Source organism: Triticum urartu, chromosome 7A (assembly GCF_056163025.1).
Source record: "Triticum urartu cultivar PI428250 chromosome 7A, HENAU_Tu73, whole genome shotgun sequence".
Taxonomy (NCBI): domain Eukaryota; kingdom Viridiplantae; phylum Streptophyta; class Magnoliopsida; order Poales; family Poaceae; genus Triticum; species Triticum urartu.
The window spans coordinates 616,118,064-616,190,152 of NC_141879.1; the positions used below are offsets into that span (position 1 = coordinate 616,118,064).

A 72,089-nucleotide genomic window follows, 5' to 3' on the forward strand; every position below is an offset into this window, starting at 1 on the left:
TACAATGTTCATGCTCAAAGCTGGCACTAAATAACAATTATTGAGGTTTAAAACTAATCCCGTAGGTAAATGTAGAGGCAGCGTGCCGACGGCGATCACATCGACCTTGGAACCATTCCCGACGCGCATCGTCACCTCGTCCTTCGCCAGTCTCCGTTTATTCCGCAGCTCCTGCTGTGAGTTACAAATATGAGCAACGGCACCGGTATCAAATACCCAGGAGTCACTACGAGTACTGGTTAGGTACACATCAATTACATGTATATCACATATACCTTTTGTTTTGCCGGCCTTCTTGTCCGCTAAGTATTTAGGGCAGTTCCGCTTCCAGTGACCGCTTCCCTTGCAATAAAAGCACTCAGTCTCGGGCTTGGGTCCATTCTTTGGCTTCTTCCTGGCAGCTTGCTTGCCGGACGCGGCAACCTCCTTGCCGTCCTTCTTGAAGTTCTTTTTACCCTTGCCTTTCTTGAACTTAGTGGTTTTATTGACCATCAACACTTGATGTTCCTTCTTGACTTCTACTTCCGCTGATTTCAGCATTGAGAACAACTCAGGAATGGTCTTTTGCATTCCCTGCATGTTGAAGTTCATCACAAAGCTCTTGTAGCTTGGTGGAAGCGACTGGAGGATTCTGTCAATGACCGCATCATCCGGGAGATTAACTCCCAGCTGAGACAAGCGGTTATGTAACCCAGACATAGTGAGTATGTGCTCACTGACAGAACTATTTTCCTCCATCTTACAGCTGAAGAACTTATCGGAGACTTCATATCTCTCGATCCGGGCATGAGCTTGAAAAACCATTTTCAGCTCTTCGAACATCTCGTATGCTCCATGTCTCTCAAAACGTTTTTGGAGCCCCGGCTCTAAGCTGTAAAGCATGCCGCACTGAACGAGGGAGTAGTCATCAGCACGTGTCTGCCAAGCGTTCATAACGTCTTGGTTCTGTGGGACGGGAGCTTCACCTAGCGGTGCTTGTAGGACATAATCTTTCTTGGCAGCTATGAGGATGATCCTCAGGTTCCGGACCCAGTCCGTATAGTTACTGCCATCGTCTTTCAGCTTGGTTTTCTCTAGGAACGCGTTGAAGTTGAGGACTACGTTGGCCATTTGATCTACAAGACATATTGCAAAGATTTTAGACTAAGTTCATGATAATTAAGTTCATCTAATCAAATTATTAATGAACTCCCACTTAGATTAGAAATCCCTCTAGTCATCTAAGTATTACATGATCCGAGTCAACTAGGCCGTGTCCGATCATCACGTGAGACGGACTAGCAAACGTCGGTGAACATCTTCATGTTGATTGTATCTTCTATACGACTCATGCTCGACCTTTCGGTCTTCTGTGTTCCGAGGCCATGTCTGTACATGCTAGGCTCGTCAAGTTAACCCTAAGTGTTTTGCATGTGTTCCGAGGCCATGTCTGTACATGCTAGGCTCGTCAACACCCGTTGTATGTGAACGTAAGGATCCATCACACCCGATCATCACGGCGTGCTTAGAAACGACGAACTGTAGCAACGGTGCACAGTTAGGGAAGAACACTTCTTGAAATTGTATGAGGGATCATCTTATTTACTACCGTCGTTCTAAGTAAACAAGATGCAAAACATGATAAACATCACATGCAATCAAATAATAAACGTGACATGATATGGCCAATATCACATAGCTCCTTTGATCTCCATCTTGGGGCTCCATGATCATCTTGTCACCGGCTTGACACCATGATCTCCATCATCATGATCTCCATCATCGTGTCTCCATGAAGTTGCTCGCCAACTATTACTTCTACTACTATGGCTAACGCGTTTAGCAATAAAGTAAAGTAATTTACATGGCGTTTCTCGATGACACGCAGGTCATATAAAAGAATAAAGACAACTCCTATGGCTCCTGCCGGTTGTCATACTCATCGACATGCAAGTCGTGATTCCTATTACAATAGCATGAACATCTCATACATCACATATAGATTATTCATCATTCATCACAACTTTGGCCATATCATATCACAAACCACTTGCTGCAAAAACAAGTTAGACGTCCTCTAATTGTTGTTGCAAGTTTTACGTGGCTGATTTAGGGTTCTAGCAAGAACGTCTTCTTACCTACGTTAAAGCCACAACGTGATTTGTCAACTTCTATTTACCCTTCATAAGGACCCTGTTCATCGAATCCGCTCCAACAAAAGTGGGAGAGACAGACACCCGCCAGCCACCTTATGCAACTAGTGCATGTTAGTCGGTGGAACCGGTCTCACGTAAGCGTACGTGTAAGGTTGGTCCGGGCCGCTTCATCCCACAATACCGCTGAAGCAAGAAAAGACTAGTAACGGCAAGAAAGTTGACAAATCTACGCCCACAACAAATTGTGTTCTACTCGCGCAAGAAGAACTACGCATAGACCTAGCTCATGATGCCACTGTTGGGGAACGTTGCAGAAAACAAAAATTTTCCTACTCGTTTCACCAAGATCATCTAGGAGTTCATCTAGCAACGAGTCATTGGATGCATCTACATACCTTTGTAGATCGCGCACGGAAGCGTTCAAAAGAACGGTGATGATGTAGTCGAACACGACGTGATCCAAATCACTGATGACCAAGCGCCGAACGGACGGCACCTCCGCGTTCAACACACGTACGGGACGGGAGACGTCTCCTCCTTCTTGATCCAGCAAGGGGGAAGGAGAGGTTGACGAAGATCCAGCAGCACGACGGCGTGGTGGTGGATGCAGGGCGTCACAGTAGCAGGGCTTCGCCTATACTACGAGGAAGAGAGACGTAACGGGGGGAGAGGGAGGCGCCAGGGGCTGGGGTGTGAAGTCCCTCCTCTCCCCCACTATATATAGGGGTGCCATGGGGGGGCGCCGGCCCTAGTATATGAGATCTACTAGGGGGGGCGGCGGCCTAGGGTGGGGGGCTTGCCCCCCAAGCAAGGGGGCGCCCCCCTCTAGGGTTTCCCCCAACCCTAGCCGCATGGGCCCTTGGGGGGTTGGCGCCCCAGCCCACTATGGGCTGGGTTACCTCCCACTTCAGCCCATGGGGCCCCCCGGGATAGGTGGCCCCACCCGGTGGACCCCCGGGACCCTTCCGGTGGTCCCGGTACAATACCGGTGACCCCGAAACTTGTCCCGATGGCCGAAACAGCACTTCCTATATATAATTCTTTACCTCCGGACCATTCCGGAACTCCTCGTGACGTCCGGGATCTCATCCAGGACCCCGAACAATATTCGGGTTACTGCATATACATATCTTCACAACCCTAGCGTCACTGAACCTTAAGTGTGTAGACCCTACGGGTTCGGGAGACAAGCAAACATGACCGAGACGACTCTCCGGTCAATAACCAACAGCGGGATCTGGATACCCATGATGGCTCCCACATGCTCCACGATGATCTCATCGGATGAACCACGATGTCGAGGATTCAATCAACCCCGTATGCAATTCCCTTTGTCAATCGATATGTTACTTGCCCGAGATTCGATCGTCGGTATCCCAATACCTCGTTCAATCTCGTTACCGGCAAGTCACTTTACTCGTACCGTAATGCATGATCCCGTGACCAGACACTTGGTCACTTTGAGCTCATTATGATGATGCATTACCGAGTGGGCCCAGTGATACCTCTCCGTCATACGGAGTGACAAATCCCAGTCTTGATCCATGTCACCCAACAGACACTTTCGGAGATACCCGTAGTCTACCTTTATAGTCACCCAGTTACGTTGTGACGTTTGGCATACCTAAAGCACTCCTACGGTATCCGGGAGTTACACGATCTCATGGTCTAAGGAAAAGATACTTGACATTGGAAAACTCTAGCAAACGAACTATACGATCTTGTGCTATGTTTAGGATTGGGCCTTGTCCATCACATCATTCTCCTAATGATGTGATCTCGTTATCAATGACATCCAATGTCCATAGTCAGGAAACCATGACTATCTGTTGATCAACGAGCTAGTCAACTAGAGGCTCACTAGGGACATGTTGGTGTCTGTTATTCACACATGTATTACGATTTCCGGATAACACAATTATAGCATGAATAAAGACAATTATCATGAACAAGGAAATATAATAATAATTCTTTTATTATTGCCTCTAGGGCATATTTCCAACAGAACATGATATACGCAACCCACATTCCCAAGCGGGAGCGGAAGCGTGCGCTACGGGACGTATACGCGATGGAGCTAGTCGCCCCAAAGTTCAACCCATGGTCCTCGTGCCCGATCACTTTTGATCGAAGGGACCATCCCACTAGCATCCGTCATGGCGGCTTCGCCGCATTGGTTCTCGACCCAATCATCGACAGATTTCATCTCACAAGAGTCCTCATGGACGGCGGCAGTAGCCTGAACCTGCTTTATCAGGATACAGTGTGGAAAATTGGCATAGATCCCTCAAGGATTAAGCCCACAAGAACGACCTTTAAATGCGTTATACCAGGTGTAGAAGCCAACTGTACAGGCTCAGTAACACTTGACATGGTCTTCGGATCTCCGGACAATTTCCGAAGAGAAGAATTAATCTTCGATATAGTCCCGTTTTGCAGCGGCTATCACGCCCTGCTCGGACGAACCGCATTCGCAAAGTTCAATGCGGTGCCGCACTACGCACATCTCAAGCTCAAGATGCCAGGCCCTCGAGGAGTAATCACAGCCAACGGAAACACCGAACGCTCCCTCCGTATGGAGGAGTACACGGCGGCTCTCGCTGCGGAGGTACAAAGTAGCCTTCTCAGGCAATTCCCAGTCCGGCCATCAAAAAGCCAGACACTGCCAAGCGCGCCCGGAGTAACCCACAACAGGACCGCCTGGCACACTCTGAGCAAGCGTAGCAATGCGGCCCCAACCCCAGCTCTCGCGACATAACGAAACCAGTACCTCGCGTATATAACTATGCCATTGAAATACCATGGGCACAGGGGAAGGGGCACAATAACGGCATGCCCAAAATACGGCTTAAAACGTACTAGGGGCTGCCGGATTCTTTTTTTTTAATTTTTTCTTACTTTCAGGACTCCATACTTCGGACGACCTGTTCGGCAATTCGACTGCCGCACAAACGATGCAAGCTCCAGGGAGGCAGACAAGCCATGCCGCATTATGGAACTCCCAGGTGGTCTCTGTTACGAGCGGTATACCTGTTTTAAATACAATTCCGCGGCCTGCCCCCGGTCAGGACATACTAAATAGTCCAATATCTTTTGCTTACCGCACTATTTGTATCGTTCGGCTTTGATAAATAGCCTCTCTATAAACAATGCTTAGCTTCTTGTCTATTTTTTCCATTATCTTCTTTTCACATTTATGTTTATTAAATGACATGATCGCACACGTACACCATGGTACGGCAAACACGCCAGGGGCTTCAGTACCCCTCATAATGGTGTGAGAAGTCCGTACACTTTCACAAGTGCGGCACCCCGAACTTATAGCACTATATGCATCGGCTCCGAATCATGATTTGGGTCAATAGTTGGGTTTGCCCGGCTCCTATGTTTTGGTACCTTACGTTCCGCTCTATCGGCTAAGGTAGCACTAGGAGAACCACTGCGATTGTGCCCCGGTTTAGCTGGGTTAAGCACCTCAGTGGAGAAAGCTAAAACTGACTGTTATGATGTCGCGAGAGACCGGTCGCTGTTCGAGAGGTTTTTCGAGTCCCTAAAGGCTTATGCCGCTTCGAGCGAGGAGCTGGCTTTGTCCGACCAAGGCGTGGATAGCGCCCCGAACTCGGTCTTCCGAACTAGGGGCTTCGCCGAAATTTAAAATTATAGAGTTCTATGGCTAAGTGAGAGTGTTCAAGCATTATAGTCCGATTGCCTGGTTCGTTGTGCTGAGCGCCTCCCACGAAGGACCCAACTATGGGAAAAAGAGCGCTCAGGTTTATCCCGAACACCCCAGCACTAGTGGCATGGGGGCAGAAGTCGACGACTAGCCATCTCTCAATTTTTGATAAACGGTCGTACAGAAAGTAATATTTTAAATTCAATAAGCATTGCTTAGCGTATATGAACAAGTTTTCAGCGCACAGGATAAACACGAGCGAGTTCATTCAAAAATCACATCCTTGGTACATTCATCCGCCACAAGGCGGGCACCCGCAAGAACATCCTGGTAGTAGTTCTCGGGCTTGCGATGCTCCTTCCCCGGCGGCGGCCCGTCCTTCACAAGCTTCTCACCGTCCAGCTTACCCCAGTGCACCTTTGCACGGGCAAGGGCCCGACGGGCACCTTTGATGCAGACGGAGCGCTTAATGACCTCGAGCCTCGGACAGGCCTCCACCAGCCGCCGCACCAGCCCAAAATAGCTCCCAGGTAGGGCCTCTCCGGGCCACAGCCGAACTATGAAGCCCTTCATGGCCTGCTCGGCCGCCTTGTGGAGCTCGACCAGCTGTTTCAGCTGGTCGCTCAAGGCCACAGGGTGTCCGGCCTCAGAATACTGAGACCAGAACACCTTCTCCGTCAAGCTACCCTCTTCAGCTCGGTAGAATGCGGCGGCGTCGGATACGCTGCGGGGAAGATCTGCGAATGCCCCTGGAGAGCTCCAGATTCTGGTAAGTAACAGGTAGTTCACTTTTATATTTCTGCTTTGCATAAAGAATGCCTTACCCGCTGCTATCTTCCTCATCTCCTCCAACTCTTGGAGGGCCTTTTGGGCTTTGGCCTTGGCAGACTTGGCAGCCTCTAGGGCCGTTGCAAGCTCGGATGCTTGCGCCTTCGACTCCAGCTCCAAACTCTCATGTTTTTTCATGAGAGCCTGAAGCTCTTGCTGCACCTCGCCGACCTGAGCCCCAAGTCTGTCTCGCTCGGTGCGCTCCGCGACCGTTTTCTTTTCGGCCTCAGACAACGCCTGCTTAAGGGTCGCCACCTCAGTCGTGGCCCCTACAATAAGCAGTACAATCATGTTACTCTTTTTGCAATCAAACCTTTTTATAGGCACTTTTTCTGTAAGGTACTTCTTACCTTCTTCCTCCTCGAGCCGCCGCTTGGCAAGGCCGAGCTCTTGCTCGGTCCGCTTGAGGTCCTGCTTTAGGACACCCACCTTCGCAGTCAGTGCAGCGGTGGATAGCAGCGAAGCCTGCATACGCATATTGACTCTTTTTTTTTAGACTCCTGCGAAATTTAATAGATCCTCTATTCGGCTTTTCTTTCCGAACGCCAAGCAGAGCATCAGGGGCTACTATCTATGCGGTAATATTTTTACATATTTTTACTTACCTCGAAGCCTGTTAGAAGGCTAGCGCAAGCTTCAGTCAGTCCGCTCTTGGCAGACTGAACCTTCTGGATCACCGTACTCATAATAGCACGGTGCCCCTCGTTGATGGAGGCATCGTCAAGCACCTCCAGCAGATTGTCCGGCACCTCCGGTTGGACGGAGGCCACCGGCTCAGAAGGCTTGCTCCTCTTGGAAGGAGTTCGCCTACCGCGGTCCGGAACTGTGGAAGATTCCGGCGCGGTGTCCGGCACAAAGCCGGACTGAGAGCCCTGGGGAGCCTTATCCCCTTCACTCCTGGAGTCCGGGAGGTTGCCTTGCGGCTCCTCCGGGACCACCTCCTCCTGCCCCGGAGCTTGTCGCGACGCCACTTCAGCGTCGTCTGCGGTGCGGGGGGAGACAGCGGGCGGAACTGAGTTCACGTCCGATGAGTCCAGGGAGCCGCCCGACGATTCGCCGAATTCGGCCCGGGGTGGACTGCATAATTACATTCGACATTAGGGAAAGCTGTGCAACAAAGGAACATCATGAGTTACTCTGATATCCGAACTTACGATTTCGCCGGACGCTTGGCCCTGTTTGGCCACTCCTCTTTGCCCTCTTCGGCGTTGGGGGCGTAGTCCGATGGAGGGGTCTTCCTTTTCCTAGACCCCTCGGCCTCCCCCGTTGGGGCGGCCTTCCTCTTCTCTCCTCCCCCCGCTGGGGGGGGGGGAGTTTTCTTCTTCCTCCTCCTCGTTTTCGCGGGAGGAGGGCGTCTCAGACTCGTCAGATGATGAGTCCGACACCACCACGTTGCGGGCACTCTTTCGAGTCCCCGTGGTCTTCTTCTTCTTGGCCTTCTTCTCCGGCACCACATAAGGCGCCGGAACCAGCAGCTTCACTAGTAGAGCTGGGGCTGGGTCTTCGGGCAGCGGAGCCGGATAGTTAATCGGTCCGGATATCGCCCGCCAAGCCTGTCAAAGGTAAGGGAGTTTAGATCCCGCATAGAGTCAAACTATGAAAAAAGCTTAACATCATGTAAAAGGTGTAGATGGCTTACCTCGCTAGCGTGACGCTGCGAGCTGTATCCGCGGTCCTCGGAGGCGGATGCGGGAGCCTCGGTGCCCTTGAATAGCATCTTCCAAGCGTCTTCGTACGTCGTGTCAAAGAGCCTGCTGAGGGTTTGATGCTGCGCCGGGTCGAACTCCCACAGATTAAAATCCCGTTGTTGGCACGGGAGGATCCGACGGACGAGCATAACCTGGATTACATTAACAAGCCGGACTGGCTTGTTCACCAGGAACTGGATGCATGTTTGCAATCCGGTCACCTCTTTTTCGTCACCCCACGACATGCCCGTCTCTTTCCAGGACATAAGCCGCGTGGGGGGTCCGGATTGGAACTCGGGGGCTGCGGTCCATTTCGGATCGCGCGGCTCGGTGATATAAAACCACCCGGATTGCCATCCCTTTAGGGTCTCCACAAAAGAGCCCTCGAACCATAGGACGTTGGCCATCTTGCCCGCCATGGCGCCTCCGCACTCCGCCTGGCTGCCGCGCACCACCTTGGGCTTAACGTTGAAGGTCTTGAGCCAGAGGCCGAAATGAGGGCGGACGCGGAGAAAAGCCTCGCACACGACGATAAACGCCGAGATGTCGAGGATGAAGTTCGGGGCCAGATCGTGGAAATCCAGGCCGTAGTAGAACATGAGCCCCCGGACAAATGGGTGGAATGGAAAACCCAATCCGCGGAGGAAGTGGGGGAGAAATACTACCCTCTCATGGGGTCTTGGGTGGGGAGAAGCTGCCCCTTTTCGGGAAGCCGGTGCGCGATGTCCTTGGACAGGTACCCGGCCTTCCTTAGCTTCTTGACTTGGCCCTCCGTGGCGGAGGAGACCATCCACTTGCCTCCCGCTCCGGACATTGCTGGAGAAGGTTGAGGTGGGAAGTGCAGGCTTGGGCGCTGAAGCTCGGGTGCGCAGGAGATGGATAGGCAAAGGAAGAAGAAGGCGTAGGTAAAAAGGTGGATCCTTGTCCCCTTATATGGGCGGATGCGGTTGTGCGTCCCCACCTGCCTAGTAAAACTCGCTTGCCTCCCAAGCGCCGGGATAAGTGGCGCGGTTGGGTTACCCACGTCCGTATTGATGAGAATCCCATAAAAGGGGGGTACACGATCTCTGCTTTGACAAGACGTGCCAAGGAAACCGCCTCGCAAAACACGCTGAGGTGGAAAGGTGAAAACGATTCGAGTAAAGGACTTGGCTGTAGTGTGATGACGCACTGCGGAATACGTCAGCAGATTTGATTTGTGTTAATATTATTCTCTCTATGGCAATATGTGGAAGCTTATTTTGCAGAGCCGGACACTACTCTTGGTGTTTACAATCTTCTATGAAGGACTTGGAGGAGGAACCCGCCTTGCAATGCCGAAGACAATTTGCGCGCCGGACTCGTCGTCATTGAAGCCTGGTTCAGGGGCTACTGAGGGAGTCTTGGATTAGGGGGTGTTCGGGTAGCTGGACTATACCTTCAGCCGGACTCCTGGACTATGAAGATACAAGATTGAAGACTTCGTCCCATGCCCAGGTGGGATTTTCCTTGGCGTGGAAGGCAAGCTTGGCGATGCGGATATTCAAGATCTCCTACCATTGTAACCGACTCTATGTAACCCTAACCCTATCCGGTGTCTATATAAACCGGAGGGTTGTAGTCCGTAGGACATCAACTCCATATACAACAATGATACCGTAGGCTAGCTTCTAGGGTTTAGCCTCCTTGATCTCGTGGTAGATCTACTCTTGTACTACCCATATCATCAATATTAATCAAGCAGGAGTAGGGTTTTACCTCCATCAAGAGGGCCCGAACCTGGGTAAAACATCGTGTTCCCTGCCTCCTGTTACCATCCGGCCTAGACGCACAGTTCGGGACCCCTACCCGAGATCCGCCGGTTTTGACACCGACACATGCCATGTCATATCTGTCGTGCAGGCCCAAATTATTAATTTAGCTATCAAAGTGAAGATGTGTCCTGTCCCTAGAGTTGTCTTCTCAAAAACTAAATGATAGCCTGCATTGGTGCAGGAATGGTGCAATATAATTCAGTAAGATTTAGTTGAATCATGAATATTTGAATTAATAATCTGTGAGCTAAATTGAAAAAATGTGTATATGATTATTGTATAGTGAATGGGGCCGGCTACATGTAAGTCATCTGAAAAATTATTTCGGGTAGGTCGATTTTTTGAGCCATTAGAATAAGTTTTAATGGCCATCCCTTTTTCTTCTTCCTCTAGCTTTCTTCCTCCTCTAACACGTTACTCCTCTCACATGACATATGTGGTAAGGGAGGATGTGTGCATGCTGAGATAAACATAAGTGTTGGGGATCAACAAATAATGAAAAGGCTTTTCTCATACATGCTAAACGTGAGCCTTTGATAAGGTGACATGTGTACTGTTAAAGATAGAAACAGTGCAGATGAAATACTTGGTATATACAGTTTGATCAATGTGGTGCCTATGTTGTAGGTCCACCTGGGAGGTGGTGGTTTTATGTAATTTACTTTCTCGAATGTAAAATCTTTCATAGAGCAAATCATCAGTGCATGTGCCAGAAGGTTTTTTTTTCCTTACATTAACTCGAGAATTTCTCGTGAATATATGCAATACATCTCACAAAAAAAAGCGATTGAAAAAACTTCAACTATGTTACAAAGAAGATAAAATCATTGGATTATATCTAATTACCATCCTCGAAAAAGGGCATCCCGGTGCACATATCACCCGCTTGGGCAGGGTCTGAAGAAGGGTCCGACCACTTTGGATTATATCTAATTACCCTACTTGATACCATAAAATAAAAATAAAAGTATAGTTTACCTCAGCAGATGCCGTCTCTCACTGAACGCACATTGTTGAAAAGCCTAAAATAAACCGAGAAAAATACCAGCACCCGTGCCAAATTTAAGACTTGCATTCTAGTGGGTTGATTTTACCATAAGAAACTTGACCATGTAAGCTAGGATCAGTTGGCATAGAAAGTTGTATATACAAGACACTTCACATGCACTCTGCCAGACGTGCAAGAGCAAGCGATTTCAGGTTTAAAATCTTGATTAGCATTACAACAACATAAAACAATAGTTTGATAATTAGCAAAAACATTCATATTTTAATATATATATAGGAAGGTAATATTTCTTTGTTGACGGTATATTCAACACCGAAATCAAGCTAGACCGGTCACCGGGTACATGAAACAAAGAAGGAGCACGCCTACAAGTACTGTAAGTCTGTTACTGTTAGTGGTGTGAACATATAAAGATTCAGAAGGACTCAACAAGTAAAGTTACACACATATACACCAACTTTCTGACATCCATTGGCGGGGCATCTACGCGCCGTCCAAAGTCCAAAGCCCAAGCACACAGCTCGGCTTTCAGACAAATCATGCAAAGCACCTTTCGGCCGACTTCTTTTCTTTTGCAGACCTTTCTCATGCAAGTTCGTCGACGTTAAGGGTTTTACATATTTTCTGCAAAGCTATAACTTTAGTGTGAGAAAGAGACCACGTGCATTTTAAATTTCCTTGTTTGCATTTTCGAGCTGGCCGATGTGATGAATGACACTTGATTGTCAGAAAACATAATGAAGTGTTCTAAGGAAGAATTAACAGACAAGAGAATAGGCCTGCCGGCATGCATTCATAGGTAGAGAGAGGTAGAGCCCGGTCCAACACGCTGCCGCATGCGGATTTCGACAAACATTAGCTGAGGTGAGAATTTACTACACACGTAAATTAAATGCTGCTATATAATCATCGTAGGATGAAAAGGAAGGTCCAGGGCGGAGGTGACTAAAAAGTTCAGAAAGTTGGCGTCACTCTTGTCTTGGATCGATCCCACCATTAAAAGTACATTTGCACGAAAATAGGGCAACCCCAACAAATAGATTGAAAGCTAAACTAAAAAAATTAAAGTAAAGAATGACCAAGACTTGGCAAATGTGTGATCACTTTTGGCAATCCCCTTGCTTATATTCTTAGGCAGTTTTAATCAAGGATAGCGACAGCAGTAGCTAGGAAAATGTTACATGCACCCATGTCTGCCGCAAGGGCAGGAACCCAACTGGAATTAGATCCATGTGCAATGTGTCGCCAACCGGAATAATATATATGTCGTCTCAAAAGATAGAGGTTTATTGGTCGCTGATGCGATATAGTACGTACCGTGTCTAGCTGGTGCACACGATCGATGCATGTTGTCTAATCTTATTTCATTTCTACGCGGCAAACGTACGTGGCAGTTTGTATTGCTTGCTTCCTCAGCATCCACTGCACTGCTGGATGCATTCCTGCTGTTATAGAGTGAAAGTAAAAGAGACACATGAAGAGTCTAAATGATCCACTAGTTCCATTGTAATGTGGGAGACCCACTTATATACATGGTGAAGGGGTGTGTTGGGGTGACACCTCTTCCCCAACAGACACCTCCTGGGAGGCATCCCTCCTATACAATTGATCACATGTTTTTATTTCTCAACACTCCCCCTTGATCAATTCGTCATATGTATATTGCAAACTGAAAACTCCTCCAAAAACCATGTGGGAAAAATTAAGGAGAAACCTTATAATAATATGCCATTGAAAACTCCTTTAAAACCCGATGGGAAAAAAATAAGGAGAAACCAATATGGCATATATCCGCACTTGTATTTATATTGTCTCATTAAAAACCTTATATGAGAAATCGTCATGAAAAACTCATAAAGGGAAAAAGAGTACAATATGAGTGATTTGAGGATCACCAACGGGTTATAACTTTGGATTTTACTCCCCATGAACTTTGCAAACCTCAAGAATACCTCATACCAATTCCACGAACCTAGTTCTGGAATGTAAACATTGATAGAGATATTGTGAATATCACAATAATCTGTTTGCATATTATCCTTACATTTCTGTAATTCACAAGGATAAATATAACCCATAAGCAATACAAGTGACATTATCTTGGTACATAATGATAATCTCCACATGATTTCACATGTGGCCAATCATTCTATGAAGTCATCCACATTTTCCGATGCTTCAAATGAAATAGAATGTTCACTAGAAGGACTCGTTTAGAGTCTATTCTGAATACTTCCTTCAAAGTACTCTTCCAGCAAACCCAGTCTTTGATATGTCATTGTGGGATCAGATAATTAGCCACTATCAATATATCAAACCATGGTCCCATCTTGATTTTTTGAATGAAATTGATCAAGACCCTTCGTGCCCTGGATATATCCCAGGATATTCCTTACACAAACCTTATACCTTTTAGGGAATTGCACTCTCAATAAATTGCCAAAAACTATAGTGTCAGGCCTGACATATTTTGCAAGATATATGAGTGCTTTGATGGTATTTAGATATGGCAATTCATGCTCCTCTATCACTTCACCATCTCCCCTATGTATCAAGGATCTATATCCCATATTAGGTATAACATGACCATATGTGTCTTTGATATAATATATCCATATTGAACTTCTCCAATACTTTCGGATATATGAAGACTGATATCTTAGGGGATGTGCTCAAGTCATAAGCTTAGCATAATTTGGTTTAACCCAAATATCCGTCTTAACATGATTGTATGTATTTCATGTCTTATATAGACTTTGATGATAAGATTATCGACACCACAAATTAAGGTGATGTAAAATCCAACCCAGGATTTCTTCATGAATACACGTCAACAATCATTAGTATGAGAGTAATCCTTGTCAAGGAATAACTCACTTAGTCGGTTGCACCACACAAATCTCCGACTACTTCAAGTCATAGAATGACTTCAGAAGTTCCACACATGCATGTTGCGATTTACCTTTGGATTCAGACTATCAAGTCATTCAATGACTTCAATATATACATCCAAACTAATTGACCCATGGAGTATGTTGACATTACATACATCAACCGTATGGATCTGTACTGCCATTAACATTCAGTATCGAAACATAATTCCACTTATACCAAAAAGGTATGCTACATCGTAACTGATGTCGGATCTCTGCGGAAAACCCTTGTGCTACAAGCCTCGCTTTCTCACCACCTCATTTATTTTCGTTTCCAAACGAAAATTCACTTCTCTTCCCTCTGGAAGATACATATGAGGAGCAGGTTTTACAATGGTAAATACAGCTCTTTTGATGAGCGAGTGCCACTCTTCCTTAATTGCTTCCTTTCATTTGAACCAATATAAGTGCAGACAACACTTTCCATGGATTTTGGTTCAGGGCCCAAAAGGATTCTAGCAATTCTCAAGAAGAATTTTATGTCGACATATGTAGACTTTCTCATATACGATTCTCATGAATCAATATCATTGTGGAATTCTTACTACGCCTCTTAAATCCTTGTGATTTCCCACAACGACGGAGTCAAGGTGTTTCGATTTCCCAACACCTAAAAATGTGTGCACATATGTGTTGGACTTTGGATGCCGTGCATCCCTCAGGTGTCATTCAACCCGATGTTGAATCATATTTACCGGTCGAGGAGTCAATCTCACATGTTTCCGCTGAAACATATGAGAACTTAATCTCATGCGACCAGAATTCTCCCCCTCTTGCTCTCATCTAGGGAGATGAGTGGTTTATTAGGTACCTCCACTCATTCTGGTACTTGACCATATTGACACCTTTGTCATCAGTAAATATACTTGACAGATTATTTGCAGTATGCTGCAAATTTCTCATAACCTGAACATGCAGTTCAAATTCTTAAGTACGTGGACAAAATGTCTATGACATTTCTTATCCATTTCCTGACATTCTTTGTGGTACACATCTCCCCTAATGCCAGAAAATGTTCTTAATGCAAAAGCAATCAGCGTATGGGCTGCAAATAACTCCCTTGCTAGGATTAAGGTATTCGGCGGATTAACGAACATACCACAGTTATTCCTCACATAGATCCCAACCATATGTGAAGGCCCATGATGTATGCTGGGGTGGTGATATCGGTATACAACCGAATTACCGCAGATGGGAAATACTTCACTTATTTCCATGTACAAACTGCAAGGGGGTGCAGTATCATTTGATCTCATTTAGACCAAATATGCGGAGTGTGAGACCGCATGTTACCATCAACAAAATGTCGGTAAATCACAATTCTGCAACATTGGCTATGCAATATTGAATCTCTTTCATAAGATATCCAGCCAAACCATTCTGGTTATGTACCATATACTGAATATAACCATTGAATGTCCGTGAATCAACTTCAACGACATTTCCATTCCAATGGAATTATCCCACGTTAGGATAATTTTCTCTAAATTCGTCAATTTGAGCACTTAATTCAATAAATGCATGGTTATGTGTGGATATACACACCTAAGACCATCTTCTAGATGCGTCTATGAACACCATGAAGTACCAAGATAACCCAGATAATGGTTGAATAATCCAAACATATTCTTGCATTCAATCAAGAATATTGGCTGCTCATTTCAAATTTTAAGGTGAGAGTGCCTTAAAATTAATTCCCCAATGTCACATGTAGTGCATAAAACAATCTGATGATTGTTGGGAATATTGCAACTTGTCAAGTTGTGGCCAACAGAATTGTCAATAATTTCTCTAATCGTCCAATACCATGATGATAAAGGAGGGAAAATTATTATGTATGCAACAAGATTGAGTATGAACTGACTCATACACTCAATTATCTCAACTATCATGTCCGAGGGACAAGATGTTGCAATTTATACTACATGTAGTAGTACAATTATAGGCTAATGATATTTAGGGATAACTAGGAGACTACATGAGATCTCCAAAATATCTTTGGAATATCATTCCACAAGCATATCATCAATATAGAGGAGTCCATTCTCCTTCCACCATGCCAGAATATTTTCTGGTTGTTTCCTTTTGAAGTAGAACTTCGAACTTATCCCATTAAAATCATTTGCCTCCAGTGAGTCGGTGGTATGATTCAACCCAATACTTGACCAATTGGTAATCATTGGTATAACATTTCGTACAACCACCACTTTGACAAACTTGAAAGTTGTCATTATGATCATTTAGATTAAATGACACATTCCCTTTTGAGATATAGACTCCATTTCTGCTTGTCATTTTTCCTTCACCTTACATTCAACTCCCGTGGTTCTCTAACCACTATTGCTTAGTACTAAGAGCACTAGCATGAATTTCAGGCATTGCAAACCTGAAACAAAGATGATATTTCTGTTTATCATCCTAGGAGAACGTAAAGTGCAATAAGGACTTATATTCAGATATGCATCTGGAGCCGCCTTATCACATAATCTCAACATAGTGTTGATTTATTGACAATAGAACTATAAGGCTCAACGGACTCGAAGTCCTGACAATGAATGAGTAATCATTCATGTGATGCTTATAACAATATATCTCGCCTCAATGAAGGCTCAAAGGGAAAAATGGATGTTCATTGTCCATTACATACTCAGTTGAGAACCGAGCCATTGCGATGGTACATAAATGCAAATATGCATATTCTTAGCTATTTATAAATAGCCATGACATTTTCTGCAGGTGGAATTTCCGTGGCAATAAGGCCCCGGGTCGAAAAAAATCTTTATGTCCATGACCCATGTTAAATACTTACTCCCACCAAATGTCATCTCATCGCATTTTCTTTTAAAAAGGTCAGCCATATGGTGCATGAAATACTCATGCATTAATTAACCTTTAGTAAATTATGTAGGATGAAAATGCTATGGCTAAGCATAATCATGGTCATGGTGATTGTTATTGACCCAAAGTGCAAGCCTTCCAGAAGAACACCACAGTGTGGTGTAGATCTTCAAATTAAAGGTAGTCGCCTCGAAAGGGACAAGCCTTTAATTAATTTCCTTAAAACACATAGAGGTAGCCGACCACCTAGTGGTGCCTCACTCTTATGGACAGTTCCCATTGATCATAGCCTCCACAACCTTATGTTATTTATAACACATGAAGGTAATCACCATAAAATAGCATGAACCTCTCAGCTGTGCATGAAACTTAATTCATAGCTATGATGACGTCCCATAAGTTGTGTATGCATGGAAGGTAATCACCAAAATATGCAAGTGTTTTGCATAATTCTCTTCATAGCATAATATATGCAGCATAGTCACCATTGCCTTGGATTCATCTCCTGATGGAGTATTTGACACTATAGTCACAACCAATGACAAATGCTATGAAATTGACAAGTATTTGGAAAAACATCATGAAGGTAGGCATCAACAGTGTAGGCCTCATAATGGCTATGTCATAAGTTTTGTGCCATCACTTTTGCTTCGAACACATGGGGATAATCACTAAGTAGTGTAGATCTCACTCTTATGGAGCTTCTCACAACCTTGTGTTAATTAAAAAAACACATTGAAGGTAATCACCACATGGTAGTGTAGACCTCACAGTTGTGAACGAAAATGATTCGTTGCCATCATGCAATCCATAAGTTGTGTGCAAAATTGAAGGTAGTCATTATGTCAGACTGACATAATATAGACCTCACAATAACATTGGATAATATGCAATTAAGCAGTAGATGCCATTTGTTGATTCCTTGTGACAAATGTAAATTTGACATAGTCAGGCAATTTCATACACTTATCTACCTTATGTTTCCCAAATTTGCAAGCAAGTTCCATATTGTTGCTAATAATGGAATCAATATATTGCTTTGCAACAGTATTACTCATGTAATACGAATAAATGCAGAAGTATAAACATACTTGTGCAACATATATGAGGACTTGGGGGCCTCAAACGGTCATTTTACATGATGTAAAATGATGCATAATTAATTATTATGCAGTTCAGCAAGACCCTGTGGTCTATCATGTATATTTGCTCTGAAGCCTGGGGCATAAAACGCAAATATCAATAACCATGTGGTTAGAGTGCTGAAAATAGTAAAGCCTCGGGGTAAATTTCAATAAGCCTGAGAGCTTAGTAGCAAGTTGGATAATCCTAACGAAAGTGTCAGGATTTATCCGTGATTTCCATACAATCAAAAAGGCTGATTTGCAAAATCACCGAAGAGAGGATATCTCTTCTCTTCTTTTGCTGTGCGATTGCCAATTCCCTGAGAGGAATAGCCACCGTTGCCTTTCAGAAATTTTCAGCCGCGCCGGATCGCTTTACCATACGGCGAACCAAGCGCCACGCGGTCGAGGCCACGCCGGAGGGAGCCTCGTCGGCCAAAGCCGAGGGCTTCGTGCGCACTTGGCACTGCCTCAGCCGCCATCACGCCCTGAGGCCATGGAAGCTCCCGCACTTGGACAGATTCATGGTCGCCGACCGTGAGGCATTTTGCTGATGATGCCTCCCGCCGCCGTAATTCATACCGTCGCGCGGGCCCGACAACGCTCCATGTCGCGCTGCTTGTTCTGCACGCGTAGCCACCTTCGTCGATTCCTTGTGGCCGTCAGGCGCGTCACCGCCATGACTCTTTTCTCGTTCTTCCTGGAATCGATGGATTCCAATGTCTGAGATTCTTCTTCTTGTTTTCTCCTTCTGTACGTGCTCAGATGGAAGTAAATCTCGTGAGTGCGTAGATGTACAGGGGAAAAATAATTAAAAGATGATTGATTAAGCAATCAATTGACTAATCCCAATCTGTGCGTGGAACCAGGCAGTTCCGCGTTGAATGGATCCGCATCAGAGGCCTTCGCTTGCCGGATGCGAATGCAACAGGACGACTCCGCCGGCTGCCGCGAGCGTACGTAACTGCTGCTTAGATGGAGTTTTCCTCTCAGTGAAGAGCCAAGCAATCCTCGCAGGAAAACAAATGGATCAGATTCTTGTATCCCTTAATCATAAGAAGACAAAGAAATTAACATTCTCATGATTAATCTCTTGTACGGATGCATGCATGCTCCATGGTGTTGCCGCTGCATGTCCTTGCGCAATCAACCCTGCCATCGCATGCTGTTGCCGCCGCTTGTAGTTCCGCGATCGACGCCTTCACGTACTGGTGTCGTGCTTCCGCCTCGGAGGAGCGCTGCCACGGCCGAGCGCCTCCGTGCATACTGGCCGATGTTTAGAAGGACGGCCACTCGACAGTTTCTTTTCGTGTCGCCAATTGCTCTTGATAGAGTCTAAGTGCTGATAACGTGTTATAGAGTGAAAGTAAAAGAGACACATGAAGTGTCCAAATGATCCACTAGTTCCATTGCAATGTGGAAGACCCACTTATATACATGGTGAAGGGGTGTGTTGGGGAGACACCTCTTCCCCAACAGACACCTCCTGAGAAGCATCTCTCCTATACAATTGATCACATGTTTTTATTTCTCAACACCTGCTTCAGTTTCAACCCACAAACAGATCGATGGAGGAGATCTACAAAAAACAAAATGAAAAGGAAAAACTATGGGGGAGAGCCGCTGTTGACTGTTGAGTGCTGCACAAACATTAACTGTCAAAAGCGGACATTTTGGATTTTGGAAACCTGTCGGTGTGTATTTTCTTGTCTTCGAAGGTCGTCCACTCTAAGAAAGTAAGAATCCATAGAATATTTAAAAGTTGAAGGTTGTTTACCATGCATGATACAACCTGCACACTTGGAAAAAATATGGGCAGGGGCGTTCTGCACACACACACACACACACACACACACACACACACACACACACACACACACACACACACACACACACAAGCTAGTCTGACATTTAGAGTTAGCACAAATTGTTTCGGTCACGGATTTACGAGCAAATAGATTATTATGGCCTAATTGATATCCTTAAAAATAATTCAAGCATGCTCAAGTTTTTGTATAGAAGATTATAAAATCACAAAAAGAATCATAGGTGTTAGCGACTTTTCATGGTGAACAAACGAAGTTATAGCTAAAAGGACCTCAACGCCTTTCTCGAAGAGCAAAGGCACCTAGTTATATTGCAATAACGTAGGTCTGATTTTTTTTGTGAAAATGACTCATTTTTATTATAAAAGTTCATAAAAAATACAAAGCCTAAACATAATAAAAATTGCATTGAGGTCAATGGGACACTAAACGGCCACTGTTGTTGCAAGAACTAGCCGTACAAGCATCGTTGTCGCCGCTCCCATGCTGGAGCCAGACCGATCTCATCAATTACAACAAGGAAGTCTTCGTGCATGTGCCCTAAGAACAAGCACCCGAAGGGTCAATCATCGCCTTAACCTCCCTCCCCCCCCCCCCCCCCCCACCCTCCCCCCGGGACTAGCGGGAGTCTACGCCGGAGCTGCATCTAATACGTCCCGACAAACAAACTTGAGGAGGATCGAAGCCCGGAAGACTTGCTCGAAGAAGAAACGTGTAGTGATCGAACAATCGTATGAATATTTCAATTGGCGAACTAACATTATATTTGTCACAAAGATTCAGATAAGGGTAGTTATCGATGTTTACAGATGATTTAACCTAACACAAATGGTATAGATGATTGAACCTAATACAAATGGTAGTACTTTCTTTCAGACTTATTGAGTATCCTCATGTATTTGGGCAAAAATTGACCATCAATTCAATTAATAAAATATAAATATGTGGCACAGAAATTGTACTGTTATAAACCTCTTTCGAATGCAAATCCAATAGTATATTTTCTGTAACGTTTACCTCATATTTTATTAATCATTTGAATTATAAAAAATTAATCCAAAATACGAAAGAGCCCAATGAACTCGGACCAAGGGAGCACTACAATATTATTATTGTTTTCTGTGTCGCACTCCACTATTTTTCAGTGTGCAGCACAAGCGCGTGCGCGCGGTCACTGGGCTACACACAAGGAGATGCACCTGCAGGGAAAAGCTACGACCTTGACGGCAGCCCACGCCGCTGATGATACGTCGACGCCGACGTGAGTTAGTGCTGGAACTTTTGATTAATTAAACTTTTTAATCACAGGGGCGAAGTGCCATTCGCTGGCGGTACGGCATACGTGTCGTGAACTCGTGATCACCGGAGGCGACGCGCTGCATGCCTGGGCCGGCGTCGATTGTGTTCATAAGTTACAGAAGAGAAATTCAGCGAAAAATAACAGCAGCAGAGGCGACGACGCGCTGCCCGTGCTTTTGTCTTCAGCGGATACGGTTGGTCGATGTGGATCGCGCAAAGCTAGCTTCCACTTTTCTTATTTTGATTTTGACATTCAACACGTAAGTAAATCAGCCAATGTATCGGCCCATCTTTGTGCTCAGCATGCATGATTGCTCGTTCATGGTCACCGAGAGTCAGACTGATTCTAGACCTTCTTCATGTGCTCACCAGCTTAACAGGCTGAATGAAGCTATCAAGTTTGATCGGAAAAAGGAAAGTTTGTGGATGTACGTTCAACAAACGATGTTGCCCCGCAGGTGAGCGTGCACGCACAAAATGAACGTGTCATTCAGCACCGTCCACGACGGCACGCTACATTCCTCTTTTACGCTACCTTCTTAATTAGTTGCCTGCATCTGTCTGAACTCTCAAAGCTCCATTTTTTTCTTAGGGTTAGATTAATTAGCATGTCAACAAGAAATCACACTGTATGGGTGGTGAGCATCAGGTTAAGCTAGCTGTACGTGCGTAGCTGTAGGTAGTATTAGCAGGCGCTCATTGACCACATCCACGTGCATGTATGTGTCCGCTATGATTTGACCAGACATGAATATGTCGCTTCTGCACCCTTTGTCCCTTGGAAATCAAAAAAATACAACCATACACCCCAAAAAACGGACACATACACAATCTAATCATTCCAAATTAATTGAAGAGCCTGCTAATACTGCCCAATAGCCGCCTCCTCTGTTTAACGTATACTCACTTGGTCTAATCTTTCCAAATTAATTGAAGAGCCTGCTAATACTGCCCAATAGCCGCCTCCTCTGTTTAACGTATACTCACTTGGTCTAATCTTTCCAAATTAATTGAAGAGCCTGCTAATACTGCCCAATAGCCGCCTCCTCTGTAAAAAAAATGTATACCCACTTGGTCTAATCATTCCAAATTATTATTATTTTTTGCGGGGAAATCAATCATTCCAAATTAATTGAAGAGCCTGCTGATACTGCCCAATAGCCGCCTCCTCTGTGAAAAAATGCATACTCGCTTGGTCTAACCATTCCAAATTAACTGAAGAGCCTGCTAATACCGCCCAATAGAAGAGGAGGAGGAAGAGAGACGCGTCCGGGGAGGACTTTTGAGTCTATCCCACCTCCTACACCCCAATATAAAGTGGGCAATTGGCCCATGCAAGACAACCAAGATCTACACAAGCTATCACCTAATAGTTAGAAACCCTAGCGATTTGGGGCATCTCTCCTAGATTGTCCATGATAGCCTGCCAAGTTGCCTACCAACTTGTGGAAACACTCTTTGCAACCCTGATTGTAATCTTTTCCACATATATATCAATCAAGACGGGTTAGGGCTATTACCCATGGCTAGGGGACGGGGGAGGGGGAGCTTTGGTAAATTGTGTCCTAATTATCCCTGATGACCTGGGGTAACGTGTTCCCACGACTACATAAATCACGTTTGATTATCGTACCGTTGTGAGGCAGTGATGAAATTATCCTTGGCAGATGTTGCACATATTAGCACATCTTTATGTAGACTTGGTCAAAGTTACAGAATAATTCAGTTAATTTCTAATATAGGTTGTATATAGTAGACATATGCTCTACTACGTCAGAAGCTTGAGGATACATAGAATCAATTACAGTGAAGCACTGTAGTATAGAAGGTGGCAACTTCACATGTCTCTCTAAAGAACCGCACACAAGTTGTTGAGATGGTGATCAATTTGCAATCCTTCTCCACTAAGAATTAATTCAACTAATAACTTGGTTTTGGATCCACCTGTGTGGTGATAAGAAAATTGTCTCTAGATTTGTTGGCCGGCGGTTTGGTCTTGCGTGCGGGAACTTGCTAAATATATGAATGCCGGATGTGTGATGAACCTTCATTCATCGTGCATGCTCGGCGTTTCGTCTTGTTGGTACATGATAAACAAACATATTTTGATGATAAATGAACACATTTTGGATCACACTACTCGTGCAAAATATAAGGTCTATAAATCGTGTCTTAAATCAAACTTTTAATGTGTGTGTAAGTACATAGAAAATATATTTACATATGCAATACCAATAATAAAATAAGTGGATCCATCATAAAGTATGTGTTCGTATCATAAAGATGCTGGTGAATTTTTATGAACTCGGTTAAACCTAAAAATGTTTGACTTAAAAAAGTCTATATGCCTTACATTTTTTGAACGGCTGAGCAACAATGAAGCAAATATGTAGATTAATGCATATGACTCTGTGATAATTTGTCAAAGTATTTGATTTGTTTGTCAAAAGAAAAATGCATATAAGTGGATGTACAATACACAACCTATGTTCATGGCAACTGACTTTCTGGACGAAACTACACAGGCGCACTGGTGTATGTACAACATATAATTTATACTATAGATCACATCAAACATGTCAAAACATATAACCAAGAAGGAGGGGTGGTATAGATCGAAAATATAAACTGAAACTGACATATGCAATTGAGAGAAGAGGCTATGGAGCATCTTGACTTGCGAGGAAAGAATGCAGCAAATAGAAGAAAGATACAACAATGGAACATGGCAAACCAATAACATGCACATAAGGCAGTTATTTAGGGAAAGTTATGGGAGTAATTCGTAATAAAGATAATTTTTTCATCCATTATTTTTTTTTGGATGGTCTGGATTGATTGGAACAAACCTATCTTGTGTGTTTTGTTTACTCTATATTTAAAGGGTAAACCCAAGCTGCAATAAAATCTTTCAGTCCCAAACAAGTTGTTAAACCCAAGTGAACAATAAAGTTAAATTGATTACCATGCTTATTTGTAGCATACTAGCGATTTCTTGATGATTTTCTATAAAAAAATATTTTGAGAATAAAAGATTTAGTAGTAGCGCTCGCATGCAAATATTGTTAGAAAATGTCAAAAGGGATTAAATGCCATTTAAATCAGCTACCATATAGTCCCTCCATTTGGATTTACAAGGCTTACTTGTTTTGCATCAAGCCAAACTTTTTCAAGTTGCAAATTCGACAGTGTACGAAAACAGTTACCACAGGGCGTATTTGTCTTGTATTGGGTCAATTACCTCACTCTTGCCACGGCGGCGGAGAAGAGGTCGCTCGAGGCGTCTGCGTGGCGAGTTGACAGTGCGGCGGCGACGAGCGACGGCGAGGCAGGCCGCGGCAGCGTGCTCGTCGCCCTCATTCCGGTCCAATCGTGCTCGACGGCGAGAGAGCGGTTAGGGCTAGGCGTATACGTGGGCCTCTAATGGGCTCGAGGCTGCATGGCCGTGTCCCCAGCGTATCGTCATTTTTTTCCTTTTCTTTTTTTTAAAAATAACCAGAAGTCGTGATACGCCCGGCCTGGGATACGAGTATCCCGGCCGTATCGTGCGTATCGCCGTAGCGGCGACGTGCGGTACATGGACACGCCAGCTTTTGACGTATATCGGTGCTTCATCATAGGATAGGAGATATGATGCCAGTGGGATCCACGCCATTGCCGCGCGTAGGATCGATCTACCCATCTTCTCTGTTGGAACTGAAAATGTACAAAGCGGATGCTTAAAGCTTTCCCAGGTTTTCTCGCTACAGACTCGTGAAAGATGCGGGTTTCAGAGTTGCACGCATCTTCTCTCGTACTAGTAGGTTTCACATTCCTTTATGCACCTGACCTCCTTGTTTCAAACTACTTTTTTTAACACAATACGCACGTAGGCGCTCATATACGGCATATCATCTTGAATGAATTTTATAAAGTCTGATGGGCTGGGGATACCACAGTCCCTCTAACCATCCAATCACAGGTTGGTTCGCTCAAACTACGTATTTTAAAACGTATGCTTTCTCCATCCGATCGCACTTACTCCCTCTGCTTTATCTAAGGTGTATTGTTTCAGGCACGGTGACCGAAGCAACAAATTAAAGATAATTTAAGATAAAAATACCCTTGATAATTTTATTGGTTAGGGCAAGTAAATGAGTTAGGCTATGAAATGAAGAGATACTGACAATCAGGGGAGAGATACTTTATTTTCTTTTTCTAGAAAAAGAGATACATGCAACAGAAGAGATATTCTTTCCTTTATTTTGAAGGGCTAAAAAAGAGATTACGAGATATTAGAAAAAATGCACCTTACATTGTTGGATTTTACCATAAACATATGCACCTTATATAAAGGAACGGAGGGAGTATTGATCTGCATCATTCTATAACCTGGGGTAATGGGGGAAAACGCAGTGTTGCAACATCATCCCTGCTCCATGTTTGAGTGGATGTAAATGAATCTTCTTCTTTTTTACGAAAATGATGCAAATCTACTACTCGGAATGAGTATTAAAGTTTACTGAAAGTATAAAGCACATCAAACACCGGAGTTTGCTAGCAAGGCAATTTAAGTTGTATAATTAACAACAGCTCCCTCTGTTCACAAATATAAAATATTTTGGATATTTTAATATGAGTTATATACGGGCTGAAATGAGTGAAAACCTGTTTATATACATCTGATTCAAAAAAAGTTAGAACATCTTATATTTGTGAATGGAGGGAATACTAATTATAAATTATTTTCTCTCTTATGTGTACGAGACAAAATATCATTGTTATCCTGTTATTTAATTTGACATGACTATTTCTTTCCCCTCTTGCAAGGTGACTAGGGTGAAGCCTTCCTCCCCTCGATCTCCCTCAGCGAGCCTATGTATTGCATCCCTTCTGTCTACCGCCAGTGGCGAACCTAGTATTTCGGTCTCGGGGGCATCATAGTACAAATTTTGTCAAAAAATTACACAACAAATATTAAATTTTGGTCTAAGCATTGTCATAATCTCAGTAAATAATCTAAAATTGCATTAAATCGTCATGTATTTGGTGTAAAGTACAAAGCAAAACATATTTTGCAATTTTGGAGGGGGTGCCATGGCACCCCCCCCCTTTTGCCTCTTCCTTCCTCTCTGACAAGTATATGGTAATGGCAATGGCAATGGTCTTTTGGTGGTCCACGGACAAGTATATAATTTCTATTATGTTTGAGGTGCTTTTTATACTTTTGATGAATCTTTATAATGGATTTAGTTCCTTTCCTCAAAATTCCTTTTTTATCCATTATCAATATGCATTAATTACTTATTATTTACTTCCTTATTTGTCTGAGGTGGTGGAGAGCCAACCATCATGAGCTTTTATAATAGTACTAGCAAAAGAGTATGTGTGTTGCAACGGGAGAGAAATACCACACTCCCCTAACCAATAACCATGACTCAAGACCCAAATAGGTCCATGTCCTTTATTTCAACACATGACATCTCAGCTGTATTGTCACCTATCCTCCTTCCCATCCTCACTGATGGTGGCCTTAGTGCTCACACAATTACAACTTGTTTGAATGTTGTCAATCTTAAGGACTACTTTTCTTAACATAAGATGAGAAGTCAACTTTCTTCCTATGAGGTTTTGGCAAGGCATGCATGCTTGGTTATAGATGATTTCTTTCGTATCCAGTACAGGTTTTGCTGAGGTGTTCATTTCTAATTTGGATCGGCACTGGTACGAAAGAAAGATGGATCACGTGCTATTGATTAAGGTTGCATCCTAAATAGCATTTTTTTAAATGGTTAACAAGTAAAATAACATCATATGCAGATTCTACGCATTTTTCTATTCAAATTCCATACATAACATGTTAAATTTGGAGTTAGGGTATAAAAGATATGGATGTTTCTAAAAGCATTTCATATGTACTACGGGTTGATTAACCCAAATATTAGGGGGATTTCTGCAAAGGTGAAAAATCTGACTTAAGACTGCCATGTGGTTGATTAGCATAAACATCAAGGGTCTTATGCAAAAGCAAAAAATCTAACTTAAAACTAAATTGTGAATTGATTACCAGAAATATCAAGGGGTTTTCTGCAAAATAGCATGACGGAGCAAGAATATTATACCTCCTTTTGTTAGTAGTACGTATAGATGGTAACAAAGATATGTGTATCTTTAAGTTCAATCTTGCATATTTCTTCAACTTTACTCGATGTCTGGATTGGATGCTGAGTATTTTCAATACAACACAATTTGCATAAACCACAATTTTGAAAGTTATAGACACGAATTGTCACCATTTACAAAATACCATCGTATTTTGCAGCATTAGGAAGTCGATTGGCCGGCATTAATTTACCTAAGGATACACGTTGCAAATTGTTTGTTTTCCGTTTTCTTATAAGGTCGGGAACATAAGGGTGTGTTAATACTCTACTAAAATAATACCATAGAAATTTAGCGTAACTCGGATGGTTAGGTTTCTTGTGGTCAAACCAGCCCATCAGAGTTCAAGTCCTAGACTAGACTTGGCACCCATTGGCTATGAGGTGCCTATGGTTACTTCGTCAATCTCCGGATATGTTTCGATTCAGTATCTCGGAGGTGCTCATAAGGGTAGGGTGTGCGTGCGTGCATTCATATGATGAGTGTATGTGTGTGTATGCGGGGCTTCTGCGATTGGACTGTGTTAAAAAGGAGACTGGGTTTTCGTTTCTGCCAAAACGTCTCAGAATATTTCAAACTACATTTTTCTAGGTAACTATGGCATTCTGAAAAAACTTTTTTTAGGGGATTTCTAAAAAAAAATACCATTTGGAAGGGTCCTCCCTGGAAACTAAAAAGATAGTGCAACTTCTTCCATATGAAAACTGAGAAAGACAGGCCTAACCAGGCGTGGCCCAAACGGAAACCAAAACGAGGCGGTTGATGCAACCACGGGGGAGGCCTGCTTGCGTTTACATCAGGCGCGGAGGCGGTTAATCAACCCGGCCTCCGAACCGCACCTCCCCTTCCCCCACAAGCGGCCGTCTCTCTCGGCTTTCCGGCACGGCCCCGAACCGCAGTTCATCACGCCTCTCCCTCCCCATCCCTCCGCCCAATCCGTCTTGGACTCCTGGGTGAACTCGGCACTGCCGGTGGGCTCCCCCGGAATCCCAGTGCCCCCTCCGTCATCATCCATCCGCCCCGCCCCGCCCCACCCGGCCCCGATCAGCACGCGTCGCTCTCCCCGTCCTGCGCTCGCACCGTTTTCCAGCACCACGCTCCGCGCCGCTCGGCGTTATATACTCGCCCCCCTCCCCTCACCTGCCACTGCATCGCCATCATCCTCCTCGTCTCCTTCTTCCCCCGCTCCGCGCTCCCGGCCGTCGCGAGGTAGGTGGGCCGGCACGGTTAATGGCGGGCGCGCGGAGTCCAGTCCAGGGATATTAAATCTCTAGAGGCGCCTCCGAACCTACCACCGTACATCATACACCACCACCAACACCGCACGCCAAGATTGCTCTGCTCCGCTCCGCCCCCGCTAACTCTTCTTGGCTTCTTGCCGCCGTGTCGCGCGCAGGCAGAGGGAGGGAGGCACGGGCAGGTGAGAGAGTCTCGCAAAGAAGCGGGAGCGAGCAAGTGTACGGAGAGGGAGCGATGGGGGACTCGGCGGCGCCGGCGGCGGCGGCAGGCAGGCTGGAGAAGAGCTACTTCGACGTGCTGGGCATCTGCTGCCCGTCGGAGGTGCCGCTGGTGGAGAAGCTGCTGGAGCCGCTCGCCGGCGTGCACAAGGTCACCGTCGTCGTGCCCTCCCGGACCGTCATCGTCCTCCACGACGCCGCCGCCATCTCCACCGCCCAGATCGGTAAGCACCAACATGCAACCCCCCCCCCCCCCCCCCCCCCCCCTCCCGCTTTTCCCCGAGATCCCTCCGCCGTCCCGCCCGGCCGGCCCCCGTGACCCGGTCATCATCCAACTGTCTTCTTCCTCGCATGTCAGACGCATAGCTCCTCGTTTATCTCGCCGTTACTCCTTGGTTTCCGGTGAAAGCCGCCGGCGTTCGCTGTTCATCAGTAACTTTTCTCCCGTAATCCGCGGTTTTTAATTGGATTTTGACTCGACGGGGCGGCCGGGGTCGCCGGACCCCGGACCGCAGCAGAGCAGACCGGGGTCGCCGTTCAACTGGATTAAAAACTGAAAAACTGGGGTAACGTGCTGCCTGCCGCCTCATAAATTCCGATGACGACGGCCCTGGACTGGACGGTTCTGGATTTTAAAACTGGCCGACCGCCGACGTGAGCCAACTTCACCGTCGCCGGGGTTCCGGGGTACGGGTTCTGGGCTTTAATAAAAAAAAGAAATCATTCTCGAACTTTGTTTACTTGCAGTTGCCGCGACGGAGGAATACATCGAACCACGTGAAGGATCACGCAAAGTCCCTATTCTTCTCTCTGAATTTCTTATGCGCTTTCCGTTCTTGTCCCGTCCTTGGTTATTTTACTGTTTTTAGTACAGGTTTTTTTGCCAAATCTGCTCGTTCCCAGATTTTCCCTGATTATTATTCTGACAGTATGGGATTATGGATTTCACAGTTGTTTACGTAACCATTATTTATTCAGTATAATCTCTGAAACTGCAAGTTCTGAACTGTATCATTTTTTTTGGTGCAGTGAGGAAGCTGAACGGGGCGAGGCTGGAGGCGTCGGTGAGGGCGTACGGCGGCGCCGGGCAGAGCAAGGTGTCCAACAAATGGCCCAGCCCCTACGTGCTCGTTTGCGGGGTCCTTCTGGTGGTCTCGCTCTTCGAGCACTTCTGGCGGCCGCTCAAGTGGTTCGCCGTGGCGGGGGCGGCCGCGGGCCTGCCGCCGATCGTGCTCAGGAGCGTCGCCGCGCTTCGGCGGCGCACCATGGACGTCAACATACTCATGCTCATCGCAGGTACGGCCAACACTCGCCACCTTCGAACCGTTCCGATGTTGATGTTCATTGTGAGCTGCACTGAAGTTTCCACACGCACGCACGCACGCAGCATGTGTTTCATGTGACTTAGGCTCTGCCATTTTCCTGACTAGATTCATAGTGTGCGATCAATATCAATATTAAGCAGCCATGGTGTATATATCCTGAAATTCATGAATCTTTGGGTCACCCCACTAGCCTGGCTACTTGCAGAGGAAGCCAAGAGAAATAAAAGCTCATCCATTTCCTGAAAATAAGTAAACAAATAAATTGCCTAGCCAGGTGCAGAGCATAAGGTGCCCTGCTTGGCTGTGCCGAATCTAGTTAGGCAGATGAATCCTGCTAATTCTGGCAAGTTTTTTGCTTTTACTACATCTGAGTTAAAAAAAAATGCTCTGAACTAGTTACTACATGAAAAAATCCTAGAAAATTCGTGTCGTTATCTTATCTTCGTATACGACGCTGACACAACGATCACTAGCACTTTGGATCGGGGGAAAACACGTTCAACCAAAGACCCGAATCACTGGAACAATTGATGGTGTTGTTGTTAGCAGTGGTGCCAATATGCCGAAAATAAGAGTCGCCCAGGAAACTGGGGTCAAGACAGGTTCCTTCCTTGCACCAGTGCCAGCACGCATGGTGGGTGCTTAACTGGCTAGTGGGAGGGCAGAACCAAAACAGTCTCTGGAAAGATACTCGGAGCTTGCGATGTCTCACTTGCCGAAACTTCCCCGAAACCCGTCCAGAACCCCCTGGGAGTTCTGGATCGGGTCTGTCTATGGCACATCTAGATTGGTGGTGGTGTTCCTGTAGCCAAAGCGATAGGTTGTTGTGATGCTACTGTCTATGCTAAATGGACAGAAATCCGCTTCCTTTCCTCCCCATGTGGCGATGTCGCATCTCAGATAGGGTATCGGATTCCACTTTGAGTGAGCAACGCTTTGCTCGAATCGAGTCGTTCTCTCTAGAGGTCTGGCTGTCAAGATACCTCAGTTTCATGAAAGAAACTTGAACAGAGTTCTTCTTTTACCCGGTACTATGCTAGAAAACAAATTGTCTGTTCAGACCAGCAGATAAAAATGTGTCAGTGTCTCGAATCTTTTGATGGAGGCTCGATTATGAGAGGAGGGATCCAATTTTCTATTTGCAGTAGCAATTTTGTGTGTATATAATCACCACTTTCTGTAAACTCAGGATGTGATCTGTAGCCTGCACACGCACACAGCATATGTTTCATGTCACTGGGCTTGCCTTTTTCCTGTCTAGAACTCTAGATTCATGCAGTTATGGTGTACAGTATCCTTAAATTCATGAATCTTTGCCCCCCCCCCCACCACCACCACATAGCCTAGTTGCAGATAAAACTCATCAATTTTCTAAAAAAAAAATTTCCTACGAATGTGATGTGTTTAACTCGTGTGGAATCTGCTAGTTTGACAGAGGAATCCTTACCAATTCTGGTAAGATTTTGTTTATACATCTGAATAAAAAAATGCTTTGAACTAGTTACCACATCAAAAATTCAAAAGAGAGGAAGACATGAGTAATTTTATAAGTCCACCTCCACGCCAATCAGGGCCTTGTTCTAAAACAAATCTTCTGTCGCCATCTTCTGTTGCTTCGTATACGCTCAACACCCGCTAGCACTCTTTGGAAATACCTTTTTTATAAACGGGGGCAAAAGCTTTACCTCGTCGATTAATTAAGCAGAAGAGACTTGCCTAGTTAATTAACGAAAAACCACAGACTGAATCATTGGAAGTACTGATGATGTTGCTAGGTGTTAAACATCGCTGAGAAAAAAGCCAAAAGTCACCCAGGAAACTGGGGTCAAGGCAGGTTGCTTCCTTGCACCAGTATGAATGGTGGGTGCTTAGCTAGTGGGAAAACAGGCTCTGGAAAGATACTACCAAAAGCTTATGTCTCACTTGCTAAAACTTCCCCCTTGGTATTTGTTCTTCCTGTAGGGACCCCCCACTTTGAACTGCACCAAAGCGATAGGTTGCTGTGATGCTAAGGTTTATGCCAAATGGACAGAAATCTGCTTCCTTTCCTCTCCATGTGGCGATGTCGCATCTCAGATAGGGTATCGGATTCCACTTAGAACAAGCAATGCTTTGCTCGAATCGGTCTTTCTAGCGTTGTGGTTTTTGTGCTGTCAAGATTGCTCAGATTCTTGAAAGGATCAGCATAGGAACTTTGGTCAGAATTTATATTCGTTTATGTATTCTATAATACTATGCTAGAAAACAAAATTTCTGTTCAGATAGCAGATAAAAATGTGTCAGCATCTCGGATCTTTTGATGGAGACTCAATTATGAGAGTAGGTGTCAGAGTTTCTATTTGCAGTGGTAATATAAAAGGAAAGTTGTATCTAGGGAACTAGTCTGTGTGTATATATAATCACCACTTTCTGTAAAAAACTATATACCTGTTGGCTTAATCTACTCGTCTTGGAGGAACGGTATCTTGTCATCGTCACATATTTACACCCATTCCTTTTTGGTGCTCTGCCGTCCCATAAATTGTGGCAATTTTGGCAGGAAATGGATGGTGGCAATTGAATAGCCAATGGCTCACTTGTTTTACTTGCTTTGTTTGCAGTTGCTGGGGCCATAGCTCTCAAGGACTATTCTGAGGCCGGGTTCATCGTCTTCCTCTTCACCATAGCCGAATGGCTCGAGACCAGGGCCTGCGGCAAGGTATGTTGTCCACAAATTCCTTTCACCTAAGAGATCAGAGCTGTGAGGTCCTCTCATGACCCCACTTACCGGGAAAGGGAGCTTTTTTTTCGATGTGGCATGGTTAGGAGCACATATTCGTACTGATGCGGCATGGCAGGGTATGCTGATATTGATGTGCACTAGACCCACTGATGGACTTGTGAACATATTTTGGTCTGCCATTCTACGCGTAGTAGGTTGGAGTAGAGCCAGGCCCGTTTCGCTGATTGTATTGCCTTTTTAGCATACCTCAGCTGTCACTTATCAGCCAAGGGACTAATGAACTTTATATCTAGTGGACTCAGACATGCATATACACTCATATCTAGGTGTAAGACATGATTAGGGAAAGCCACGCCAATAATTTTGGAAAGATGAGGAGCTGAAGGCAACTACTAAAAGTAATATCTTCTAAAAAAGAAGCAGTAATCATTAAATATGTCTACATGGGCAATAATTTTTCTTTTTGTGCTACTTTGTCCCTGAAAAATCTGATTACATACTCTTTGACATGCAGGCCACTGCTGGCATGTCGTCACTGATGAGCATGGCACCACAAAATGCTGTTCTGGCAGAGACTGGACAAGTGGTTGCTACCCAGGATGTGAAGATCAATACAGTAATAGCTGTGAAGGCAGGGGAAGTCGTGCCGATCGATGGTGTTGTTGTTGATGGACGGAGTGAGGTCGACGAGAGCACCCTCACCGGGGAGTCCTTCCCTGTGTCCAAGCAGGCAGACTCCCAGGTCTGGGCTGGCACACTCAACATAGATGGTAATACATACTACACTGTCACTGGAATCGACATTGCTGGGATGCCTAAAATTCACCTCTGGTCGCTGATCATGCACTGATTCTACATTGGTGATCTGTCAGGTTACATTGCTGTGAGGACAACTGCTATGGCCGACAACTCTGCGGTGGCCAAAATGGCAAGGCTGGTCGAAGAAGCCCAAAACAGTCGATCCAGTACGCAGAGGCTGATCGACACTTGCGCCAAGTACTACACACCCGGTAAGCCAGATAGAAGAGACTATGCCTGTAGCGAAAATTCAGTCATTGACAGTTGTTGGATCGGATGGTTTTACTTACTGTGATCTTTGGTTGCACCTCGCAGCTGTTATTTTCATGTCTGCAGCAGTGGCAGTGATCCCTGTGTGTGTCAGAGCACGCAACCTAAGACACTGGTTTGAACTGGCCCTAGTTCTCCTGGTGAGTGCTTGTCCATGTGCTCTGGTGCTGTCGACACCTGTGGCAACCTTCTGCGCGCTACTGAGGGCCGCGAGGACCGGGCTCCTCATCAAAGGAGGGGATGTCCTTGAGTCCTTGGCCAGTATCAAAGTTGCTGCCTTCGACAAGACTGGTACAATCACTAGAGGCGAGTTCTCTGTCGAGGAGTTTCAGACAGTTGGTGAGCGTGTTTCGAAGCAACAACTTATTTACTGGTGAGTGTGGCGTCCATATCAGAATGCTCAAAATTCTTCAACGACATTATGTGCTTCGATCTTCTTGCAGTATTTTAATTCCATGACTGTTGCAGGGTTTCAAGCATCGAGAGCAGGTCGAGCCACCCAATGGCATCTGCTCTTGTTGGTTATGCTCAATCAAACTCTGTAGAGCCAAAATCAGAAAATGTTGCTGAGTTTCAAATCTATCCTGGTGAGGGGATTTACAGTGAAATTGATGGAGAGGGCGTATATGTTGGGAACAAAAGGATCTTGGCAAGGGCATCGTGTCAAACAGGTTGGTGAAATGTGAACTCAGCATTTACATATTCAATGTTGACAACATTCTTTTGCTATTTACAATTGGACTTACTGTTTAATAAGAGACAAACCTACCCATGCATGAAGTTACTGAAATGAGCATTGCTCAGTAGCATTAAGTTAGTCATTTTTACAGTATATTTTTCTTCATTCTTCTATTTTGTTTAATCGAAACACAATTTTCTGTTGAAATCTTGAGCTGTTAACTGATCATGTGCAACTTTTTTTGTTCTATAGTTCCGGACATAGTAGAACACATGAAAGGAGTTACCATCGGATACGTGGCCTGCAACAAGGAATTGATTGGGGTATTCAGCCTATCGGATTCATGCCGAACTGGGTCAGCCGAGGCCATCAAGGAGTTGAGATCATTGGGCATAAAGTCAGTGATGCTTACTGGCGATAGTACTGCCGCTGCCACACATGCGCAAAACCAGGTAATGATTTCTTCTTTTTCTTCTGGAGAATAGGTGGATCTTATTGTTTTGTATTTTCCTTTCTCTAGTGGATACAAATGCAACACCTTCTGATTTTGCTGTTTCTTTTCTTTTTGTGGCAGCTGGGGAACATACTAGCCGAGGTTCATGCTGAACTTCTGCCAGAAGATAAAGTGAGAATTGTTGATGAACTGAAGGCAAGAGATGGCCCTACACTGATGATTGGCGACGGCATGAATGATGCCCCAGCACTGGCTAAGGCTGATGTTGGAGTCTCCATGGGTGTGTCCGGTTCAGCCGTCGCAATGGAGACGAGTCACATTACTCTGATGTCGAATGACATCCGCAGGATCCCAAAGGCTATCAAGCTGGCCAGGAGGACACACCGGACCATCGTCGTGAACATTGTCTTCTCGGTGACTACGAAGCTTGCAATTGTTGCACTTGCGTTTGCCGGGCATCCGCTTATTTGGGCAGCAGTCCTTGCTGATGTTGGCACATGCTTGTTGGTGATCATGTACAGCATGCTGCTACTGAGGGAGAAAGGCAGTGGAAAGGTGGCGAAGAAATGCTGTGCTTCTTCTCACTCAAAAAAGCATGAGCATAGTACTTCCCACCACCACTGCTCCAATGGTCATCAGCATGAGCATGTATCTGCAGGCAAGCATTCTTGCCATGATCATCACCATGAGCATGATCACCACAAAGAGCCTAGCAACCTGCATTCCACAGACAAGCATGGCTGCCATGATCATCACCATGAGCATGATCACCATAAAGAGCCGAGCAACCTGCATTCCACAGACAAGCATGGCTGCCATGATCATGGCCATGGCCATAGCCACTGCAAAGAGCCGAGCAGCCAGATGGTGACAAGCAAGCATGTTTCCCATGGGCATGGCCATACCCACAGCATCTGCAACCCTCACCCCACTGCGAACAAGCATGATTGCCATGACCATGAACATAGCCACCACCAAGAACCCAACAGTTCACATTCTGCCGATGAGCATGATTGCCATGATCACAAGCACTGTGAAGAACCAATCAGCTTGCTTTGTGCCACTGAGCATGCTTGCCACGACCATGAGCAGAACCATGAGCATCATTGCTGTGATGAAGAGCAAACAGTGCATGTCGCAGATACGCATTCCTGCTACGACCATAAGCATGACGGCAGTGCGGCTGATCCAGTTCCAGAGCTGTCGATATCTATCGAGAGCGCATTGCCTGATCACCATGAGCAGGAAATCCAATGCATCAAAGAACACAAAGAGGAAGCGTGTGGACATCACCTGAAGGTCAAGGATCACGTCCCGGCTCCGACGGATTGCAGCAGGGGAAACTGTCACAGTACGGTGAGCAGCAAGGGATGTGAAAGCAAAGGCAAAGAAGTTTGTCCAAGCTGGCCGGTTGGTCGTACCGGAATAATCCGCAGGTGTTGCAGGACTAGGGCGCGCAGCTGCTGCAGCCACAGCATGTTGAAACTACCAGAGATTATAGTAGAGTAGAATGGAAAGTATAGATGTTATGTTGGTAAGATGACCGAAGCGAGTAACTATCTAGAAAGAAACAGCGACTGCTGAAGCCGCCTGGTCGGCATATATAGCTAGATTCCCATGGCTGATGATAGATATTTGATCTGGTTTTGCTTTGCTTAGCTGCTGAAGAAATGGTGTAGAAGTCTTGATTTTCATGAAGCAGGTGTCATTCTGAAATGATATGCTGCTCTGGTTTTCTCCTTGTTGATTTTGCACCTTCTCGAAGAATTTGAGAAGGTGCAAAGAGAGAGGTTTGTTCATAGTATCAGTGTGCTTCAGCAATAATTGGAAGAAGCTGGTGTAGAGATCAGTTTATAACTTCTTATCAGGTTTCCTTATCAGAGTACCGAGTTGTAATCATACTTGACTTTTGTTGAGGGAAAACTTCAACTAAGTTGGCTTATTATGAAACGTTTCGGAATGTCGCATAGAACCATTGTTGGTCAAGCTATGAAATGGTGTATCCCTTTAATGCAGTGTCAGTGTTTTGCATTACAGTAAGGCAGTAATCTTTTAAGGATGTATACTGCAGTTGTGCAGTTGTGGCAAGAACTTATGGAAACATGTAAACATAAGTTCAAATCCCTTCTTAAATTTATGGATGTAGATTTTGCTGCTAGGAAAGTTTCTTTGAAAAATGGTGACATGGTGAGGTTGTGGCTATACCTCTGAAAAATTCATGTGCACTTTGACATTTGTCAAAAACAAAAATGTACCATTAGAGGTTGCATGAATTGCAGCCCAAACATCCCTTTCAGGCGTCACCTAAAGCTGAACTTGTCTAAAAAAAAGCCCTTGGAGCTGAACTGCTGGAACAGTGGAATGGCACTGTTTATTTGACATTCAGGAATTTTCCTGATGACTATTGGAACAATGGAATGGCATTGCTGATCATCTGGCTTCCATGAATTTTCCTGATGACCAGTGGAATAATGGTATTTTCCTGGTGACTACTGGAATAATGGTATGGCATTGATTGCTGATCATTTGACTTCCAGGAATTTTCCTGATGACTATTGGAATAATTGAATGTCATTGATTTTTTATCATTCTACTTCCAGGAATTTTCCTGATGAACCTGACACTGTTCACTAGTACTGTCTAAGTCCAAGTATCAGTAGCATTTTTTCTTGTTCTTTTTCTCCTTCTATGTACACATGTTGCAGGATCTCATTATAGATGGATCTGGCGTGCGAAAATGCCTCTCAAGACCCGATGCTTACTAGAGAGAATATGCATAAGCCGAATTGGACTGGCAATACTCTATGATCCTTGAACAAACTGAAACTGCTAGACATCTCTTTTTTTACCTGCCTCGTTGTTAGGGGGTTTGGGGTTGAGAGGGCACCATCTGAACCCATGGGCATATGCACCCACTTTTCATAAAATGCATTTTAAGCGCGTTTTAAAATGTCAAAAAATCAAAAGAAAATATCACGCATACATGTTCACAAATGTGTGTACGCGGCACAAAGTTTTATGAAAAATGTCTTTGTTTTGCCTCCGCAAAAAAGACAAATTTCAGTGCTTCTAAATAGTGTTTCACGACATAATTTTTTGTCTTTTTGCACAGGCCACAAAAAAAGTTATTTTTCTGTGAAACTTTATGCACGCACATAGAACATGGAGACGTACCCGTGCAATTTTTTTCCAGATTCTTTTAGAATTTAGAAATGTGTTTTTCAAAGTGGGTTCATATGTACCCGGGTTCATCCATGCACTTCTCATCTGGGGTTCTGTTGAAGCTGTTCTGATCTTCTGGATACCAGCTGCTGCCCTTCCCCTCTTTGGCAAGCCTTTTCTTGGTTTTATGTTTTTCTTCGTGGTGGGGATATGTTGTTCATGGTGGATAATGCTGCTATCTGCAAGGCTCTGTCAAATGTGACAAATAGGGTCGCCTTTGATCACCATGTTGTTTGACTCCCTGCTACAAATCGCTTCAACACTGACGGCTCGAGGAGACCTGTCAGTGGTAGCGTTCACCACTGACGGGCCGGCCATGATCAGTTAGTGACAAGTCTGGGAGGGCTATTCTAGTAAGTAAACACTGACGAGCCACTAGCCGACCAGCCAGTGACGAGTCGTTTGTCCACTCCCTGGTGACCCATCATCACTAACCGGTCGCTTCGGCTTCCCGTCAGTGGTGATATGTCAGCACTGACCAGCCATTTACATGAGATACAGAATATCATATTATAGGTAGAGATACAGCTACATGGAATAGTAATTACAGGAAAATTGCATCTATACAGTACTTATCATGGCAAGCTAGGAGGGGAAAGGGATGGCTTGGTCACTTTGAGCTCCCCGCAACCGCTGATATACACGGTTTTCTGTGGGCGATCCCACATGGCTCTAGCAGATTGAGCTCTTTCATCGCCAATCAGCTGTGCAAAATCATTGAAGAATTGGATCCTTTCACCTGGTTTGTAGGTAGGGATGGTTGCAATGCTGGTGATAACGTCCATTCCTACATGATCAATGGAACAAACATCAGAACAAAGGGTAAATAAACTTGGTTGCTTCCATCTTTTTATTAGTAAATAACGAGAAGGACCCGGCAGTTCATAAAAGAGCACGAGGGTGCTCTACAATATGCTGGGGCATTTCAGAAGTTCTGCAAAATTGCAAAGAATGCATGTCCAGTAAAGGAAAAGATTGATAATTGCACATGATAGGTAACATACACCAACCAACTTAATTGTCAGTTATTTTTAAGAAAACAAATATGTGCCTTCGCGGTGAATATGGCATGTAAGCATACAATACACTAGCAAATAAGAGACATGGACCGTCTCCGGAACAGTCTCTTCAGCACTTCAGAAGTTATAATTAACTACAGAAATAAAAAGATCTGAGAAAATGTAACATATGTGCATTAGAGAAAATGTGCATTAGAGAAAATGTAACATATGTGCATTAGAGAAAATGTAACATATGTACACTATTCGTCAGGTACGTGTAACATATGTGCATTAGAGAAAATGTAACCTCTAAATTTTGATAAGAAGTTGAACGGTGAAGAAAAGATTCAAGCAAGCAGACAACATTGCACTTGCGTAACTGCGGCGGACATGGGAGTTGGCGGGCATGAGGTTTGAAGATGGGAGGCAGTAAGTTTAAGAATACTATTGAACTAGATATGTCTTCAAAATTGTTTGAATAAAAAGAGATGTCTTCATTTAGCCAACAAAAACCAAATTGTTTTTGGGTGATGTAATCCGTTATGTTATTTTTTTTCCGAGAAAATGCAAAAGCTTTGCGTCTCGATGTATTGATAGAAAGAAGAGTTTGTACAAGTCCAAAGATGAGAGACACCCAAAACTACAACACGATACCGCTAAACGTTAGGCACCGCCCTGCTGGTACCAACGCTGCAAGACCCCTCGCGCCCGCCCTTGCCTAGCTTCCGACTTGATAGTGTCAAGGAGACCAGCTAAACTGAGCCTAGCGTTGTCGAAGATGATCGCGTTACGATGCTTCCAGATAGACTGGATTAGAAGGATCCGTTATCTGAAAATTTGAATACCATGCTACCAACATGACGACGGAGGACGTGCCCTCTCTAACAGCAGTCTGGACGGAATGGCATGTTAGTTGCCCCAGTCCACAAAATAGTGCCTGCAGCGAGGGACACCTCATGCCACATCGTGAGCCAGAAGGGGCAACTCGTGAGGTGACCCATCGTCTCGTCCGACTGGTCACAGAGCACGCCAGCTAGGTGCATGCTGCAGGCCACGTCTCTACAGTCTCTCAGCGGTCGTGACAGCCGAGCCACACGAATTAGCGCGGGGGGAGGGAAGACTTCCAGTTCAACTTTCAAGAGCTCGAACCGACCGACACATGAAAGAGGGCGTCATACCAGGTCCTGGATGTGTACTGACTGCTCGGTGTCCACCACCATTGGAGGACATCTGGTGAGGTGGAAAGCACCACCCCGTGGACTATTCACCTAACCTGGATATACTGCCAGAGGGATGGCTGACATCCAATGACGGTCGGTCAAGGCCTCCCTAACTGTGCCCTTTTTTTCCTAGTGCGCCCTGAGACCAGGAGAAAGAGCTCAGGCGCAAACTCTGAGATAGTGCGCCCATCCAACAAGCAATCCTCCATAATAAGGTAGATGCTCCGTCGCCAACCACTATGTTGGTGGATGCGGCGAACACCTCCCGTTCATCACGGGAGAAGTCCGATATATCTAAGCCTCCTGAGCGGAGTGGCCTGCAACCAAGGGCTGGAGCAGCTCATTCGACAACCTGCTTAGCGCGAGAGGGGTCCCGAGCTATCTGATCAGAAAGGGAGCTAGCTGACACTCCATGACCGATGCTGCCTCCAGGGCCTCCTCGTCCGAACATCCAAATGGGACACCGAGCACTTGCCGAAATTGGTGTGAAGCCCCGATACATGCCCGAAGATCGCAAGTATGCTGCGAACAATGAGCAACTCTGCTCTATCCGGGTGGTAGAAGATGACAGCCCTTCTTCTCAAAGTGAGACACTCACAGCCAAATTCCGGGGTACTAGGAGGCGGAGCAACCCAAGCTCAGCCTTGGCCAACAACTTGTTTAGTGTATCTATCACCAACACAAACACCATATGGGAGAGTGAATCAACCTGTTGCAGGCCCTTGCGATGCCAGACCGGCAGATAACACCGATGGGGCATGCTCAAGCTAGATAACAAAACTAACTATTAAATCACAGGATAAGCTAACATGTATGCAGCAAAGATGAGGATGTTATGGCTTGCTGTTGGGAAGAACTAAGGTAGACATTGATTCATTGATTAATGGCATGGATGCTTTTCTGAATAATCTATGACCTGTACAGATGGGATGTAAACAAAGCTTGTAACAGTATATCACCGGAAGGTTCATGTTTAGAAATCCTACTCTAGCAAGGCTGCATTTTGCTCTTAGTCTTAACAATCCTATCATTAGTCGATCAGTCATTAGTCAAATTCCACATAACATAGCTGGTTCATGAAGTGCATGTTATTGAAAAATTGAAGGGACGATATCAAATTCTTGCAAGACATTCAACACGAGATCTGTGATAACCATCTAATACAAGTAATTCTGACAGAAGTACTCACCTTCTAATACAGTTCCAAAAACAATGTTCTGATCATCAAGCTCTGGACAGGGCCCTGGCCCTGTGGTCACCAGGAATTCAACATTGTGATAATCAGGACTGAGTTTGATGCTATCGTCGTCGTCATTCTGCTCAAGACACAAGGATAGGGTGCCAGGCCTTGCATGTCTTAGTTGATACGCTTTAGGATCAACAGTCTCAACATTTCTCACAAGCTTTGAGGGAGGTTGGACCACGCCCTTATCACGCCGAGAACCTTGTCGGCCAGCAGCAAAGAACTGACCTTGAAGCACCTTGTGGACAAGTGTGCCTCGATATGCAGAAGTAGTGCAGGTAGTTTTGAAGTTGGCAGTAGTGATCGGGAGTAGCCGACCATAGAGACCAAAGACTACACGTCCGAGGGGCTCGGAATCAGGGCATGAAGCAAGTTCAGCTCCTAACGTGCGGTCATTGCTAAAGAAGCTTGGGCAGATGCTAAAGTCCATGAATATGCGGTCGGTGATGGTGGTGTCAATTGTGGAGGAGGATGGAGCGTTTGCATTGTCTATGGCAAAGGAGGAGGACGCAGAGAAGAGAAGAGAGGAGGCAGGGAGTAAGGCGAGAGACCGCCTAGGAATTTTTGGGGAGTGGTTGTATTTATGGGTACTGTCATGGTTTGGTTTTGAGGTAGCAAAACAGGAAGACTGGCTGCTAGGGTGGTGGTGGAGGCTGCTAAGAGAAACATGGTCAGCCATGGAGGAAGTAGCTTTTGTGCTTGATGAAGGCATCGTTTCGTTGTTAAGTGAATGCTTCAATATGGTGCTAATATCATTTCCTGCAATAACAACAGAAGATGAATGAGGCATAAACTTTGCTTAAGTAATATGCTTGCTCTCTTGACAACAAGCATAGCACTGTCAGGTATAACTAAAAGCTCAGGCATTCATAATATAAGAACTCTAGGTTATCTCTCTAATTTTTCACATGGAGCTCACCCAGGATGGAGCATATGACATGGGTGTACAGATCTCTCTCTCTATTCTAAAAGTGACTCCTACTGCAGCAACCTAATTAAGCCACGTCACCCCTAGAATTACAGTCAGTAAATTAATTAATATTTCCTATTTACTGCACCCATGCATTGTATGTGGTGCAAACAATGAATGTAAGGACTGTTGCTAAACAATTGGAAGGTTGGTGCCTGAAAGGCTATATTTGAATAGAAACATTCTGTCCTTTGAAAACAACATTTCATTCATATATAAAATTAAAAAGCTTCATGCATATATATAGAAGTAGAAGATGTGTCATGCATATAAAGACCGGCGTGTACTGTGTTTGGCACAGATCTGTGCAGTAAATCATACTCGATGGACAATTTAGGTATGGAGGCACATGTATCAAATGGACTAGTTCAATGTTTAAATGAAATATATACTGAACGGTTCTGGAAGGTTCTCGTCTGCATCTTGTCTTACATAGCATATAATGCTCCCGATATCACACCAACATCAAGATATGTCAACGTTACTCCTGAATAACATCAAAATCAGCCCCGAGAATTTAATTCTCTTTTGGTAACCTGGAGGAGTTGCTTGAGACTGGTACTCAACTGCTCATTGAAAATTATGTTTCGAAGTGTTAGAAGAAAGGTGTGTGCACCATTGGAAAAATACAGTAAAACCTCTTTTCAGAAACAAACCATCTTTGAACTATTACAGACATGCATGCTAAAGAGAAAACATGAGGAAAGAAATTACTAAGACTATTCATAAACATATTTGGTTACTTAATTGTGAATACGCCCACAGCAACGTGTGGGCATGGCCCTAGACCCTAGTGTACAGCTATTATAATAGGCAAGAAACAGCAATCAAGTAGTTACAATACACATGTATGCAGTATGCTGGCAATTGCATCAAAGTTTGTTAAATATATGGATTTCACATTACAGCCTGCTACCCTACTCTCCCTCCAAAAACCCAGTAGGCAATCACCACATTCTTAATAAGTCCATATATCCAACAAGCTGACGGGCAGCAATTCAACAAAAGAACTGCCCATCTGCCTGGGCCATCGGCAACTCCAAACCGCAAAAGTGGCGATTGGCATCTGTGACCTCATACTGCTCAAGCAGGATGAGGGTGCAAGCTGGATGCAGGCGGTCACCACAGCCAGTCGTCAACCAGCAAGTGGGGAGAGCCTTCCCTTGGCTCGTCTCTTTGTTGTCTTGCTTCGATATTATACATTACTACTAACTGTGAATTGTCACATTTCTATTGTACTACTACTCTTGGTCCCTAGACCCATGAATGAGCTGTGTGTTTCTGACAAAGACTCAAAAATATGAAGAGGAAATCTGACAGTTTTACTATAAATTGAACCAGAATCATTGGCCATCTAGCAAGCATTCCCTGGCGTCCATGGCACGCAGCTGACTTAGTGTGATAGTTTCATACTTTCAGTCCAACCAGCAATACGGAAAGCAAGGGATCAGCTCGTTGCCTTTTACAGCACCCAAAGAAATGGAAACAGAACGGCGTAGCCACGGCGCACGGACCTCACCTTCCAGATCACCGCCGGCGGCGGCGGCGGCGGACGGTGAAGGCACACCCCTGCGGCAGCACTTGGCCCTGCGGATGCGGTAGGCGGAGGTAGAGGTCAGGCACGAGGAGGGGACGGGGCGGCGGTGGGAGCTAGGGTCGTGGTCTCGGCGGTGGAGAGCGAGGCCTAGGGACGTGGCGGTGGCGGTGGCGGCCATGGTGGCGGTTGGAGCAGCTGTGGCCTGTGGCCGGCGCTGGCCGGAAAGGATAAGGGTATGCTCGAAATTTTATTCGGGGAAAAAAATTCTATTGAGCGAGCGTCAGTTCGCGAGACGTCTTCCGGCCCGACGCTTTCCCTGGTCGTTCTATCGGTCGAGTTAAATCCGTTAAACCGTCACAATACATGCACCGTTAACAAAAAAAAACCACCATAACACGTTTGTGTAATTTTACACCAAATGCAACGCATGACAATGAAAGGAGACACTGACAGTTTTTTGAACCACTTTTTTTGACGTGGCAACCCGCCCACATGGCGAAAGAGAAGATGGCACGGGGCAAACACCGTTACTTGTTCGGTCGAAGGCGTCCTTTTGGGTTGATCGAAACCAAATCGGCTAAAGCCAGCCCACTCATTCTTCTTGTGGTTGTCCCCTCTCGCTCGCGCTCCTTTGGTGCTGCTCCCACGACTGCCACCGCCGCCAACCATCGGAGCTATGGCGTCTTGAAACGACGGCGAGAGCGATCAAGACTCCATGCAATAGTTGGATTCAAATGTAAGCATCCTCTCCCCTCTATCTCTTAGGGTATGATTAGAGTTAGGGTTCTTGCCTATCTGGGGAACTTTCTCAAATTGAAGCTCAATTGTACCGAATCCAGTTGATTTGATTTGTGGCCCAATTGTTTTTAACTGGATTTATCCAGGCCCCTCTCGCCATTGAAGACTTCGACTTTAAGGCCATTTGTGGAGTATGAGGAGGTTCCCGAGACAACCTGGGTCGAAGCCCAGCCGCGAAAGCAGCCGTAGGCCCGTCAGTGATCCGCGTCAACGCCAACCGTTGGATCAATCCAACGACAGCGGATTTGACCCGTGCTGATTAAAACCAGTTGCGAGCTGGAAACCTTAGCCATTTCCCCCTTCAACCTCGATTCTTCCGGTCTCTTAAGAGGAGAGGCGGCCGTGCGGCGACTCAAGGCTCACCGGCCATGGCGGCGCGGTGGTTGCCCTCACCGGAAGAGCGTGCAGTGGACCAAGTCCAACGCGCTCCTCCGTTGAGAGTATCTGTCGGCGACGCGCACATGGCCTGTTAGGCGGCGACGTTTGAGAGGCATTTCGCCGGTGTCTGCCGACGTAAACTTGCGGTGGCGGCGACGTGCAAGGCGATGGTCGCGTCCATCTGCGCAGCAGCGACGGATGCATCTTTCCGCGCGTCATCCCGAAGGATGGCGACATTCCGACCATGGCATGCACGCACAACGGCGTCTGAGCGGACCCTAAAGGCCAGAGTTATAAGGTGAGCCCCAAATCCTCTTCTTTTCTTAAACTTCATACATTTGGGCACTAATTTGGGGATTTGGTTCTGTAGGGTTTCAAAAGAATTGGGGATAAATGTTTTAGGGTTTGGATTATGGCCAAAATTGGGGGAAAAGGAGGTTTTACTTAATCATATATTCCACTCCGTCTAATTGCTTAATGGGATTTAATCAATGCTAACTACTAACAAATATCTTGATGTGGAAACGTGGCATAGTTAAACTAACAGAACATGTTAATGATCATAAATCTCTAACTAGCACTAATCCAGTAGCAATTTACACCTTACTGAAACCTCTTAACCCTAGACATTAAACATTTACTTTAATAGAGGGCAACTTAACCATAATCATGAACCATTAGACTTAATACTTTAACCATTAGCACATAATCAAGATCAACACCTTGAACAAATAATCTTTAGGGATCTAATCTAGGCTTAATTAGCTCAAGATACCATTGTTAGAAATAACCCATTGGAATTGACGTGATTAGATCCTAAGCCTAATAATAATTAGATCACCTAAAACATAATGAACAGAGAGGTACATTATGATTGTACCACCAATGGAAGCAGCCATAGGTGTAGCCAATCCAAAGTGTCATGCCTGCTTGATGCAGGTGTGATGCAGGCTCAGGGTAGACAATCGCAGCGGGTAACAACGTCCCTCTGGGCACCACCGATACTATCCTGGAACAGGGGACGAGCTTGGAGATGATCTTCCCATCGTGCAGCGCTCCACCAGATCGGTTAGGGTTTTAGGGAGATGTGGGAAGCATGAGTAAACCATACATGAACTAGTTAAATCGTAGGTGTCGGCTCTTCCCCCCATCTAATATGTGTGCTCTGGCGACAGGGGACCAAAACCATAGTTGGTTAGGGTCACCCGTCGAATCAGGGCGCATTAGTTGAGATTAGGGTAACATATGTTGGTGCGCGGCCCCTCTCCTCAACGTTATCTTTACTTTTCAGTTTCAGCATTGCTAAGGGGCTGTTTGGATTGTGACTATGTTTGCATTATGTTGCCACACTTGCCTAACTTGAGTTGCTTAAATTGTTAGCCACACTTTGGCTTGCCTAAGGAAATCTTGCCACACTTTTTGTGTCTATGACATGTGAGGTTCACTGCTCATAAAAAAAATCTTGGCTTAGTGTGGCCAGAACCAAACACCCATCTAACTTGAGCAAACTTGCCTAATGTGAGGTATGCCAAAGTGTGGCAATATGTGGCTGGGAACCAAACAGCCCCTAAATCTCAGTCAACTGAGACTTAACAACATCTCAGTCGATGCTATATTCGTCAGATCTTATATGAAGATCCATGTAAAAATAATAATTTTTTTTATTTCTTTCTTTTTATATGTTATGTCATCTAACCTCACCCTTTCAATTTATCTATTCAGTCCGTTGGACCTTATAGATTAATACACCAACAAAACCCAACGGCTTAGCATGAGCGGTTCGCTATCTCAAAAATCAACCAGCAACAAAACCATTTTTAGTAGGTGCCGTGCGCGGGTGCAGGCGGCTCCACGATGACCAGGATGGCAGGATCGACTCTCGTCTCCCTTTATTTAGCCGCAGCCGGCAGCACGGATGTACAGTGGTGGACGTTAACGCAGGACCAGGATGGACGCCGCCGAGTCGTCGCCGATGCACATCGTCCTCTTCCCGTGGCTTGCGTTCGGTCACATGACCCCCTTCCTCGAGCTTGCGGAGCGCCTGGCGGCCCGCGGTCACCGCGTCTCCTTCGTCTCAACGCCGCGCAATATCAGCCGCCTCCCGGCCGTCGTGGACGTCCACCTGGTGGCCCTGCCGCTCCCCCACGTGGACGGCCTCCCCGAGGGAGCGGAAGCCACCAGCGACCTCCCGCCCGGCAAGGCCGAGCTCCTGCAGAAGGCCGCCGACGGCCTCGCCGGGCCGTTCGGCGCCTTTCTAGACGACGGCAAGAAGCCGGACTGGGTCATCGTCGACACCTTCCACTACCTAGCCGCCGCCGCCGCCGCCCGCCGGGGCGTGCCGTCCGTGATGTTCCCCATCTTCTCCTCCTCATCGAGCGCCCTATGGGGCGTGCCGCGCGTGTCGACGGCCGTTGACCCGGAGGTAGGGGCGTCGCTAGCGCAGCGCTTCTTGTTAACCCACCAAAGCTGCAAGATGGTGGCCAAGCGGTGCTGCGTGGAGTTCGACCCCGACGGCGTGCCTCTCCTGCCGGCCATCTTCGGCAAGCCGTTCGCCCCTCTCGGCCTGCTGCCGCCGCCTCTGAGGTCCACCGAAGGCGACGCGCTCGTCTCATGGCTCGACCGACAGCCGCCGAAATCCGTCCTCTACGTCGCGCTGGGAAGCGAAGCGCCGCTGAGCAAGGAGCTGGTGCACGAGCTGGCCATCGGCCTGGAGCTCGCCGGGACGGCGTTCCTCTGGGCCCTGAGGAAGCCCAGCGGCGTCCCGGACGACGCCGTCCTTCCTCCGGGCTTCCAGGACCGCACCAAGCACCGCGGGCTCGTGGCGATGGGGATGGTCCAGCAGACCAGGGTGCTGGCGCACGACTCCGTCGGCGCGTTCCTGACGCACTGCGGGTGGAGCTCGGTCATCGAGGGGATGCAGTATGGATGTCCCCTTGTCATGCTGCCATTCTTTGGGGACCAAGGGCCGATTGCTCGGCTCATGGAGGGGAGAAAGGTTGGACTGCCGGTGCCAAGGAAGGGAGAGGATGGGTCGTCTTTTGACCGGGAAGGCGTCGCGTCGGCGGTCCGGGCCGTCATGGTGGAGGAGGAAGGTAGATGTGCCTTCGCGACCAATGCTGGGAAGTTGCAACAGGTTGTCGGCGACACTGCAAGCCATGAGCAGTGCATCGATGACTTCCTTCAGCAACTACGATTTTACAAGGAATAGTGTCGGCATGGCCCGGCGCGTTCTTTTGTGACAGGCCTAGGGCCAACAGAATCGCCTCCTCCTCAGCTTCTCTCAGAATAGCCACTTCATATATATTTTATAATCCTATCTAGTTAAAATCTAATTAGTTAGAATTATAAAAAAAATATGAATGACGATTCTGGAAGAAGCTGAGGAGGAGGGTGATTTTGGGAGAATCGTCAAAAACAACTAGCCCCTATTCAAGAAAAGTACTATCGTCGGGTCATATAACAACGAAATAGAATGTACTGTATCACCGTATCGTTATCCTATGATTTTCATTTGATCATTCATGTCAATATTTAGTTATTAAAGTGATTTTTGTGTCTTTTATTTTTTTTCATCTTTTTATTATTTTTCGATACTGGCCTATTGGGCCTAGCCCAACATTGCGTCGGACGCTTCCCGGGCAAAACCAAAGGGGCCACGGCCCCCTCGCCCCACTCACCCACTCCACTCATTCCCCTTCAAAGTCTCCGCCCTACTCTTGATCCTTTTTTTGCCGATGGTGGTCGCCAACCAATTCGGCGATCTCTGGTGTCCTTAGGTACACATCTGTGCCCCCCTCTCAATGTCAAGTGAAATGGTCCATTTGGATTTTTTTTATACGTGGTGAGATTCGTATTCCCAACACTAGGGTTTCGGCGACGGCAACAAAGACGACAACAGGCGACGACGACGGAGTAGACAGTAGGCGACGAGGACCCTCGGCTCCAACCCAGGTGAGCATCTCATTCCTCCGTTTTTTGCAGTAGGTCACTGCTGAAAAAAATGGCATTTTGCTTAGGTCATTGTCGTGGGTTTGTCACGGCAGATGTCCTCGTGAAATGACTTAGTCGTGGAGACATCGCTACAGGTTAGCTTAAAGGGGTTAAACCGGACAAGGGACACGCGGGTTATATACTAGTTCGGCCCCTTCGATGAAGGTAAAAGCCTACGTCTAGTTGTTTTGGTATTGCTAGGGTTTGGATGACCAGGGAGCGAATCCGCTTTGCCTGGCTCTCGAGTTGTTGTGTGTTGTCCCTAAACCGCTGCCGGGTCGTCCCTTTATATACATAGGTTGACGCCTGCCGGTTTACAGAGTCCCGAGGCCGGATCATAAATGTGTCCGGCTCGGTCTCTATTCCTTCTAACTTACAATACAAGTGACATGAAAGAGTCGGTTTACATCTACAGGCCTTAACCCGCCTTTGGGCCTTGGGCCTTTGTAAAACGCCACCATCCTCACGTCTTAATGGCTTCCATCTTCATAGAGTTAACCCGGCTACTCCTGGTCGGTTTACGTCCAGTAGTAATATCCCCAACATTAGGACCCAGATTGGTTTGAACTTGTTCATGTCAATCTTCAACACTTAGAAAAATTCCTCCTTTGCATCTTCGCCTTGATCTTGTAAACCGCCGTGACGTCATACTCCAGGATCATGATAAATCGCCGTGATGTCACCTTGTTATTTAAAAATGATATATCTCACCTTTAGTTAATGAACCTTCGACGATCGAGGCAACCGCTCCTGTTAGGTATCCAATATTCCGGCCCCTCGATTCTCGCGCCTGTTACCTCCCCCTTTACCTTATAAATAGGGCAACGGGTCATTTCCTTTTTCCCCTCCGTCTCTTCGCTTCTTCTCCCTCCTCGCGACGCCTCTGCACCCGAGCACCGCCACCGTCGCCGAGCTCCGCCTCTGCATCTCCGTCGTCCGCTACATCGACCTGGTTGCACCAGATAGCCGCGGCGTAACTCCGCTTGCTTCAACAGCCGCTGTAAGATCTTCCCTTTCCTCCTCTATAGATCTACTTAGGGTTTCAGTGTTCATGAATGTTCATCGAAGCTCCGGCAACTGTTCTTCCTTGTTCCTCCTTAGTCCATGGAAGAACCCTCAAGCCTGATGTATTTCGTGTAGTAGCTATAGCGTTCCTTATCTTTTGCTATCACAACAAACCCTTATACGCATAAAAACTGATCTGGACCTTTGTGAATTGCTTCGGGACCAACCTTTTTAGGTCTAAATCTTTTTGCTTCTCTTGTCTTACGGTAGATCTAAAATTTCCAAGTAATCTTGTGAAACCTGTTTTACCTTACTTAGTCGTTCTTGCCTTAGATCTGTATCTTCTTCATTACATAGGCGGTTTACCTTTGTATAAAGCAATCTATCACATACCATTAGTCCCCTTGTAAACTGGCAACTCCTTTGTGTCCGTCATCATACTCTGGTTTAATAATATGTGTATATCTCTTTTTCCACCTATTGCCTTGTCATTCATAATTGTATCATCCTCCAGTTTACCAATTTCACATATTTGGACTTCTTTATCCTGTTGAACCTTATGCCTTACCATGAATGAATTGTAAACCGGCATTTCTTTTCAGCTTTTTGCTTGCAATGGCCAAGCAATTTTATTCATGTAACTGGGCTCCCTCCCGGGTTACCGAGGAGCAACTTAATGGAATGGTCAAAATTGACACTTTACCCAAAAAGAATGAGATCCGATGGCGAGTTCCTGGACCGGAGAACCCTCCTACTCCCAAGCAATGTGAAGTAGTGGTATTTGTTGATCACATAGGCCGTGGCTTCAAACCGCCCGGATCGAAGTTTTTCCGGGATGTGCTTGCCAGCTTTCAACTCCACCCTCAAGATATTGGACCCAACTCGGTGTCCAATATATGCCACTTCCAAGTCTTCTGTGAAGTGTACTTACAAGAAGAGCCAACTGTTGAGCTGTTCCGGGATTTCTTCCATCTGAACCGGTGCACTAAATTTGTAGACGAGCCCAATACTGAACTTGGTGGCGTCTCCATTCAGAAAAGAAAAGAGGTTGAATTTCCTCATGCCAAGCTGCACAGTCACCCCAAAGAGTGGAATCAAACTTGGTTCTACTGTAAAGACACCTCCCCTGAAGATGAGAACCCTCTGCCGGGTAACCGTGCTCACCGGCTGGCCAATACTCATCCTCTTCCACAACGATTAAGTGCCCAGGAACGAGCCCCGTATGCACCTCAACTCGCCAAGCTGAGGGCCTTCCTGGCCAACGGTTTAACAGGTGTAGACTTTGTCCGTTGCTGGATATCCTGGAGTATCTTGCCGCTAAGTCACCGCTCTCGCTTAATGTGCGAGTACACTGGTGAAGTAGAAGACTCCCAACGTCATATCAATATTCAGCTAACGGATGAAGAAGTCACTGAGGCTGTCAAGAAAATATTGAATGAATCGGAAGCTGTCTGTCGCCAAACCGGTTTACTCCCATTTTACACACAAAACAAACCTCATGCTATAAAGTGTTGTTCTTCCGCTTTACACTTGATATCTTTATACTGTATAACCTTTGAACACCCTTCTGCTTATTTTTAAACAGGGCGATGATCCGTTTTGGAAGAAGAAACTTCAAGAAAAAGCGGCAAAGCCTTCCCGTCCCAAAACAAAAATCATCAAGAAAACCTCAAAGCGGAAGGCACCTGAACGCATCAGTATGGAACTGGATGATGACCCGGACGAACCGTAAGTTGAGGTAGAACTTGATTCACTTGGTTCACTTTTCATGCATCTCATTGATAATGATACTTATCAGGAGGACGTTGAGGACAGCCAAGCTGACGATGCAGAGGTAATTATCCTTTTCTCCGGTTCAGACTCTCTGCCTACACAAAAAATCCGTCAAGCGGTCCGGAAAGTAAGATTTTCTCACCCTCTTGCTCACTTGGATCCAACATTTATTTTGAAGAAGCAGCAGCATGAGGCTCGCCGCACAACCCGGCACAGCGGCCAAAAGGTTACTTCAACTGGTTTACCAGACACCCCGGTTCGAAAGCGCCGATCTGAGGTCTCACCCACTTCTGACACTTCTTATCCCAAGGCAGGCTATTTCCGACAACCTCTTAATCCGTCCAATTCGAATTATAAGGTGACACCTCCTTCATCCTCTGGCGAGTCAACAGCGACCCAACTTCCTCCTCTCAAAACTGTAGCTGGGTAAGTACTTCAACCCCTTATTTTGATGTTTTCATACTTTATATGCTATGCTTAACTTTCACATCTTATTCTATTGTAGAGCCAAAGCTAGACCCAGCAAAAAGGCTCGGATGAACAATCCGCCCGAAGACCAGGTGGTCATTGAACCGGAGCAAACGGTTGAACCGGAGCGAACGGCTAAACCGGAAGGTCCAAATCCTGAAGCTACCTTTGATGAACCACCCCCTCAAGATCACAATACTGATGAACAACCAGAAGTTGACACTGCTGTGCCTGATGATGAACCGGCAGATCCAATCCGGGCTGATGATAGATCTTCTAGTCCAGTGAGAACCACTGACACTCCATCAACTCCAGAAAAGGCTGCTGGAGACAAAGAAGGCGAGGTTATCATTACTAGTATTGGTCACACTTCTCCTGGCCATCCTATAATTTTGGCAAAACATAGTGCCAAGGAAGAGTGTGCTGCTATGGAGAAAGGCAAATGGAGTACTGATTTATCCAGCTATGCCCATCTTAGTGCTCAAGAACTCCACTCTGGTTTCCTAAGCCGTCTGCACTCAAACAGTGATTATGAAGCCGGTTTGGTGAACCTGATGAAGGAGCGCTATGAGGTATTTTCATCACTTCCCCTTTTCGTAAATCCAATTTTGTAAATATCAACTCAAGTAGCCCCCAAGGGCCGGTTTATGATAACAATCATAAATTGGGACTTTGTAATATCTCAATCCTTACATGTTGATCCTCCATATGTCAAATGATCTTTGGAAACAAACCGGTACTTTATCATTGTATTCCTGTAGTTTTCATCGGTGTAGCCCCCAAGGGCCGGTTTATCTTTCCAAAGTAAACCGGGTCTTGAATCAATGCGTCAACTTTGAACAGATGTACATTAGCCCCCAAGTGTTAAGGATAATGCTTGCATTGTACTTGAGACTTGTGAAAAAATATGTTGATGATAGAGCAAATAGGCATTAGCCCCCAAGTACAAAGTGCATAACTTGTTATACACTTGGTACTTCATAACATGTTTTAATGATATATCTCATCTTTGTAGGCTAAGCTGAGTAAAAAGGATGCTCAAACCGTGGACCTTCAAGAGAATGTTAAATCTCAGCAAGCAGAGGCTTCCAAAGCCAAAGAAGAGCTGACCAATGCCCTAGCAGCTATGGAGAAACTGAAAGAAACCTTTAACAAAGAACGTGTAGACTAGGAAACAGAAAAGGCCGGTTTAATAAAGAAGGCCGAGGATGCAGAGGCAGCCCTGAAACCGGTGGTTGAAGAACTGACCGGTTTAAAGCGGCAGATTAACGCCATGACTACTGCTGTGTTTGGTAAGTACCTTCTCATGCAGTTTGTCTAAATTCATAATATCTTATCAATGGCCGGTTTACTAATGTTTAACCATGACAGGGACCTGCATTGCTCATCTGGGCTCTGACATGAGGATGAAGCTGAAAGCGGCCTATACCTTGATAGAACAGATGTTCTCTGGATCCCAGCAAGCCATTTGTACTGTAGCTTATAACAAGCCTCCGCCGTCGCTGATAAAGGAAACTATCGAAAAACTGGCCATCCTGCCTGCCCAAATCAATGAACTGAAGAGATTAGCCGCAAGGTCAGGTGCGCTGACCGTGCTAATCCAGGCCAAGGTGTGGATTCAGATCTTGAACCGGCAGATATCATCAAAGGCTATCCTGGTGTGAAAGAAGACGGCTCAGACTTCAATAACGATGATTTCTGAAGGCTGACAAAGGAGATGCGGCCGATAGCAAGCAAACTGGCGGAGGATACAGATCTATCTCATTTTCAACCGGTTTATGATGCTGAGGGAAAAAGATAGGCCGCGCTCATTCATAATGTTGAAGATCTTGTGCCGCCAATCCGTAAGCATACTTACGCTCCTAACATTGACTACTCCAACCTTATCCATGAAGAGGCTATTTTTCAAGCCTTAACCAAAATCGATTGGTCAACGGTTGATTTCCAGCGTCTGGGGAGGGATGAAGAGAATGCGACCGCGCAAGATGACTCTCAATCGTCAAGCCGTCCTGATGAGGAATCCTAAACCGGTGGCCGGTTTATTAGCTCCAGTCTGCCACTTCTTTGAAAACACTTATTCGATTTTGGGGTATTGAAAACGCCTTGTAATAGGATAGCATGAACACCTTACCTGCCATGCCATTGAGCATGTTTGTTTTGCTTGATACTGAAAACGTGTCCTGCTTTTGGGATCTATTTATGCATAGCCATTATGATTTATGTTCCTGCATATAAGAACTTGAAAGCGTCCTAGTGGTTTACCACCGGACGGGTCATGATGCCCAAAAATATATAACTTGGATGGATAACCAAGATTTGTATTAACCAGATATAAAATAAATGATACCTGTGATATATCTTCGTTGGCTGACCAACTGTTGGTATAGTAGGAGTGAAAATACCCATCTGTAGGGTTGACGACTCTTTTCCCTCTTGCTGGTTCATATAAAAACCATACCGGTTGATGATTACCACCGGATTGTATATTGCTGGTGACATGTAGCCAAAACCAGACCGGAGCAATTTAATGCCGGTTTAGAACTGATCATGTACTGACAACTGAGCGTTGAAAGCCACGCCAGGTTGTAATAAACACCGGTTTATCAGAAAATATTCATAAATCCCTGATCAAAAGATTTTAAAACAGCAAACACAAAAGAAATATGCAAAGCTTTTCATGGGCAGCCAGGCCCTAAGTCGAGGCTTTTCATGGGCTGCCAGGCCGCTGAGTTAAACCGTTTTGCAAAGCCTTTTAAGATGGACCTCAATCTTTAACCAATCACCGGTTTAACTTTGACAAGTTCAAGGTCTATGAGATTGACTTGTCAAACGTTCGGTGGGTCATACCAAGTTTACCTGGACGGAGTGGCTTACTTAAAGAGGCAGGATAACCCGGGGTTTTAGGTGAATACACCTGGCTTCCAAGCCTAGCTTGATAGCCTATTACAAGGGTGCAAACTCGTTTGTTCTTTCAGAAGCAAGGAGCCCCCAAGTAATATTTGAGCAATGCTCAGTGGTGACCTATGTTTGAGTTGTGCTTTATGCAACAGACTCTCTTTGGCTCCACATAATTTCCTTGTGGCTTTTAAGCTTATCAAAAGGTGTGGCTATGGCGTAAATACAACCAAGCCCCCTAGTGATTTCCCTTTTTGGTTTTAAACCGATCAAGAGGTGTAGCTATGGTTCGGATACGACCAAGCCCCCTAGTGATTTCCTTTATATCTGTGTGGCTTTATAAGCCGGGTTAATAGAACTCCGCTTTGTAAGTAGAAGCTCCCATGGAACCACACATGATGGAAAAAAGAACAGAGACCCCGCTTTAGCCGAGGCTCCGATTTATTATATAATATATACATTGTCATAAGTATGTACATAAGAAGAGCCTGTGGCTCAAGTATAGTAAGGCCGAAGAAGAGCTATATTCCATGGCCGCTGGGTCTCCTCCTCTGATTTGCGTGAGTCTTTGTGCTCTCGAACATCGATGAGGTAGTATGACCCGTTGTGCAGATTTTTGCTGACCACAAAAGGTCCTTCCCAAGGTGGGGATAACTTGTGCATATCAGTCTGATCCTGGATGAGCCGGAGCACGAGATCGCCTTCTTGAAAAGTTCTGGTCTTAACCCAGCGGCTGTGATAACGTCGGAGCTCTTGCTGATAAATCGCCGAATGTGCTGCTGCTAAATCACGCTCCTCATCTAACAGGTCCAGTGAGTCCTGACGTGCTTTCTCATTCTTAGCTTCAACGTAAGCCGCCACACGGAGTGAGTTGATACGTCCCCGTCGTATCTACTTTTCCAAACACTTTTTCCCTTGTTTTGGACTCTAACTTGCATGATTTGAATGGAGCTAACCCGGACTGACGCTATTTTCAGCAGAATTACCATGGTGTTATTTATGTGCAGAAACAAAAGTTCTCGAAATCACCTCAAACTTCACGGAGCAACTTTTTGGAAAATATAAAAAATACCTGCAAAAGATGAAGGCCAGGGGGCCCACCACCTGTCCACGAGGGTGGGGGGCGCACCTGCCCCCTACCTCGTGGGCCCCCTGGAGCTCCTCCGACTCCAACTCCAACTCTATATATCTTGTTTGGGGGAGAAAAAAATCAGAGAGAAGAAATCATCGCGTTTTACGATACGGAGCCGCCGCCAAGCCCTAAAACCTCTCGGGAGGGCTGATCTGGAGTCCGTTCGGGGCTCCGGAGAGGGGAATCCGTCGCCACCGTCATCATCAACCATCCTCCATCACCAATTTCATGATGCTCACCGCCATGCGCAAGTAATTCCATCATAGGCTTGCTCGTCGGTGATGGGTTGGATGAGATCTATCATGTAATTGAGTTAGTTTTGTTAGGGTTTGATCCCTAGTATCCACTATGTTCTAAGATTGATGTTGTTATGACTTTGCTATGCTTAATGCTTGTCACTAGGGCCCGAGTGCCATGATTTCAGATCTGAACCTATTATGTTTTCATCAATATATGAGAGTTCTTGATCCTATCTTACAAGTCTATAGTCACCTATTATGTGTTATGATCCGTTAACCCTGAAGTGACAATAATCGGGATACTTACCGGTGATGACCGTAGTTTGAGGAGTTCATGTATTCACTATGTGTTAATGCTTTGGTCCGGTACTCTATTAAAAGGAGGCCTTAATATCCCTTAGTTTCCGCTAGGACCCCGCTACCACGGGAGGGTAGGACAAAAGATGTCATGCAAGTTCTTTTCCATAAGCACGTATGACTATATTCGCAATACATGCCTACATTACATTGATGAATTGGAGCTAGTTCTGTGTCACCCTATGTTATGATTGTTACATGATGAACCGCATCCGACATAATTCTCCATCATCAATCCATTGCCTACGAGCTTTCCACATATTGTTCTTCGCTTATTTACTTTTCCATTGCTATTGCTATCATCATTACAAAATACCAAAAACATTACTTTTGCTACTGTTACCACTACTATCATATTACTTTGCTACTAAATACTTTGCTGCAGATATTAAGTTTCCAGGTGTGGTTGAATTGACAACTCAGCTGCTAATACTTGAGAATATTCTTTGGCTCCCCTTGTGTCGAATCAATAAATTTGGGTTGAATACTCTATCCTCGAAAACTGTTGCGATCCCCTATACTTGTGGGTTATCAAGACTATTTTCTGGCGCTGTTGCCGGGGAGCATAGCTCTATTCTTTGAGTCACTTGGGATTTATATCTGCTTATCATTATGAAGAACTTGAGAGATCCAAAAACCAAGATTTATCCCTCAACTACGAGGGGAGGTAAGGAACTGCCATCTAGCTCTGCATTTGATTCACCTTTCTGTTATGAGTAAGCTTGCGACACCTAAACCTGCTTCTGCTATGCGTTCTGATATGTCGCATATTGATGATGCCACTTCTGCTATGCATGATACTTATGATGAAACTACTTCTATGCTTGATACCACTATGCCACTTGGTGAATTTCTTGATGAACAACTTGCTAGGGCTAGAGAGAATGAAAATATTGAATCTGATAATACTAATGAAATTGATGATGAAGACTTGCCTGTTATTCCTGAGGGTTATGTTTTTGATAAAGAAGCTTCTTTAGCTTTTTTAGCTTGCAAAGAGATACGGACTTAAGAGGTTATTAGCTAAATGGAATCAGCAATCTCTAAATGCTAGAATGAAACCTGACCCTGCTTTTGCTACTTCACCTATCTGTGTTACCGATAAGGATTATGAATTCTCTGTTGATCCTGATGTAATTACTTTGGTTGAATCCGATCCTTTTCATGGCTATGAATCTGAAACTGTTGTGGCACATCTTACTAAATTAAATGATATAGCTACCCTGTTCACTAATGATGAGAGAACTCGCTACTTTTATATCCTTAAAATATTTCTGTTCTCATTAAAGGGTGATGCTAAGATATGGTTTAATTCTCTTGATCCTGGTTGTGTGCGTAGTCCCCGAGATATGATTTATTACTTCTCTGCTAAATATTTCCCTGTTCATAAGAAACAAGCTGCTTTAAGGGATATATATAATTTTGTGCAAATTGAAGAAGAGAGTCTCCCACAAGCTTGGGGGAGGCTTCTCAAATTACTTAATGCTTTGCCTGATCATCCTCTTAAGAAAAATGAAATACTTGATATCTTTTATAATGGACTAACCGATGCTTCCAGAGATTACCTGGATAGTTGTGCTGGTTCTGTTTTTAGGAAAAGAACGCCGGATGAAGCTGAAATTTTATTGAATAATATATTGACAAATGAAAATAATTGGACACCTCCTGAGCCAGTTCCTGAGCCTATTCCTAAACCAACTCCGAAGAAGAGGGGTATTCTATTTCTCAGTCCTGAAGATATGCAAGAGGCAAAGAAATCTATGAAAGAAAAAGGTATTAAAGCTGAAGATGTTAAGAATTTACCTCCTATTGAAGAAATACATGGTCTTAATTTACCGCCTATTGAAGAAACATATGATTCTAATCCATTACCTATTGAAGAAACTCATGGTCTTGATAACCCGACACAGGTAGTAAAGGTAAATTCTCTCTATAGATATGATAAAGCTGAAATCCCATTTACTAAGTTTGCTAGCCCATGCTTAGATGAGTTTGATAAATTTATGGCTAAGCAAGAAGATTTTAATGCTTATTCTGGTAGACAATTGAAATACAATTCAAATATGCTTGAGCACTTGGGTGATTATATGGCTAATGTCAAAGGTGAACTTAAACTTATTAGTAAACATGCTTCTATGGTTACCACTCAAGTAGAACAAGTACTTAAAGCTCAAAATGATTTGCTAAATGAATTGAATAGTAAGAATAATGATTATGCTGTCAGAGTTATGACTAGAGGTGGTGGAATGACTTAGGAACCTTTGTATCCTGAAGGCCACCCCAAGATAATTGAGCAAGATTCTCAGAGAAATAGTGTAGATGCACCTAGTCCTTCTAAAAGGAAGAAAAAGAAAAATGATAGGACTTTGCATGCCTCTAGTGAACCTATTACTGAAACACCTGAGAATCCAAATGATATTTCTATCTCTGATGCTGAAACACAATCTGGTAATGAACCTGAAACTAGTGATAATGTTAATGATAATGTTCATGATGATGCTCAACCTAGTAATGATAATGATATAGAAATTGAACCTGCTGTTGATCTTGATAACCCGCAATCAAAGAATTAACGTTATGATAAGGAAGACTTTGTTGCTAGGAAACATGGTAAAGAAAGAGAGCCTTGGGTTCAGAAACCCATGCCTTTTCCTCCCAAACCATCCAAGAAAATGGATGATGAGGATTTTGAGCGCTTTGCTGAAATGATTAGACCTATCTTTTTGCGTATGCAATTAACTGATATGCTCAAAATGAATCCTTATGCTAAGTATATGAAAGATATTGTTACAAATAAAAGAAAGATACCGGGAGCCGAAATTTCCACCATGCTTGCTAATTATACTTTTGAGGGTGGAATACCTAAGAAACTAGGAGATCCCGGTGTACCAACTGTTGGGGAACGTAGCAGAAATTCAAAATTTTCCTACGTGTCACCAAGATCAATCTATGGAGAGACCAGCAACGAGGGGAAGGAGAGTGCATCTACATACCCTTGTAGATCGCTAAGCGGAAGCGTTGAAGTGAACGGGGTTGATGGAGTCGTACTCGTCGTGATTCAAATCACCGATGACCAAGTGCCGAACGCACGGCACCTCCGCGTTCAACACACGTACAGCCCGGTGACGTCTCCCACGCCTTGATCCAGCAAGGAGAGAGGGAGAGGTTGAGGAAGACTCCATCCAATAGCAGCATAACGGCGTGGTGGTGGTGGATGAGCGTGGCTATCCTGCAGGGCTTCGCCAAGCACCACAGAAGAGGAGGAAGAAGAGATGCAGGGCTGCACCAACGAGAGATCGAATCGCGTGTGTTATGGGGCAGCCCTTGGCCTCATTTATATAGGGGAAGGGGAGGAGGCTGCGCCCCCTCTAGGGTTCCCACTATGGTGTTCGATAAGAGACATCATGGTATGCATCATATCCAATAGGGTGCAGTTATGATGTTCGGACACACCATCACACTATGGTGTTCCAGGCTGTATTAGTTGTGAAACAATTTCCACAATGTCTTAATTCTGTGCCAAACTCATAATTCAGATATTCATCTCTATGATCATATCATAGATATTTTATCCTCTTGTCACGACGATCTTTCAACTTCACCCTGAAATTACTTGAACCTTTCACTAATTCAGACTCGTGATTCATCAAGTAAATATACTCAACATCTACTCAAATCATCTGTGAAGTAAGAACATGACGATATCCACCACATGCCTCAGCACTCATTGGACTGCACACATCAAAATGTATTACTTCCAACAAGTTGCTTTCTAGTTCCATTTTACTGAAACCGAGTCTTTCAGTCATCTTGCCCATGTGGTATGATTTGCATGTCTCAAGTGATTCAAAAATCAAGTGAGTCCAAATGGTCCATTTGCATGGAGTTTCTTCATGCATAAACACCAATAGACATGGTTCGCATGTCTCAAACTTTTCAAAAATGAGTGAGTCCAAAGATCCATCAACATGGAGCTTCTTCATGCGTTTTATACCGATATGACTTAAGTGGCAGTGCCACAAGTAGGTGGTACTATCATTACTATCTTATATCTTTTGGCATGAACATGTGTATCACTATGATCGAGATTCAATGAACAATTCATTTTAGGTGTAAGACCATTGAAGGTATTATTCAAATAAACAGAGTAACCATTATTCTCCTTAAATGAATAACCGTATTGCGATAGACATAATCCAATCATGTCTATGCTCAACGCAAACACCAAATAACAATTATTTAGGTTTAACACCAATCTCGATGGTAGAGGGAGCGTGCGATGCTTGATCATATCAACATTGGAAACACTTCCAACACATATCGTCAGCTCACCTTTATCTAGTCTTCATTTAATCCGTAGCTTTTATTTCGAGTTACTAACACTTAGCAACCGAACCGGTATCTAATACCCTGGTGCTACTAGGAGTACTAGTAAAGTACACATCAACACAATGTACATCCAATATACTTCTATCGACCTTGCCAGCCTTCAAATCTACCAAGTATCTAGGGTAATTCTGCTCCAGTGGTTGTTCCCCTTATTACAGAAGCACTTAGTCTCGGGTTTGGGTTCAACCTTGGGTTTCTTCACTAGAGCAGCAGCTGAATTGCCGTGTCATGAAGTATCCCTTCTTGCCCTTGCCCTTCTTGAAACTAGTGGTTTCACCAACCATCAACAATTGATGCTCCTTCTTGATTTCTACTTTTGTGGTGTCAAACATCGCGAATATCTCAAGGATCATCATATATGTCCCTGATATATTATAGTTCATCACGAAGCTCTAGCAGCTTGGTGGTAATGACTTCGGAGAAACATCACTATCTCATCTGGAAGATCAACTCCCACTCGATTCAAATGATTGTTGTACTCAGACAATCTGAGCACAAGCTCAACAATTGAGCTTTTCTCCTTAGTTTGCAGGTTAAGAAAATCGTCGGAGGTCTTATACCTCTTGACGTGGGCACGAGCCTGAAATCCCAATTTCAGCCCTAAAAAACATCTCATATGTTTCGTGACGTTTCAAAAACGTCTTTGGTGCCTCAACTCTAAACCGTTTAACTGAACTATCACGTAGTTATCAAAACGTGTATGTCAGATGTTCGCAACATCCACAGACAACGTTCGAGGTTCAGCACACTGAGCGGTGCATTAAGGACATAAGCCTTCTAAGAAGCAATGAGGACATTCCTCAGTTTACGGACCTAGTCCGCATAATTGCTACTATCAACTTTCAACTAATTTTTCTCTAGGAACATATCTAAACAGTAGAACTAAAGCGCGAGCTACGACATAATTTGCAAAATCCTTTTGACTATGTTCAGGATAATTAAGTTAATCTTATGAACTCCCACTCAGATAGACATCCCTCTAGTCATCTAAGTGATTACATGATCCGAGTCAACTAGGCCGTGTCCGATCATCACGTGAGACGGACTAGCCAACGTCGGTGAACATCTTCATGTTGATCGTATCTTCTATACGACTCATGCTCGACCGTTCAGTCTTCTGTGTTCCGAGGCCATGTCTATACACATGCTAGGCTCGTCAAGTTAACCCTAAGTGTTTTGCATGTGTAAAACTGTCTTACACCTGTTGTATGTGAACGTAAGGATCTATCACACCCGATCATCACGTGGTGCTTCGAAACGACGAACTTTAGCAACGGTGCACAGTTAGGGGAGAACACATTATTGAAATTGTAATGAGGGATCATCTTATTTACTACCGTCGTTCTAAGCAAATAAGATGCAAAAACATGATAAACATCACATGCAATCAAATAATAGTGACATGATATGGCCAATATCATATAGCTCCTTTGATCTCCATCTTGGGGCTCCATGATTATCATCGTCACCGGCATGACACCATGATCTCCATCATCATGATCTCCATCATCGTGTCTTCATGAAGTTGTCACGTCATCTATTACTTCTACTACTACAGCTAACGGTTAGCAATAAAGTAAAGTAATTACATGACGTTTATGTTGACACGCAGGTCATAAATAAATAAAGACAACTCCTATGGCTCCTGCCGGTTGTCATACTCATCGACATGCAAGTCGTGATTCCTATTACAAGAACATGATCAATCTCATACATCACATATATCATTCATCACATCCTTTGGCCATATCACATCACATAGCATACCCTGCAAAAACAAGTTAGACGTCCTCTAATTGTTGTTTGCATGTTTTACGTGGCTGCTATGGGTTTCTAGCAAGAACGTTTCTTACCTACGCAAAACCACAACGTGATATGCCAATTGCTATTTACCCTTCATAAGGACCCTTTTCATCGAATCCAATCCGACTAAAGTGGGAGAGACAGACACCCGCTAGCCACCTAATGCAACTAGTGCATGTCAGTCGGTGGAACCGGTCTCACGTAAGCGTACGTGTAAAGTTGGTCTGGGCCGCTTCATCCCACGATGCCGCCGAATCAAGATAAGACTAGTAACGGCACGCATATTGAACAAAATCAACGCCCACAACTACTTTGTGTTCTACTCGTGCATAGAATCTACGCAATAGACCTAGCTCATGATGCCACTGTTGGGGAACGTAGCAGAAATTCAAAATTTTCCTACGTGTCACCAAGATCAATCTATGGAGAGACCAGCAACGAGGGGAAGGAGAGTGCATCTACATACCCTTGTAGATCGCTAAGCGGAAGCGTTCAAGTGAACGGGGTTGATGGAGTCGTACTCGTCGTGATTCAAATCACCGATGACCAAGTGCCGAACGCACGGCACCTCCGCGTTCAACACACGTACAGCCCGGTGACGTCTCCCACGCCTTGATCCAGCAAGGAGAGAGGGAGAGGTTGAGGAAGACTCCATCCAACAGCAGCACAACGGCGTGGTGGTGGTGGATGAGCGTGGCTATCCTGCAGGGCTTCGCCAAGCACCACAGAAGAGGAGGAAGAAGAGATGCAGGGCTGCACCAACGAGAGATCGAATCGCGTGTGTTATGGGGCAGCCCTTGGCCTCATTTATATAGGGGAAGGGGAGGAGGCTGCGCCCCCTCTAGGGTTCCCACCCCTAGAGGGGCGGCAGCCCCAAACCCATCTAAGGGTGGTGGCCACAAGGGGGAGGAGAGGGAGGCGCAGGGTATATGGGCCTTAGGGCCCATCTGCCCTTAGGGTTTGCCCCCTCTCCTCTTCTAGGCGCATGGGCCTTAGTGGGGCTGGTGCCCTTGGCCCATGTAGGCCAAGGAACACTCCCTACAGCCCATGTGGCCCCCCCCGGGCTGGTGGCCCCACTTGGTGGACCCCCGGGACCCTCCCGGTGGTCCCGGTACATTACCGATAAACCCCGAAACTCTTCCGGTAACCAAAACAGGACTTCCCATATATAAATCTTTACCTCCGGACCATTCCGGAACTCCTCGTGACGTTCGGGATCTCATCCGGGACTCCGAACAACATTCGGTAACCACATACAAACTTCCTTTACAACCCTAGCGTCATCGAACCTTAAGTGTGTAGACCCTACGGGTTCGGGAGACATGCAGACATGACCGAGACGTTCTCCGGTCAATAACCAACAGCGGGATATGGATACCCATGTTGGATCCCACATGTTCCACGATGATCTCATCAGATGAACCACGATGTCAAGGACTTAATCAATCCCGTATACAATTCCCTTTGTCTAGCGGTATTGTACTTGCCCGAGATTCGATCGTCGGTATACCGATACCTTGTTCAATCTCGTTACCGGCAAGTCTCTTTTACTCGTTCCGTAACACATCATCCCGTGATCAACTCCTTGATCACACTGTGCACATTATGATGATGTCCTACCGAGTGGGCCCAGAGATACCTCTCCGTTTACACGGAGTGACAAATCCCAGTCTCGATTCGTGCCAACCCAACAGACACTTTCGGAGATACCTGTAGTGTACCTTTATAGCCACCCAGTTACGTTGTGATGTTTGGCACACCCAAAGCACTCCTACGGTATCCGGGAGTTGCACAATCTCATGGTCTAAGGAAATGATACTTGACATTAGAAAAGCTTTAGCATACGAACTACACGATCCTTGAGCTAAGCTTAGGATTGGGTCTTGTCCATCACATCATTCTCCTAATGATGTGATCCCGTTATCAACGACATCCAATGTCCATGGTCAGGAAACCGTAACCATCTATTGATCAACGAGCTAGTCAACTAGAGGCTTACTAGGGACATGGTGTTGTCTATGTATCCACACATGTATCTGAGTTTCCTATCAATACAATTATAGCATGGATAATAAACGATTATCATGAACAAGGAAATATAATAATAACTAATTTATTATTGCCTCTAGGGCATATTTCCAACACCAACTATACCATGCTCCATTGAAAGAAATTATGTTAAAACTGCTTTATGTGATCTTGGAGCCGGTGTTAGTGTTATGCCTCTCTCTTTATATCATAGACTTGATTTGAATAAGTTGACACCTACTAAAATATCTTTGCAAATGGCTGATAAATCAACTGCTATACCTGTCGGTATTTGTGAGGATGCGCCTGTTTTAGTTGCAAAAGTTACTATTTTAACGGACTTCGTTATTCTTGATATTCCCGAGCACGATAGTATGTCTATTATTCTTGGAAGACCCTTTTTGAACACTGCAGGGGATATTATTGATTGCACTAAAGGCAATGTCACTTTTCATGTTAATGGTAATGAGCATACGGTACACTTTCCGAGGAAACAACCTCAAGTCCACAGTATCAATTCTATTGGAAGAATTCCATCGATTATATTTGGAGGTTTTGAATTTCCTCTTCCTACTGTCAAGAAGAAATATGATATTCTTGTTATTGGGGATGTGCATATCCCCGTTGAGGTAACATAGTGTTATTCGAAATTTCTCCGGTTCCATGTTATTCGGAATGAGTTCGTTAACAAGACTTGATCAACCTTGTTAGTGGATTCCTTTTGATGAGCATGAGATGGATGAAACTAGAAGGCGCAACCTTCTGTACCCCACTTTTACTTTCTGTTATTTATATTAAATAAAATAAAAATAAATATTCTAACTGTTATCTGATTATCCGTCCAATATAAAAATACCCCGAAAATGAAAGTTCTCCAAATGCCCTGAAATTTAAATATGATTTCTTCTAGAATATTTGAGAATATTTGGCACTGAGAACACAGTAGGGGGTCATCCACCTGGCCACGAGGGTGGAGGGCGCGCCCTACCCCCCTGGGCGTGCCCCCTACCTCGTGGGCCCACGGTGGCCCCCCTCCACTTATCCTTTCACCCACACACTCCTTCTTCCTCCCACAAACACGAACAACCAGCTCAAACCCGAGTCCAAGCTCGTTTTGCTGCCATTTTCGACCTCCTTGCTCAAAGCACCTCTCACAAAACTGCTTGGGGAGATTGTTCCTTGGTATGTGACTCCTCCGTTGGTCCAATTAGTTTTTGTTCTAGTGCTTTATTCATTGCAAAATTGTGCCGCCTAGGTGACCATGTTCTTGAGCTTGCATGTCAAATTTATATGGTTCCAAGTAGTTTTGATGCATGATATATGCTCTAGGCACTTGTAGGAGTAGTTGCTATCAATATTATTGAGTTTGGTTTACTTTTATTTTGAAGTTACTAAAAAATTTCAGAATTTTTCAGAGGAAGAAATATGCTTAGAAAAATGTTCCAAGGTGGTTCTTCAAGGAAGCAAGGACCCAGGCTTGCAATGCGTGATGCTGATGAAGAGCCACCAAGAGACGCTCCAGTGCGTCCTTGTGAATGGCCTTCCGAGAACTTTATGGATCGAGCGGGAATTAAGGAAGAATTTAACGCATATTTGCGTAATGCTGATCTTGTGAGCTTCGAGGAAGAGAAGTGCAGTCAGTATCACTAGCTCACTAGTTCCTTTGTGAGGAGGTTTGAATTTTCATCTTCACGTAATTCTCCAACTGTCCTGTTTGATCTTTATGAAAATTCTTACACTATGGACTTAGAGGATTTTACCACTGCTTGCAAACTTCCACAATGGGGTAGTATCAGGGATCCTCATAAATCTGAATTTAGAGATTTTCTTGCTAGTATAACTGTGGGGGAATCTAGAGATATAACACAAGCTACCATAGGGAGCATTCACTTTCCTGCTGTACATTATTTTGCTCTCTTCATAGGTAGATGCATTAATGGTAAAGATGAAGCATGTCATATGTGTGTTCCTGACCTCAGTATTCTTAGGAGTGCTGTGTTAGGAGACAAATCTTATAATTTGGGAGCCATTGTTGCACGTAGGTTGCATCTTAATAGATTTAATGGAGATTTCTTTGGTGGAATTTATGCAACCTGCATAGCTAATTGTCTTGATGTAGCCATACGCGAAGATGATATTGAATTACCTCCTGCTTACCTAAACTTTAATGCTATGCTTCACCACCAGTTTGTTGAGAGGAATGAATCACCTCTCCAGTATCGACTAATCTTTGACAGACGGCGTGCTGTCCATATTACTCTCCCTGCTCCTGCCTTCTTTGATCATCAGGAAAAAGGAAGATATGTTATTACCAGAGAGGAGGCAGATGAGTGCGAGAGGAGAGCGGAGGCCGCTCGTCGCCACGGTGCAGCTCAGGAGGCGATAGCCGCTGCATCGCAGTACGACCCCAACTATTATTATGGATATCCGCCAGGCCAGCTGTGGCCATAGACCAACTTAGGCCAAAAGCCTAATCTTGGGGGAGTACATATTTCCCAACGACATTACATTTATGTTCACACACTCATTTCTAGATGTCGGTGCTCATACTTTTTCATTGTATCATCCATGCTAGTTTACTTTCCTTTTTAAGCTTTCTTCTTGTGTGTTTAATAAACCTTAATAAAAACCAAAACAATTAGTTGTAGCTTTTAATTAGTTTACTTTCCATGCTTGTAGTAGTAATTAAAAAGAAAACCCAAAAAGATTTCCTGTTCTTCTTTTGCTTGTTGGGAGCTTTCCCATGTAAATAGTTTTATTTCTTTTTTTGGGGGGGTCGATAGGAGAAGACCATGATTAAATTGTTGAAGTGGCTCTTATATGCATAAATGTTGATCTGACAAAAGAGCTCATATTGCCTTGTCTTCTCCTGTTTATTGAATGCTTGCAGATTCCAGCTTAGTCCAATGCACGTGCATAATTATTATTATTTACATCGTTCGGTCATGCAAGTGAAAGGCAATTATGACAATATATGATGGTCTGACTGAGATGAGAAAGGCTGGTATGAAATCGACCTCTTTTGTTTTGGTAAATATGATTAGTTCATCGTTCCTGATTCGGCCTATTATGAATAAACATGTTTGCAATGACAACTAGAGATCATAGTTTTGTGCCATGCTTGATTAGCTATGAGTTATAATGGTTTACCTTGCATGCCAACATGCTATTGAAATGGTTATGATGTGGTATGATAGGGTGGTATCCTCCTCTTAATGATTTAAGTGACTTGACTTGGCGCATGTTCACGCATGTAGTTGAAACAAAATCAACGTAGCCTTCACGATATTTATGTTCATGATGGATTATATCCTACTCATGCTTGCATTCGGTGTTGATTAATTTTAATGCATGTTCATGACTGTTGTCGCTCTCTAGCTGGTCGCTTCCTAGTCTTTTGCTAGCCTTCACCTGTACTAAGCGGGAATACTGCTTGTGCATCCAATTCCTTAAACCCCAAAGTTATTCCATATGAGTGCACCATACCTACCTATATACGGTATCTACCTGCCGTTCCAAGTAAATTTGTATGTGCCAAACTCTAAACCTTCAAATAAATATCCTGTTTTGTATGCTCGAATGGCTCATGTATCAACTAGGGCTGTCCGTATCTTCCATGTTAGGCGGGTTATTCTCAAGAGGAGTGGACTCCGCTCCTCACTCACGAGAAACTGGCTGGTCACCGGGATGCCCAGTCCCATGCTTTATGCAAACTAAATCAAAATAATTGCAAACAAAACTCCCCCTGGGACTCTTGTTAGTTGGAGGCACTCGTTGTTTCGAGCAAACCATGGATTGATGCTTGTTGGTGGAAGGGGGAGTACAAACTTTACCATTCTATTTGGGAACCGCCTATAATGTGTGTAGCATGGAAGATATCGCCATCTCTTGGTTGTTATGTTGACAATGAAAGTATACCGCTCAAAATATTATTCATCTCTATTTCAAAACCGAGCTCTGGCACCTCTACATATCCCTGCTTCCCTCTGCGAAGGGCCTATCTATTTACTTTTATGCTGTGTCATCATCTTCTTATTAAAAAGCACCAGTTGGAGAGCATCGCTGTCATTTGCGTTCATTATTGTTAGTTTACATTGGGTATGACTTGACTGGATCTCTTTTACCATGAATTACAATGTCTAGTGAGTCCTTGATCTTTAAAGGTGCTCTGCATTTATGTTTTGCGGTCTCAGAAAGGGCTAGCGAGATACCATCTTGTTATATCATATTATGATTGTTTTGAGAAAGTCTTGTCATCCGAGATTTATTATTATTGCTCGCTAGTTGATTATGCCATTGATATGAGTAAACTTGAGACCTAAGTGTTATTGTGAATGTGGTTAGTTATAATCTTTGCTGAAAACTAGAATGCTGGCTTTACATATTTACAGCAACAAGAGCAAACAGAGTTTGTAAAAGTTTTTCTTTATCACTTTCAGTTTGTCAACTAAATTGCTTGAGGACAAACAAAGGTTTAAGCTTGGGGGAGTTGATACTTCTTCGTCGTATCTACTTTTCTAGACACTTTTGCCCTTGTTTTGGACTCTAACTTGCATGTTTTGAATGGAACTAACCCGGACTGACGCTGTTTTCAGCAGAATTACCATGGTGTTATTTATGTGCAGAAACAAAAGTTCTCGGAATGAGCTGAAACTTCACGGAGCAACTTTTTGGAAAATATAAAAAATACCTGCAAAAGATGAAGGCCACGGGACCCACCACCTGTCCACGAGGGTTGGGGGCGCGCCCCCTACCTCGTGGGCCCCCTGGAGCTCCTCCGACTCCAACTCCAACTCTATATATCTATTTCGGGGAGAAAAAATCAGAGAGAAGAAATCATCGCGTTTTACGATACGGAGCCACCGCCAAGCCCTAAAACCTCTCGGGAGGGCTGATCTGGAGTCCGTTTAGGGCTTCGGAGAGGGGAATCTGTCGCCATCGTCATCATCAACCATCAACCATCCTCCATCACCAATTTCATGATGCTCACCGCCGTGCGTGAGTAATTCCATCGCAGGCTTGCTAGAAGGTGATGGGTTGGATGAGATCTATCATGTAATTGAGTTAGTTTTGTTAGGGTTTGATCCCTAGTATCCACTATGTTCTGAGATTGATGTTGCTATGACTTTGCTATGCTTAATGCTTGTCACTAGGGCCCGAGTGCCATGATTTCAGATCTGAACCTATTATGTTTTCATCAATATATGAGAGTTCTTGATCCTATCTTGCAAGTCTATAGTCACCTATTATGTGTTATGATCCGTTAACCCCAAAGTGACAATAATCGGGATACGTACCGGTGATGACCGTAGTTTGAGGAGTTCATGTATTCACTATGTGTTAATGCTTTGGTCCGATACTCTATTAAAAGGAGGCCTTAATATCCCTTAGTTTCCGCTAGGACCCCGCTGCCACGGGAGGGTAGGACAAAAGATGTCATGCAAGTTCTTTTCCATAAGCACGTATGACTATATTCAGAATACATGCCTACATTACATTGTTGAATTGGAGCTAGTTCTGTGTCACCCTATGTTATGATTGTTACATGATCAACCGCATCCGGCATAATTCTCCAACACCGATCCATTGCCTACGAGCTTTCCACATATTGTTCTTCGCTTATTTACTTTTCCGTTGCTATTGCTATCATCATTACAAAATACCAAAAACATTACTTTTGCTACTGTTACCTTTTGCTACCGTTACCACTACTATCATATTACTTTGCTACTAAATACTTTGCTGTAGATATTAAGTTTCCAGGTGTGGTTGAATTGACAACTCAGCTGCTAATACTTGAGAATATTCTTTGGCTCCCCTTGTGTCGAATCAATAAATTTGGGTTGAATACTCTACCCTCGAAAACTGTTACGATCCCCTATACTTGTGGGTTATCATGAGTCATGACGGATGTCACTAGGGAGAACCGCCTCTGCTCCGTAGACCATGAAGAAAGGTGTGTAACCCGTCGATCTGTTTGGTGTGGTGTTGATACTCCATAACACAGAAGGTAAATCTTCTACCCAACAACCCGGTGTCTGCTTTAAAGGAACCATAAGCCGGGGTTTGATACCTCTCAAAATTTCTTGATTTGCCCTCTCTGCTTGACCATTAGACTGGGGGTGAGCTACTGATGCTACATCAAGCCGGATGTGCTCATGTTGACAAAATTCCTCCATATCTCCTTTGGACAGGTTAGTACCATTGTCAGTGATAATGCTATGTGGAAAACCAAACCAGAATATCACCTTTTTAATGAATTGAACCGCCGTGGCTGCATCACACTTACTGACTGGCTCTGCCTCTACCCACTTGGTAAACTTGTCAACTGCCACTAATAGGTGCGTCTTTTTGTCCTTGGATCTCTTAAAGGGTCCAACCATATCGAGCCCCCAAGTTGCAAACGGCCAAGTGATTGGAATCATTCTCAACTCCTGAGCCGGAACATGAGCGCGGTGTGCAAATTTCTGACAACCGTCACACCTTTTGACTAAATCCTCAACATCAACATGAGCCGTCAACCAATAGAAGCCGTGACGAAAAGCCTTAGCCACCAAGGATTTTGAACCGGCATGGTGACCACAATCTCCTTCGTGGATTTCTCGCAAAATCTCACAACCCTCTTGAGGAGTTACACAACACTGAATTG

At 44.8% G+C, this 72,089-nt stretch overlaps 2 protein-coding genes and 1 pseudogene across 4 annotated transcripts; 2 read left to right on the plus strand and 1 right to left on the minus strand.

The window, feature by feature from the left end:
• Window positions 1–28,361: 28,361 nt before the first annotated feature.
• LOC125520131 (cadmium/zinc-transporting ATPase HMA2) lies at window positions 28,362–36,964 on the plus strand. Of its 2 annotated transcripts, none has more exons than XM_087534497.1 (10): window positions 28,362–28,496; window positions 28,684–28,968; window positions 29,774–30,040; window positions 32,670–32,767; window positions 33,306–33,561; window positions 33,664–33,801; window positions 33,905–34,232; window positions 34,328–34,530; window positions 34,791–34,990; window positions 35,113–36,964. In XM_087534497.1, exons 2-10 carry the CDS (start codon window positions 28,761–28,763, stop codon window positions 36,499–36,501), a joined length of 3,087 nt encoding a protein of 1,028 aa, XP_087390623.1. In that variant the 5' UTR covers window positions 28,362–28,496; window positions 28,684–28,760; the 3' UTR covers window positions 36,502–36,964. The 2 variants fall into 2 exon arrangements, with proteins under 2 accessions (XP_087390623.1, XP_048540916.2); XM_048684959.2 differs by having other exon boundaries at window positions 28,416–28,583.
• Window positions 36,965–38,699: 1,735 nt separating this feature from the next.
• Window positions 38,700–44,470, minus strand: LOC125520130 (Cyclophilin-like peptidyl-prolyl cis-trans isomerase family protein). 2 transcript variants are annotated; one of them, XM_048684957.1, is made up of 3 exons: window positions 44,168–44,470; window positions 41,625–42,437; window positions 38,700–39,001 (listed from the first exon to the last, which is right to left on the minus strand). In XM_048684957.1, exons 1-3 carry the CDS (start codon window positions 44,361–44,363, stop codon window positions 38,790–38,792), a joined length of 1,221 nt encoding a protein of 406 aa, XP_048540914.1. In that variant the 5' UTR covers window positions 44,364–44,470; the 3' UTR covers window positions 38,700–38,789. The 2 variants fall into 2 exon arrangements, with proteins under 2 accessions (XP_048540914.1, XP_048540915.1); XM_048684958.2 differs by lacking the exon at window positions 44,168–44,470 and adding an exon at window positions 43,081–43,214.
• A 2,592-nt stretch (window positions 44,471–47,062) lies between these two features.
• Window positions 47,063–48,883, plus strand: LOC125522615 (putative UDP-rhamnose:rhamnosyltransferase 1 pseudogene; annotated as a pseudogene).
• Window positions 48,884–72,089: the final 23,206 nt, after the last annotated feature.

Coding starts and splice junctions, on each gene's coding strand:
- LOC125520131 (XM_087534497.1), top strand. CDS start 28,761: ATGGGGGACTCGGCGGCGCCGGCGGCGGCGGCAGGCAGGCTGGAGAAG. Junction 28,969..29,773: donor CATCTCCACCGCCCAGATCG/GTAAGCACCAAC, acceptor TTTTTGGTGCAG/TGAGGAAGCTGAACGGGGCG. Junction 34,233..34,327: donor AAGCAACAACTTATTTACTG/GTGAGTGTGGCG, acceptor TGACTGTTGCAG/GGTTTCAAGCATCGAGAGCA.
- LOC125520130 (XM_048684957.1), bottom strand. CDS start 44,363: ATGGCCGCCACCGCCACCGCCACGTCCCTAGGCCTCGCTCTCCACCGC. Junction 42,438..44,167: donor CGCCGGCGGTGATCTGGAAG/GTGAGGTCCGTG, acceptor TTGTTATTGCAG/GAAATGATATTAGCACCATA. Junction 39,002..41,624: donor TTTTGGAACTGTATTAGAAG/GTGAGTACTTCT, acceptor TTGATCATGTAG/GAATGGACGTTATCACCAGC.